Below are 69858 nucleotides of genomic sequence, written 5' to 3'. Positions count from 1 at the left end.
AGGATGCGTTTCTAAAGGTTTACACTGGTTTTTATGGGTCGGAGCATGGAGTAGAGGGTCGTTTTTCAATTCGGTTGTGGAGGCTTTTATTAGCGCGAGGGCGTAGTATTTGTTTTGCTGGGCTTGAGGGAGTGGCCTGGAGTTAATCGGTGAGGTTTATTTAATATTGATTAATGCATTCTTGTTTATTACATTATAGGGGTTTCATTCATTTGGCTTATTTGATTGCCGTATATGTTTCATTGTTGCAGAGAACTTGGGAGATATTGTTTGTGGTTACATTTCTCTTTTGGCGACGTGTTTATTTCTAGGTGGTATTTGTGTTTTGATGGTTTGAGGCAATTTTTGTTTCTTGAGTTAGGAATACCTATTTTGTTGTTGTTAATATATATATTTTTTTTTGTAGTCTGATGTGTTTGGTTGTTGTTTTTTATTGGTTTTATTTTTGGGAGCATGGGCATTTCCATGGTGGATCTCTTTAGGTGTTTATTTTATTTGGGGGGTGAATTTTTTTTTCTTCGTGGTTCCCATATTTTTATATCTGTAATTATTTGGTGGGTTTTTTTAGTTAATTTTATAGAGCATTGGGTTCTCTTTATGAGTTAAAGTAGTGGTAGAGTTTTGGTTATTATTTTTTTTAGAATCGTTGGGAGTCTCTTGTATGGTTTGGAGTATGGTAAGTTAGTTGGCTTTTTTTTTTTTCCTTTAGAGTGGTTTTTGTGATTTGCTGTGTGGGTGTCTATAGGGTTTTTAAAATGTTTGTTTCGTTTTTGTGACGTGATAAGAGCTGCTAGTGAAAGGAGTGTAGTGCGGGTTTTTTTTTGCTGGTAGTTGTTTGGCTGGTGGAGCCTTTCTGAATTTTTTGGACGGTACTGGTGGGAATTTGATGCTGTTTGTTTTGGCATTTTATTTTTAGGAATTCGATTATAACTGCAGTGTTTTAACTAGAACTCTAATGAAATAGAACACATGCATAAACATGATAATGGGAATATGAAACTTCAATTTTAAATGTAAATGGAAAACATATAACTTAAACGTGTAATATAAATAATGCCGTCCATTACTATTAGGTATAACCTTGTTTGATATGGAGTATTTTATATGCTTATATGCATATAAATATCGATTATAAACATAAATATCCGTATAGAAATGTATAATTAATACATGTGGATATATGAATATTACAAAACAATAGGAATCAATACAGTACCTAATGCGTATTTTACTGTATGTGTCTTATTATAACGCATTTCATGTCATAAATACTATATATCGAAATATAGTACCTCAATATGTTGTGATAGAATAGATAAGTACTTGTAAAAATCAAAAATAGGAATATAGAAATATTTAAATATAATTTAGAATAAAGGGGATTTTTATTTTCTATTTGGTATTAGGTAGGGGTTTTATTATAAAAATTATAAATAGAAATAAAATAAAATTAGAAATCTTTGTATAGAAATATATCCTAAATACGTTAAGATCTATATAAAAATTCAAAGGTAAGTAAACATAAGTATTAGCAGTGTGTATGAAATAGAATTTAAAAAATAGTTTATCTATCTCGCTACCTTATTATATATGTATAAAATATATTTATAAATACATCAATATAAAGTAGAAGTTAAAAGGTGGCTATAATGATGAAAAAAATATAAAAATATTCGAAAATCGTTTAAAGAAAGGGCTTTTTTGTTTTTATTTGGTTGGAGGCAGGGTTTTAATGGAAAAGATATGAATATACATTTTAGTTTGATATCATTCTAAATGTGGAAATATATAATCAATGTATACAGGTGTATATATAAAAATATGAAATAGAAATAAAAATTAGTATTAGGAAGAGATAGACTATAAATAGCATCATACATCAATCTACATTTAAAATATAAATTTGAATATAAATGCGAAAAGTAGAGATACATTTAAATTGAGTTTAAATAAAGGGTTTTTTTTAAAAGATTTTTACTTGGATAGAGGCAGGGTTTTATTTTAAGCAATATAAACCTTTTAGAAATCTAAATCTAACTATAGAAATATGTAAGCAATCTAATAAGATATGTATAAAAAATAAAATGTAATAAAATAGAATAGGAATAAATCTAAGAAATTATAAAAATACAATTTTCCATCAGTATCCATTACAAATCCGACTGTGAGTATAAATCTGAAAAATATAAAAACAAGCCTTGTTGAAATGCAGTTTAGGAGGAAAGCTTTTTTCTTTCGGTTCCTGTCGGGTCGCAGGCAGGCTTTTTGTTCCGTTCTTTCCCGCGCGGACGCTTTGGGGCGTTCGCTGCCGAGGCCGTGCCGGCGGGGACGGCGCGGTGCTGCCGCCGTGTGGGCAGAGAGCGGTACTGCAGCCCGCCGCCCGCGGCCGCCATCTTGGGAGTGGCGTGGCGCGGCCTCGCTTGACCTTCTCGAGAGGGCGCGAAAACGAGGACGTTGAAATTCGAGGACCCGTGTCTGTTTTTTACACTGCCTGAATTGCGCGCAACGCCGGCGCCCCCCGACGGGATTTTCCGCGGAGTTTCGGGTGTCGTGCACACGGGCTGTGGGGTCAGCAGCACCGCGAGCGTGCGGGTTTTTGGCGGGAGCCGACAGGCATGGGCGAAAAACGCCTCTCTCCGTCAAGGTCCCCACGGGCCGCCATCGTGTCGCGGACCCTCTGGACAAGTGCTGCCGCCTTGTGGGCACAGAGCGGTACTGCAGCCCCCCAGCCGGAGCCCGGCCGAAGCGGCGGGAGGGGCGAGGGGCGGGAGCGAGCGGCGAGCGGGGCGGTGTCTGTGAGTGAGGGGAGGGCTGGAGGCGGCTCCGCGGGCCGAGGGCGGCCGGGGCCGGTGCCGGCCGGTGCCGGCCGGTGCCGCCGCTCCGGGCGCGGGGCTCGGGCGCCGCCGGGGCCCCCCGGGCCCGGTGCCGGCCCCGCCGGGCCGGGGGCAGCGGGCGGGGGTCTCCCGGCGCGGCGCCGCCTCTGCCTGCCGGAGGAGCCGCTTTCCTGCCGGAGCCGCGCTGCGCCCGGGGCCGGGAGCGCGGCTTCGCATCTTCCAGCCTCCCTCGCTGCGCTGGTTTTTAGGGTCTTATCGATGTGTTTTAAGGATTATGGAGCTGTTCTACGAGCTCTTAGGAATATGTAGGGATTTTTTTTTAAAAGCTTCTTTGGGGGCTTTTAGGGTGTCTTAAAGTAGGGTATTTTTATTGTATTTTAAGGGCGTTCTGAGGCTATTTTTATGTTTTTGTGGGGGTTTTAAGGCATTTTGAAGATGTGGGGTTTTTTTAGGGCATTTTTATGGGGTTTTAGGGTCTTTTCATGGCATAGAGGCTGAGGGGCAGCTTGAGGGGCACTGTGGGGCCTTGAGGGTGACGGAGGCTGGGAGCTGAGGGGGGAACAGGGGAGGGGACAGTGGGTGACACAGAGAGATGCTGAGGGGGGCAGGGGCAGCTGGAGGGTGACACAGAGAAGCTGGGGGCTGAGGGGCAGAGGAGAGGGATTAAGGGTGGCACACAGGAGCTGAGGGGCAGCTGAGAGGGGGCTTGAGGGTGACAGCCAGAGCCTGAGGGCTGGGGGGCAGAGGGAGGGGTCAGGGGTAAAGGGTGAGGCCTTGAGGGCTGGACAGTCCAGTGGAGATCAGGGCTACAGGGTACAGCTTAGGAGGCAAGTTAGGGTACAGGTACGGCACCCCTCACGCCACCCGTACCTCACCCTAAGCAGCCTTTTCCCTTTTCAGCCCCAACAACAGCAGCACAGCACAGCAAGCCTGACAGCGAGACCACACTGGAAGCCTCCCAGTGGGACAGGGCAGCGACCCTCGCACCAGGACAACGCCAGAACCCTCAGAGGACAACAGGACCCGCTGCTAAAAGGTAGGGATGACATCTGTGGGCTAGAGAGCAACAGGAAGGGGTTTGGAGGCTGAGCAGGCTTCCTTGAGTGTTTGTTTTTTTTTTTGCAGGGCTATTAGGAATATTTAGGGGAATTTTGAAGGCTTTCTCTGGTGACTTTTAGAGAATTGTTATGCCTTCCTAATGGCTATTGTAGAATTCCTTGGTGCATTTTTAGTGTCAGGATGTGGGTCTGACAGAATGCCCACTGAAAATGCAGAGTACTACTGGAATGTACTGGAATGCTTTGGGAAGGTGCCAGTGGAGGGCCAGTGGGTAAGGTGCCATAATGCTGGTCTGAAGGTTGTGATTTGTGAGCAAAGCAAGGTGGTTGTGGTTAGGGTTTTATGGTGGCAGATTTCTTGAGGTGAAATCCAGCACAGAAAATATCAAGCCCCAAGCTTTGTACTGTCAGTTTGCAACAGGTATTTGGTAAGAAATAAAAAACCCTGAGTACTTGGGGGTGGGAGATTTGGACTGGGAGAAATCCTGCGCTGTTTTGACATTGAGGAGGCAAAAGGAAATTTAGGACCTGACAACCCAGGGGCATTGCAGGGCCCTGGGAATAAATGAGGGATATCTACTTGGTGAAAGCAAATTCAGCAGCCCAGGTTCCTGGCGTCAGTTTGTAGGGCTCCCTTGGCACTGTCAGGGAAGCACAAGTTTGGGGGGGGGGGGCAGCTGGGGTCTGAATATATCCTTTAATATTCGGATTATTTCCAGTCAGCCTCACCCTAAGACCCAAGGAGCTCTGGGCACAATCACAGGCCATTTTCCCTGGGAAAGAAAACTCACCAGTCCAGGTTCCTGATGTCAGTTTGTAGGGCTCCCTATTATATTTTATATTATCTTTATTATAATATTAACTATAATTAATATTAAATATAATATAATATTAAATAAAATATATTTTATTATCTTCCCTGCAAGCAGAAGGAGGTGCAGATTCACGGTGCTTTGTGCTCAAGAGGGGCAGTGAATCTCTGTGGGTGCTTCTGCCCTTTTTCCCTGACCCTAAAGAGAAGAGACACTGTCCCTGCATGGACAGTCTTGGTCTGGAAGTAGTTGGCCTCAGTAACACAGTGTTTTAAGGGCAGAGGAGAGGAGAGGTGGTTCCCATGCCTGTGGGCAGCTCTTCCCGAGAGCAGGAGAGGGGACTGCATTGTTAAGTAGGAAGTGGATGTGTTTCCCAAAGAAAACTTCAGAAATTAAGCTCCAAGGGCAAATACTGCGAGGTTCTACCACCTCCTTGAGGACATCCTTAAAACCACAGGGGCATCAGCAGAGCTTGGAGCAGGACTGGCCAACCCCAGAGCACCTCACGAAGCCCTCTGTGTGTCTGTGGCAGTCGAGTAGCACCTGGGGGGTGCTGAAAGTCCCAGTTCTGAGAGAAAATTCTGTTTAACTTGTACACGTTGGCTGGGTGTGTCCCCCCAGTACAGCTCGGTTCTTCTCTGAGGCGGTGCCTGACAGGGTCTCTCCCTGTTAAGGGCCGGGCGTGTTTTTGGCACAACACAGCAAAGTGGATTATTTGCCCGGCGTTCTCAGGAGAATAATGGTGAGCAGCAGAATTGCTGGGTTGTGGCTGCTGTGCAGCTAAGATCATGCAGTGATGTTTGGTGTTCTCGATTGTAGCTGAGCACGGGACCACAGCCCGGTGACCATAGGACATTCCCCGCAGGCGAAGCAGCCTCCATTGCCACACGACGTGGATTCTCATCCCCAGATGCCAGAGAGATAAGTGGAGGGCTAAGGCCCACAGAGGGGGTGAAAGTGGGGTGCTGGGAGGGCCTTTTGAATCAGCTTTGGGGGCAGGGATGTGCAAGAAGTGTCCCCTTAGACCAGCTAAAGGGAAAGTGTCTGTTTTGATCACAGTGCTGAGGTGCTCAGGGCAGAGCAGTTCTGGTGTGTGTCCTGTCACTTGTCTCTGGTGCACTCTGTGTTCTTTGGGTCTCTCGGTCCTTTCTTCTCCTCAAAAGCTCTCTCTCCCTGTCCTGTGTCACGGGTGTCTGCACGTATTTGTCCCACAGCTGCTCTGCCCTGCTGCATAGCCTGTAATAGCACAAGTCCTGGGGACTTGAAATTTGTAATTTGCAGGGTGTAGTTGGGCTCTAGATTGTATCAGGAGATTGACATAACATGTTTGGTGCTGTTAAGTTGTCCTGCAGCCATTTGACACTAGTCCTAACTTCCTTTCAGATGCAGACAGTTCAGATCAGTGGCAGAGAGCCCCAGTCCTGGGTGAGGGTTTTCCCATGATCGGGTCAGTCATTGTTTGCATTTTCAGGGGAAGCCTAAATAGTGACCATGTTACAGCAGTGTTCTTTGCCTTTATTTTTAGGAGGTCCAGGCAGATAGCAGCAGTCAAGGCCCTGTGTGCCAGGTGAGCAGTGGACAGAAGGAGTTGTTCTTGCTCAGGTTTCAGGTTTTGGTGCAATTCTAAGCATCCACTCTTGGTTACTTTGTTTTATTTTAGGCAGTCATCTTGCAAGATGTCTCTGGTCCGGATGTCTGGATGTCCAAGGCCAGGTGGGTGCAAGCGTAAGGTCTGGGTGGGTGTGCTTTTCAGGTCAGGGGGATGTTGTTTTCACAGTATCTCAGTGTGGGTTGTTTTGCTTTGTTTTTTTGCAGGTGCTGTCGCTGCCCTAGCTGTGTGAAGGAACAGAGGCGAGCGGGTGAGTTGGCATTTTGGCACGGTGACTCACAGGTGACCCTTATGCAGCAGCATGCTAAGTGTGTACCCTTTTGTTTTTCAGGTATCCTCCAGGCAGCTTGTGGAGTCAAATTGAGACTTCAGGTGAGCCGGGGCAGCGGTGTGTCGGAGTTTCGGGGATTCCTCTTTTCGTGGGCACTAGTTGCATTTTCTGTTTTGTCTTAGGTACCCTGAGGAGGAGCGTAGCTGAAGTTTGGAAACAGCAGCACCGAAGCTGATGCAGAGAACGTCTCGCCGTCCACATCCAACTGACATTGGATTCCATCCGGTTGTCTTGCAAAAGCCAAGTGCTGGGGCCAGTAGGTGGGAGATGGGGGGAAAACCTTTACTATCACAGGAGGCTATTTGATGTTAGCTTGGAGAATAGGCCCATAGTGGGACGGGCCCCTCGGGAGCAAAGGGAGAGGGTTTCTCCTCAGCCCCCCCAGAGTCTTCGCCGGGCAGGGCAGTTCCGATCCCTCTCTGGTTCTCGTGACGTTCGCATCGGCGGCCTTCTTTGACTCTTGACGTTGTCGTGGATCTTTTCACCATAGGAGCCCGCCTTCATGTCTGGAGCTATAGCTACAGTCACCCTGTAGTCATTTCTTCCTTCTCTAGGCCTACTGAGCTTCTTAGGCTTCCTCTTAAGTGCTTTGGCACTAACATCTTGAAAGGAGTTGCATGTCATCATCAAGTGCTACTGCCCTAGGGCTTTCTTTTCTTTGGCATCATCAGCCCATGGCTCATCTTGGGCTAGGAATCTTGGGTCCATAAGGTGAAATTGCCAGGCAGTTTCCACTTGTGTCCGTGTCACGTTGTCTGTGTCCGTGTCACGTTGTCTGTGTCATAGGCCTTTGTTACATCTCCATGCTTTAGCAACATCATTTTGTGCCGTATTGGCCATATTTTGCTCACGTACCTTCCCGGATATCAATTATTCTGGCATTTTTACATATTTACTTTTTGGGTCCGGACGATGTACACGAGATGTTCTCATCCATCTTCATTCTCAGTTTTGGTAGCCCTTCTCATGGACTTCCGTACGGAGCTTATTAGCCCCTCATCACCTGACCACAGTAGTTCCGTAGCATCTGCCTTCTCAAAGGATATAGGGCTCAAAAATTAGTCTTCTGGAGAATTATATCAAGTCCTCACTTATCTTGTATCTCTGTCAGCTTACGTTGTATGCACTTATGATGCACCTACCTGTGTCTGCTTCTATTGTATGTGCGTATGTTGCGCCTACCTATGTTAGCTTATATTGTTTGTGCTTACACTGTATGTACCTACGTTGGCTTATGTTGTTTGTGCTTATACTGTACGTACCTACGTTGGCTTATGTTGTTTGTGCTTATACTGTACGTACCTACGTTGGCTTATGTTGTTTGTGCTTATACTGTATGTACCTACGTTGCCTTATGTTGTATGCACCTCTGTTGTGGCAATTATGATCGGAGCTGCCTTGCCCGGGCAAGTAGTCACGCTCAGGTAGAGCAGTTATAAAGCTTTGCCGTTCATCTGTTCTCTACGGGGTTTGGGGTACAACACTGATGGGCCCAGAGTTGGTATAGCTCCTAGCTCTCAGATAGTCAGTCACTGACCGCCTCCCCTTGTCTCGTAGGTCCCCGGGTCCCTACAGAATTTCCTGGAATCTACCATTTGACATGGAGGTCCTGCGGTCAGAAGAAGCGTTTAAGCATATTCTTCAGTGCAGCGTTTCACGTAAGGGTGGCAGCCAGCGTGTCAGCAGAAGAATGTGTGAGAGTGTGACTGTCTGTGTCTGTCTGTGAGAGTTTGTGTGTGCTTGTGTCTGCAGCTGTGTGTGTGTGTGGAGCAGATACAACCTTGTGTGTATGGCCTTTGCCTTTCAGGGGGGGTTTTCATCAGGCAGGAGGATTTTTTGGGAGTCTCCGGAGCGAGTTGCCGTGAATAATGTGAGTTTGTGCGTAACGCGAAGGGGGCGTGCACGTCGGCGGAGCGTTTTGCGCCGTTTTTGTTCCGGGTGCGTCATAACAATAAAAGCGTTGTGGACTTTTCTGAAATGGAGATACGGTTATATTGTGTCAATATGTATTTGGCTTGTAGTACATTATATTGTTCTGTCTTTGCAGTTGTTCCTGTCTTTTGATGTATTTTGCTGTATGTAAATTGGACTTGTACTTGTGTGCCTAGGTATGATGTATTCTTTGTTGTATTTGTCTCTGTACTTGCATTTGTATGCATTGTTTCCCTGTGTATTGCTGAAGTTTAAATTAAAGGAATAAAGATTAATCAGCCCTAATAATGATGCCTCTTACCCTCTGCCCTGCCCACCATTCATCTCCTGTCTTTCTTTGGTGTGGTTGAGTCCTATCATTTTCACCCTTTTTCTCCCTTTGCCTCTTACTTTCCTCCTTAGTATATTACTCACTTTATCCTTCCATGTGTAACTCTTTGTCTCTGCCTGTGTTTTCCTTTGTTTCCATTTCTAACACATCTCCATGTTTCTCTCACCCTATTTCCTTCTCACCCTATTTTCTTCCATTCCTCTACATGTATTTCCCCATGTCTCTTTGTCTGTCTCTTTCAATCTAGGTTTCACTATGTTTTCTTCTTTTTTTTTCCTTTGTCAGCCTTTGTCTTTCTAACACTTGCTATCATTGTCTTTGTCTCTGACCCTTTTTCCTTTTCTGTCCAACTTTAACTTTTTTGTCTAGCTCTCTATTTCTTTCTCTCTTGAACCCTACCTTGTGTTCAGTCTCTCCATTTGTTTTCCTGTAGGTTTTCAGCTCTATTTCTTCTTTTTCTTGTCTCTCTATTTGCTTTTCTCTTTCATTTCAAGTGCTTCCTTTTCTGTTTGTCTTTCACTCTTTTTCTCTTTACCCCTCCTTTCTTTTGCCTTTCTCTTTCCAATCTGACTTTTTTAGTTTTTCTTTTTATCTCTCTTTTATTTTTCTTGCTCTGTTTTCTTCTTACTCTCTTCCTTTTCTTCTTCTCACTCTTTCTTCTTGCTCTCTTCTTCTCTCTTCTTCTTCCTCTCACTATCCTCGTCTTCTCCTCGCTCTCTCCTCTTCTCCTCACTCCTCTTCCTCCTCTCTCCTCACTCCTCTTCCTCCTCTCTCCTCACTCCTCTTCCTCCTCTCTCCTCTTCTTCTCACTCTCTCTCCTCTTCTTCTCACACTCTCCTCCTCTTCTCTCTCTCTCCTTTTCTTCTCACTCCTCTTCCTCCTCTCCTCTTCTCACTTTCTCCTCTTCCTCCTCTTTCTTCTTCCTCTGACACTCTCCTCTTCTTCTTACTCTCTCCTTTCACTCTCCTCTTCTTCTCACACTCTCCTTTTCTTCATCTCACTCTCTCCTTCTCACTCGCTCCTCTTCCTCCTCTCTCCTCACTTTGTCCTCTTCCTCCTCTCCTCTTCTTCCTCTCTCCTCTTCTTGTTCTCTCTTCTTCTCACTCTGTCCTCTTCTCACACTCTCTCCTCACACTCTCTCCTCTTCTCACACTCTCTTCATCTCTCTCTCCTTTTCTCCTCACTCTGTCCTCTTCCTCCTCTCTCCTCTTCTTCCTCTCACTCTCTCCTCTTATTCTTCTCACCCTCTCCTCTTCTTCATCTCACTCTCTCCTTTTCTTCTCACTCTGTCCTCTTCCTCCTTTCTCCTCACTTTCTCCTCTTCTTCCTCTCTCTTCTTCTTCCTCACTCTCTCCACTTCTCACCTCTCTCCTTTTCTTCTCTCTCTCCTTTTCCTCCTCTCTCTCTCCTTTTCCTCTCCTCTTCTTCTCACTTTCTCTTCTTCCTCCTCTTTCTTCTTCCTCTGACTCTCTCCTCTTCATCTTACTCTCTCCTCTCACTCTCCTCTTCTTCATCTCACTCTCTCTTCTTCTCACACTCTCCTTTTCATCTCACTCTCTCCTTCTCACTTGCTCCTCTTCCTCCTCTCTCCTTTTCTCACTTTCTCCTCTTCCTCTCCTCTTCTTGTTCTCACTCTCTTTTCTTCTTCTCACGCTCTCCTCTTCTTCTCACTCTCTTCTTCATCTTTCTCCTTTTCTTCTCAGTCTCTTCTCTTCCTCCTCTCCTCACTTTCTCCTCTTCCTCCTCTCACTTCTTCCTTCTCTCTCTTCTTCTCACTCTCTCCTCTTCTTCTCACTCTCTCCTCTTCTCACACTCTCTTCTTCATCTCTCTCTCTCCTTTTCTCCTCCTCTCTCCTCTTCCTCCTCTCTCCTCTTCCTCCTCTCTCCTCTTCTCACTCTCCTTCTCTCTCTTATCTTCCTCCTCTCTCTCTCCTTTTCTTCCTCTCACTTACTCCTCTTCCTCCTCTCTTCCTCTTGTCACTCTCTCCTCTCTTCTTCTCACACTCTCTTCATCTCTCCTTTTCTTCTCACTCTCTCCTCTTTCTCCTCTCTCCTCTTCTTCTCACTCTCTTTTCTCACTCTGTCCTCTTCTTCTCACACTCTCTTCATCTCACTCTCTCCTTTCCTTCTCTCTCTTTCCTCTTCCTCTTCTCTCCTCCTTCACACTCGCTGCTCTTCCTCCTCTCTCCTATTCTTCTTCTCTCTCCTCTTCCTCCTCTCCGTCTCCTCTTCTTCCTCTCACTTTCTCCTCTTCCTCCTCTCTCTTCTTCCTCCTTTCTTCTTCTTCTCATTTCTTCCTCCCACTCTCTCCACTTCTCACTCTCTCCTCTTCATCTCACTCTCTCCTTCTCACTCTCTCCTTTTCCTCCTCTCTCCTTCTCACTCTCTCCTCTCTCTCATCTTCCTCCTCTCTCCTCTTCTTCCTCTCACTTACTCCTCTTCCTCCTCTCTCTTCCTCTTGTCACTCTCTCCTTTCCTTCTCACACTCTCTTCTTCCTCTCACACTTTCCTCTTCTTCTTGCTCTCTCCTGTCCTTCTCACACTCTTCTTCATCTCTCTCCCTTTCTTCTCACTCCTCTTCCTCCTCTCTCCTCTTATTCTTCTCACTCTCTTGTCTTCCTCATCTCTCTTTTTCCTTACTCTCTCCTCTTCCTGCTCTCTCCTTTTCTTCTTCTCCCTCTCTCTCTCCTTATCACTCTCTCCTCTTCTTCTCACTGTCTCCTTCTCTTTCTCTCTTTTTTTTCCTTTCTGTACTTAGAATAAAAAAGCAGGAGTAGAAAATACTGTGCTCCGAGGAAGTAAAAAAAGAAAACAACTTTAAAAATAAAAATTTCTACTCCCTGGGAGCATCAAAGTAAAAATAAAAATTTTTACTCCCTGGTAGCATCAGATTTTCTACTGCTGCGCCTGACAATATTTTTGGGTAGGGGAGGGGTCTGTCTGGTAGCCACACCCCCACCCTGAATCCTCCCTCTACCCTAACCCCTTCCCTGACCCACCCTCCACCCCCTCCCCCACACCCTGACCCCGCCCCTAACCACGCCCCCAATGCTGACCCCCTCCCCCTAACCCCCACCCCGTCCTTACCCCCTCCCCTGGCCCCGCCCCCAGCCACACACCCTCCCCTGACTTCTACTGATACCTATTAAGATACGTATAAAAATCTGAAATAAAATATAATAGGAATAAATGTAAGAAATTATGAAAATATAATTTTCCATCAATATCCATTACAAATCCGAATGTGAATATAAATATGAAAAATAGAAAAATAAAGCATATTGAAATGCAGCTTAAGAGGAAAGCTTTTTTCTTTCGGTTCCTATCGGGTCGCAGGCAGGCTTTTTGTTCCGTTCTTTCCCGCGCGGACGCTTTGGGGCGTTCGCTGCCGAGGCCGTGCCGGCGGGGACGGCGCGGTGCTGCCGCCGTGTGGGCAGAGAGCGGTACTGCAGCCCCCCAGCCAGTGCCCGGCAAAACCACCGAGTGGCTTGGCGCGGACTCGCTTGAAAAGTGCTGCCGCCTTGTGGGCACAGGGCGGTACTGCAGCCCGGCTGCCTTCTTGGGAGCGGCTAGGCACGGACTCGCTTGAAAAGTGCTGCCGCCTTGTGGACAAAGCGCGGTACTGCAGCCCGGCCGCCCTCTTGGGAGCGGCTTGGCGCGGACTCGCTTGAAAAGTGCTGCCGCTTTGTGGACACAGGGCGGTACTGCAGCCCCGCCACCCACGGCCGCCCTCTTGCGAGTGGCTTGGCGCAGACTCGCTTGAAAAGTGCTGCCGCCTTGTGAACACAGGGCAGTACTGCGGCCCCGCCGCCCTCTTGGGAGTGGCTTGGCGCGGACTCGCTTGAAAAGTGCTGCCGCCTTGTGAACACAGGGCGGTACTGTGGCCCCACCACCCACGGCCGCCCTCTTGGGAGTGGCTTGGCGCGGACTCGCTTGAAAAGTGCTGCCGCCTTGTGGACAAAGGGCGGTACTGCAGCCCGGCCGCCCGCGGCCGCCCTCTTGCGAGTGGCTTGGCGCGGACTCGCTTGAAAAGTGCTGCCGCCTTGTGGGCACAGGGCGGTACTGCAGCCCCCCAGCCAGCGCCCGGCAAAACCGGCGGGAGGGGCGAGGGGCGGCAGCGAGCGGCGAGCGGGGCGGTGTCTGTGAGTGAGGGGAGGGCTGGAGGCGGCTCCGCGGCGGCGCCGGATTAAGATGGCAGCGGCGAGGGAGGCTTTCTGTCCCGTTCCGGCCGCCGTCCGTACCGGAACGCTTTGTGCCTCTCTGTCCCTCGCCGGCCGCCGTCCCCCACGTGTCGCGAGCCCGGCGCCGCCGTGATGGCGGCGGGCGGTGGGACCGGGCTCGGGCGGCTCTGGAGGCGCTGCTGGAGGTGGGATTCGGGGCCCGGCGCGCTGAGGGCGGCGGCACCGGGGGGACAGCGGGGGAGGGCGGGCGGGAGCAGCCGGAGGGGACCCGGCACCGGGAATGGGATTGGGGGGGGGCGGGACACACGGACAGGCCCCGGAGCCCTCGGGACCCCCAAAACTCCACCGGGACCCCCAAAAAACCCCCCGGGACCCCTCAGAACCCTCTGGGACCCCCCAAAAATAACCGGGAGCCCCCCGGTCCCGCAGGGCGAAGGCGCTGGCGCTGACCGGGAACCGGGGAGTGGAGCCGGCCATGGACTGGTGAGGGGGGACCCCAAGAACACTCCCGGCACCCCCAAAAATACCCGGCGGGATCCCCCAAAAACAGCCCCGGGACCGCCAAAAACAGCCTCGGGAACCCAAAAATTCCCTTCAGAAGCCCCAAAAATCCCCCTGGGACCCTCAAAAACCCCCTGAGACCCCCAAAATTCCCTTCAGGACCCCAACCCCCTCCCCCCCCCCAGGACCCCCAAAATTCCTCCCAAAAACCCCCTGAAACCTCCAAAATTCTCCCCAGGACTCCAAAACCCTCCCTGGGACGCCCAAAATTCTCTTTGGGACCCCAAAACTCCCCCTGTGACCTCCAAATTTCCCTTTAGGACCCCTGAAATTCCTTCTGGGACCCCCAAAACCCCCTGAGACCCCAAAAGTCCTCCTGGGATGCCCCAAAAACCTTCCAGAACCCCCCAGAACCCCCTCCAATTTTGGGTCCCCCCCCGATTCGGGGTTCCCCCCGGTTTTTGGGTCCCCAGGCTGGTGGCTCATGAGGACGACCCCGACTCGGACCCCGAACTCCCCCCGGGTTTGGGGGCGCCGCCCGCGGGCCTGGGGGGGCCCCGGCAGCCGCCGGCCCCCGAGGACGAGACCCAGAAGTGAATTTTGGGGGTCGGGGGGGAATTTTTGGGTTGGGGAGGAAAATTTGGGGTATGGGGAGCTCAGGGATATTTTGGGGTTCAGAGTGGTTAATTTGGGGTTTCAGGGTGTTTATGGGCAGGGTTTTCGGGTATTCTCGGGAGGGCTTTGGGGTATTCTTTGGTGGGTTTTAGGGTATTTTTGGGTGGATTTTTTGGGATATTTTTGGGAGGGTTTTGGGCTGGTTTTGGGGCATTTTATGGTGAGTTTTTTGGATCTTTTTAGGAAGGTTTGGGTATTTTTGGGTGGGTTTTTTGGGGGCATTTAGGACGATTTTGGGGTATTTTTGGGTGGGTTTTGGGCTGAAGGCGGCTCAGCGGCGGCGCTGGAGAAGGATGGCAGCGGCGAGGGGGGCCCGGCGGGGCCCTGCCTTTGCCAGCCCCTCCTGCCGCCCTCCTTGGAATGGTTTGGGGCAGTATGGGGTTATTGAGGTAGGAGTAATTATTTTGTTGTTGTTGATTTAATGTGGGGTTTTTTTGTTTGTTTGTTTGTTGTTGTTGTTTGATGTATTTGGTTTGTAGAGCAGGAACTGTAGACAGAATCCTGCAGAAGTAATATGGAATTTGTCCTCCCAAAACCCGCCTGGCTTCCAACCACTTTCAGCACGTGGTCTTCCTTAGCAGCACATGGTACCCCACACTTGGGAGCCGGTGCACTCTACTTTTCTCTCCTCCTTTGCTGACAGATCCTGCTGAAGGCTGAGGACAAAGCCCTACCCCTACACGGACAAGGCAGCAGACCTGGTTCGGGACGCCAGCGTGCTCCAGGCTGCTCCAGGACTCTGATCAAACATCAGCATCCCCGTCTCTCACATTGATGGTATGTGGTAACCCCTTAAGAACAGAATTCCACCTTTTCTAACCCTAAGCAGCAAACTGGGGATGGGTAACTCTAGAAATCTAGAAATCCTGTCATGTAAGGACCTCCAGGTTTCAGCCCTCCGTGTGTCCTTGGTATCAGAAGCTGGAATTGCAGAGTTGCCACTTTACCTCCAAACGTAATTTTTGATGTGGTTGTGCCACTTTAACAGTATATGAAATCTCTCTTCGTGTTCTTGCAGCAGCATTTTTGAACTACAAAGGAAATCTAGCCCTTCTGCCCAGAGCTGTTCACAGAATTGTGGAATTCCAGATGGGTTTGGATGGGAAGGCACCTTTTTTTTTGCAGCATTAGATTTTTGCAGCATTGCAGCTTTTCAAGCTTCTAAGTAAGTTACTTCATTCAGATTTAAACTCTCTTGAAGCATGCTTGATATGGTTTGTTTTTTTCATTGTTATGTTAGTTTTTGTTTTGGTTTTAATTTGGCTTTCTTTTTTGCCTGGCGTAGGAAAATTTTACAGCTCTCACTTTTTTCTTCTCCAGTTGAGTATTACCAGTGTTACCTTCTTAATTCAAAAACCATTTGCTGTATGGAAAAAGCACCTTGCCTTTGTGAAGGGCCAGGTGGGAACTGTTTTAATGGCCAGTGGCACAGCCCCGTAGCACACAATTCCCAGGAAGTGGGGAGCCCTCTGCCAGGCAGAGCCACCTGGCCAGGTTCCTGCGGGTGCTGCTGCTGTACCCGGCTGATGAGGTGAGAAGCAGCTTGGCTTTACTGCCAAAATAAAACTCACCCGTTTTCCTATGAATCCCAGCAAAGTGGTCCCAAAGGCTCTGTCACTCAGTCTCTGCTTCCATTGGTGTGGAGAGGCTGGATCCCAGTTATCACCCCAGCAGTGCCCCTGCCTCCCTTTTCCCCACTTTTCTGTTCCAGTCGTGCGAAACATTCAGGCTTTGTTTTCTTCCCCCTGCGGTTCACTGCAGATCCCAGAAAACCCACAGGAGGGAAGATCATTCCTTGTGCTTCAACCTCCAGGTGAGAGAGGAGATGGTCACATCCTAGGAGCCTGATTTTGGAATGTTTTATGGAATTGGCCCAGTGGCTTTTACTTCTGGGGTTCCTGGAGTCTGTCCCTGGCAGGTCCAGCCTGTGCTTCAACTGAGAGCCCTCAGTCCGCAGGGAAATGAACCTTTGGGGAAGTTCTTACAGCTCTGCTTAGTGCTTTATGAATGGTGATGATTTTCTGGAAGTAGGCTGTCCATTCTGACCCTTTTTCTTCCCTCTCCCTGCAGACTGTACCTGCTGAGAGGCTGAGGTGAGACCAGGATCTGTAAAATCCCTGACTCTCCGTGTTTTCCTGAGGCTGAAGCCGTGTTTGCTGTCAGTGACGACAGGGTGGGAGATGCTAAACACTGAAAACTTTGGGGTTTTTCCCCTGAACTCCCCAAGACTCTCTGCAGCTGTGCCCTGTCTCTCTCTTGAAAGAGTTTCTGGATTTACAAAGGTTTTTACATTCTGCAATATTTATCTATAACTCGATTAAAAAGAATCATACTGTATCAATGTGGTGTTAATTACTTTGTTTGAGTCGGTTAATTAAAGCAAATTGTTGGTAAGGGGTTTGAACATCCCTTAGTTGGAGCTGGCAGCTCTTATTTAATTTCTCTTCATTCCTTTAATTTCTTTCAATTATTTCTTGAGCCATTACTGCAATTAGGATGTACAGTAAGGACAAGAGCATTTCTGCCCTGCTGGATTGGGAAATCCGAGCCCAATTCCTTGGAGAGATTGAGGGGATGGGGATCTGTGCCTCAAGCTGGGTTTTGACAGTGGGAATTTGGTGAGGAAGGAAGAGGAGAGATCCCACGGAAAGTGGCTGAGGCCAGTTCCGCTGGCTTTGGGTGCTCCTACCCCCGAGAAAATCATCCTGGCTGAAGGGAACTGGAAGAAGCCAGGGGGCTGCGCCGGGGGCTGTGCAGGGACCCCAAACCCTGGTCAGGGGCGCTGGGCAGTGCCAGCTGCAGAGGAACGCTGCAGAGGGGCTGCGCTGGAGCCCCTCAGCTTCCATGCAGAGATGCTGGCACTGCGGGGCTTTCGGGACACTGCCGAGAGGCTCCGCTGCCAGAGCCGGGGAGTTCTCCCGTTCTTTTCTGTCGTGCTGGGCACTTGGCAAGTCCTTAGAGCCCCGCAGGCTGCCAGTGCCAGCGGAGCAGCTGGAATCACAGACGGTCACACAGAAATCGGGCTGGGAGAGCAAATGAGCCGTTCCATGTTGTTTTTCACAACGCGTTTTGGATTTATACCAGAATCTCTTCTCTCCCCTCAGACCCCGTACCCCTGAGTTCTGAGTTTCCTCACAGAAATGTCTCGGCCTGCACCGGAAAAAGAAAATTCCCTGGCACGGCGGGGAGCGGCGGGTTTGGGGGTGCTGGGGCGGCACGGGGGTCCCCGCGCCCCGGCCGGTCTCGGTCAGCCCCGGGAAATCGCCGCCGCCGCCGGCTCGGCCCCGGCGCCGCCCCGGTGCTCCGGCCCGAGAGAGACCCCGACCCGCCCCGCCGGGGGCAGAGGCGGCACCGCCGGGAGCCGAAGCGGCAGCCCCGGGCCCATCCCGGCGGGCCGGGAGCGATGGCCCCGCCTCCATCCCGGGCGGGCCGGAGCCTCAGGGGCGGGGCCGGGCCGGAGCCTCAGGGGCGGGGGCCGGCGCTGGCTCAGGTGCGCGGGACCGCGGGGCACCTGCGTGGGGTGGGGCCGAGCTTATTTAAGTGCCGGGAATCGCTGCAGCCGCCATTTGCTCACTCGGAGCGCGGTGCGGGTGGTGGGTTCTGTGCGGCTCCGCAGCTTCGCCCGTCTCTCCTTCTCCCCCTTTACACTTCCTTCCTCCTGCTCCCATTCCCCTTCTTTCCCTGCCTTTCCCCCGTTTTCCTGTCCTCCCCAAAGCCGACTGCTTTCGCTCCCCTTTTGTGCCCCCTTCTACTCTTCCTTCCTTCTGCTCCTATTCCCTTCTTTGTCTTCCTCCTTTTCCTTCTCGTCCCATTTCGGCCTCCCGTCCCACCATCTACCCTTCCTTCCTTCTCTCCATATTTCTGTTTTTTCTCCCCTAAACCCACTCTCCCTCCTCCCCAAAGCGACGCCCCCCTCGTCCCTCACCTGTCCCTGCCCCGCTGCTCCGTTCCATTCCCCCTCTCTCCCTCCTCTGTCCCGTCCCTCTTTCCCCCTGCCGGCCTTTCCCTTCCCGCCCGCTTTCCTCCGCAGCCCGACCTCCCTCCCACCTTCCCGCATGCCCCGCTCTGCCTCCTCTCTTCCCGTCCCTTTTTCCTTCTTTCCCCCGCAGCCGCGGGGCTCGGGGCGCCGCAGAATAAAGCCCAGAGGGCCGGAGCCGGCGCCCCCCGCCCTCGCTGGGGTCCCCACACGGGGCCGGAGCCGCTCTGCGGGTCCCCCCATTGCAGTCCAATACACGGCCCGACACTGCCGGGGTGCGGCTTTCCCGACATCACACTGGGGGTCGGGCTGGGGGTCGGGAGGGGGTCCTGGGGGGAGGAGGGTGGGGGGGTTAGGAAGGGCCCCCTCATTAGGAGGGGGTCCCGGGGGAGGAAGGTGGGGGGGGGGGATAGGAAGGGCCCCCTCCGGAGGAGGGGGTCCGGGGGAGGGGGGCCAGGGTGGGCCCCCTCCGGAGGAGGGGGTCCGGGGGAGGGGGGCGGGGTGGAGGGGGGGGCCTTCCCCCCTCCAGCCCCGGCCCCTCCCCGGGACCCCCTCCTCCGGACCGGGGCCCGGGGGGTTGGGGGGGGGGGGCGGGGGGGGTGGGGTGGGTGGGAGGGGGGCGGGGGGGTGGGGTGGGAGGGGGGGGCGGGGTGGGAGGGGGGGGGTGGGGTGGGAAGGGGGGAACGGCCGGCCATTTGGTTTTTTTTTTTTTTTAAATGTCTGTTTACGGCACAGAGTGACGTGCACCCCCTGCTCCCCCCCCGCCCCCCCCACCGCCCCCCCACCCACCCCCCGCCCCCTCACCCCACCCCCCCCCCGCCCACCCCCCGCCCCCCCCCCCGCCCCCCCCCCCCCCCCCCCCCCTCCCCCCCAATCCCCCCGCCCCCCCCACCCTCCCCCCCGCCCCCCCACCCACCCCCCCCGCCCCCTCCCCCCCCCCTCCCCAAACCCCCCCGGCCCTGTCCGGAGGAGGGGTCCCGGGGAGGGGCCGGGGCTGGAGGGGGGAAGGCCCCGCCCTCCACCCCGCCCCCTCCCCCGGACCCCCTCCTCCGGAGGGGGCCCTTCCTATCCCCCTCCCCCCACCCTCCTCCCCCGGGACCCCCTCCTAATGAGGGGGCCCTTCCTAACCCCCCCACCCTCCTCCCCCCAGGACCCCCTCCCGACCCCCAGCCCGACCCCCAGTGTGATGTCGGGAAAGCCGCACCCCGGCAGTGTCGGGCCGTGTATTGGACTGCAATGGGGGGACCCGCAGAGCGGCTCCGGCCCCGTGTGGGGACCCCAGCGAGGGCGGGGGGCGCCGGCTCCGGCCCTCTGGGCTTTATTCTGCGGCGCCCCGAGCCCCGCGGCTGCGAGGAAAGAAGGAAAAGGGGAATGGGGAACGAGAACAGGGGAGCAGAGGGGGCGCTCAAGGGGAGGGTGACAGGGACAGGGGGCAGGTGGGGGCAGGTCGGGGTGTGCAGGGGGCTGGGGGAAGGCAGGGTGAAGGAAGAGAAAGATTGAAGGCAGCTTTGGGGAAGGAGGCGGAATATGTGGAGGGGGAAAGGTATCACGGAAAGGCGGCAGGAGGAACCGGGAGCGCGTGGGGGGGAGCAGGGAGAGGGGGCACGGGGGAGCCCGGCTGGGGAGAGAAGGAACAGGGAAAGGATGGAGGAACAGGGTAGCGTAGGGGTGAGTAGGGGAATAGAGAGGGAGGACAAGGAAAGGAGAGTAGGGGGGCCCGCCCGGGAGGGAGGGAGGGGAGGGCTAGGGGGGAGAGGGAGGGGGGGGGGTTTGGGGGGGGGGAGGGTGTAGGGGGTGGGGGAGGGGAGGAAGGGAGGGTCGATAAGAGAGGCATAGAGAAAAAAAAATACAAAAGAAAAGAAACGCGCAACAAAAGCAAAAGAAAAAGAGATATAGAGCCCGACCGGCCGCAACCTCCCGCTCCGAGCGCCCAGCACCAAATGGCTCCGCCGGGCTCGCCCCGCGGTTTAAATACCCGCGGCCCCGCCCCGCGCAGGCGCGCTGGGGCCCCGCGCACCTGTGCGCGCACCTGTGCTGGCCCCGCCCCCGGCCCCGCCCCCCGCCCGTAAATGGCGGCGGCTCCGCGCCCGCCCCGTGTTCTGTGTGGATGCTCGGACGGACTGCGGCGGGACCGGCGCTCGGAGCTCCGTGCGGGGATCGGATCGGGGCAGCTCCCGGCCTGCGCGGCATCCGAGGCGCTCAGCTGAGATCGGGATCGGGATTCGGGTTCTGGTCCCGCCGGTGTCTGCTGGGGGAGCCGGGCGGAGCCGCTCCTTCCTCGGCGGGCAGGGAGGGGGTGCCGGGGCCGGGGGGTCGAGGCGGGATCGGGGCTGGGATCGGGACCGGCAGCGCCGCGGCCGGGAGGAGCCGCTCCGGGACGGGCGCCGCCGCTCCAGCTGCGGCCGGCCCGGGGCTCGGGTCCCGCCGGGGCTCGGGTCCCGTTCTCGCTGTGGCCGCGGGGAGCCGGGGCTGCGTCGGGGCCGGGACCCCATCGGCACCGCCGCTCCCGCAGCGCCGCCTCCGGCCCCGCGGGCGGACACGGAGCCGCCCCGCAGCCCCCGCGGGATGCCGAGCCCCCCCGCCCCGGTAGCCCCGTGGCCACCGCGCTCCCCTGCGAGCAGCAGCGCCCGCCTCCCCCGCCCCGTGTCCGCATCCCCGGGGGAGCCCCGCCGGACGAGCGGGGCTGCGGCGCCGCGGCCGGGAGCGGCCGCTCCGCCGGGGCCGCTGCTCCCGCTCCGGCTGTGCCCGGTGCGGGGCTGGAGGCGCCGGAGCTCCGAAGGGCAGAGAGCACCTCCTGTCCTTGGCTCTGCGGGGCGGGAGCTGCCGTGCCCTGCCCGTGGCTCGCAGCGTGCCGAGCGCACGTCCCGGCACGGGCACCGGCGCACGGGACAGCGCTGGCACGGACACGGCTGAAGGGCTGCCCGCGGCTCCTCGGCCAGGGGCTGCTCCCCACAGGCACGCAGGGATGCTTCAGCCCGGACAGACGCCACCGACAGCCCACAGGGACCCCAGGGAACGGCTGGCATTACCTGGGAATGGAGGCACGGCCGTTTGCAGAGGGGCTCTGACAGCAATCCCTCTTTCTGACCTCCCACACAGCTGCCAGGTATGTTCCAGCCACCCCAAATCTCCTCCCTCTTTTCCAGCCGGAGGCTATCATTCACCAGCAGCATTTGAGCCAAGGCAATCTTCCTTCACAGGTACTAAATGCCAAGTAAGAGCCTTGGAGATGCCTTGAAATCAGAGGTTGGAGTGCAATTATGTTTGGAGATTTCCAGGGAGCCAGCTGGAGGTGCAGAAGGGATGGAAAACTCTCACAGGTGGGTCCCACTGGAGATGTGCTGCAGGCAGGGATGTGCATCCCTTTCCTGAGGGGAAAGGACATGCAGAGGCCACTGCCGAGGCTCTGAAAGGAGCTGAGCTTCTGCAGGAGAGATGTTCTGCCTCAGCACAGGCCGGGAGCTCATCCAGCCACTGCCTTGTCCTGCTTTAAAACATCAACTGGAGCCTGAGCTCCGGGGAGTGAAATCAGTTGAATTCCAGGGAACTCTGTCAAGTGACCCCAGACACATCCCTGGGGCTGGGGGATGAGGGTTTTAAATAGCAAGTTCTGTGGAATAGAGACCTGTCCTTGTCCTGATCCCACTGAGCTTCCCTGGAACCTCTGCTGGTTCCTGACACAGCTGGTGCTAAAGTGGCAGCTCTGCATGGGAATTTCCAATCTCCACGAGGCACTGTCAGGTTATTCCAGCAGGAATTCAGCAGGGAACCTGGGGCTGTGGGTATAATTCATCTGAACTAGCAAAGCTGATACTGAACCCCAAATCCAGGCACCATACAAAGAACAATCTTTGTGCTAAAGCCCCTGGGCTGGGAAATTTCAGCAGCCAAATGTATGGAATGATCTAAATCCCAGCAGGCAGCATCCCCCAGCGGGACAATCCAAGTGCCAGGGTGGGAGCTCTTGTCCTTCCCCTGCTGCTGGTGGGACAAATTCCCTTGGCACAGCTGGTGGGGCAGGAGCTGAGAGCAGGAGGGGCAGGAACAGGGATGGGAGATGAGGCTGCTGGAATGTCACCTGGAGCACCTGAACACGTTCTGTCCCTGCAGGAGCCAAAGCAGATCCCTCCTGGCCGGGCTGGAGGGCAGCTGCTGGATCTGCTCTGGGGGAAAACTCCCTGCCCCTGCCAGGAGCACTGGCTCTGCTCTTCCTCCAGCTTCTGAGCAGTGTCAGGGCCACCGTGAGGGAGTTCAAACCCGAAAAATCCCCACAGCCCACGGAGTGAATGATCCCAGGAGAGAAACGCAGCATTGAAATAAAAATCTTACAGCTCTGTCAAAAAGGCTGTGACATCGCTGCAACGGGATTCCCAGGAACCTTCTGGTTTGCTCTCGGAATGCTCTTGGTTCTCTTTTATGTATTTTTAGTCCCTCAGTGGGCAGCTTGTAGGATTTATTCTGGGACTTAGAGGTTGAGCAGGGTTGGCTCAGGATTGACCTTCACCTCTGGTGCCTCTTTGTGCAAACACAACGTGGCCGGGCTGGGTGAACTCGTGACCTCAGCTTTCCCCTCCAAAATGTCCCTCACTAATTTCCCTGGGGTGAGCTGGGATTTTGGCCCAGACTGTCACTCCTCGCCTCCCCGTGCCCGCGCAGTGTCCGTTCTGTCCCCACGGTGCCCTGGGGACACCGGGGGGTCCCTTTGCCTTTCTCCTGCCCCTTTCCAGCCCGAGGCTCCTCTGCCCGTGTCCCACACAGCACAGGGGCACCGAAGGGGAAAGGCTCCAGAAAACATTTCTGCAATTCCTCAGCAATTATTTATTTATTTATTTATTTACTTATTTAATCACATTCTTCTCCTCTTCCCCAGGGAGAAGAACATGAACTCACAGCCACTGAGGCCTGACGGGTTCCTGCAGCGAGAGCTCGGTGCGTGTCCGCAGAGGTGAGTGCAGCACCTGAAAGGAAAAAACACAGGGGAAAATGGGATTTATTTTGCTTCAAAGTTATTGCAAGTTCTTAAAGCCCAACCAACTTTTGCTCTTGCTTTTGGTCAGGTGGAGCAGGAGCAGTAGGCAGAGGTGGTGCCATCGATGTGGACGTGCCCGATGCTTTCTGGGGCAGAAAAAGGAGATTAAGCTCACCTTACATCAAGCAGGTATTTAAAAAGATTTATAGCTCTTCAAACGTAGCACCCTTTAATTACCATAATGTTTCTTCCATGATTTTAACTAATTCTCAGTGTATTTTATAAAACTTAAAATAACACCTCCTCCCCATAAAACAGACTCATCAAGCATTAGATAAAAAGTCCTTGTGCCAGTCTCAGGCTTCCACATCTAACAGGAGACCCTCCCCGTAAGCAAACAAAAAAAATCAAAATAACGTACCAAAACTAGTCCTTGCTAACACTAAAAATACAGCTCGACCGTATCCAAAAAACCCCCGATTTTATTTATTCCAAACACCAAATATTCTTAAAATTCTAAATCAATAACTCTTAAAAAAAAACCCCATCAAAACTTACTTCAAATATAGAAAAGCCTAACTGTATAGATAAATATTTGTCCAAGCCCACAAAAAATATAAAACAATCTAATCAATATCCTACATTTAACAAAACCCACTACACAAATTAGTACCATTTAAAATGTAACATAAATAAAAATCTATTACTGAGAAACATATTTCCCAATAAATAAAACCACCCTGTAAAGATATAAGTAATAATCTTAACTCAACAAGCTAAAATGTCTCCAAAACCAAAAGACTTAAAATACCTTCAATATTTATAAATAACAACATTCAATATGTTAAGTGTTAATAAAATCAAACAAAATTAAATGTCAATACATTTAAATAAATACATTAAGTTTCTTTTTATCTATTAAAATTAAGTTTATTATTCCTTACTATCAAAATTCATTCAATCTAAATTTAAATGTTATTTAATATAACCTATCCTAAGTTTTATTAAAAATCACTTCTCTAAACTATACAGTATATGGTTAATATTCTTAAAAAAAATAAAACAACTCAAATTAAAACAACTAAAAGAAAACACTACCAAACACCTATTCAGAAGTAAAAAAAATACAGTGTATTGTATCATCAATTTCATCAAAAATTCTGTTCTTCATTACAATCTCTACTCTTACATAAAATTTCTAATTCCTACTTTTATTTTCTCTACTTTTACAGCTCTTAAAACAAGTTAACTCTCTAACTAATCTCTACACTAACTCTATAATTTAACCTAAATTTATCTCATAGTTTTAAATATTTTTCAAGACTAAAAAAAATATATTTCATTAAAAACCTCCTCCAAACTGTTAATCTGATCACTTTCCTCAGTTATTATTACAAAATCACTTCAATATAAAACTCAACTACAACATTAATTTCTTTTTCTAAGTTTCACACTAAGTAATCGCTCTCTCATACATTTCCTCCACCTTCACACTCTCAATATCCAAATCCAAACTCACAATCCTGTCCATAACCACTTTCAAATCTTTAAAAAAAAGTTTACTATATTCAAATATATTCTAAAAACACTTCTAAAAAATCCAATTATTAAATAATGTGATTCATCTTTAATCCTAACATTTTTACTCTTAACTACTATTTTTAAAAACATTATATAAAAATATATTAAGTAACATACACCAATTAAAATTTAAACTATAACCTAACCCTATATCTACCTAAATAAAATAATTAACAGGAAACCCAAATATTTTCTACGTCAAAAATAAAATTCAAATAATTTTAACTTAACAATTTAACTTTATCAATATAACAAATAAACTTATTATTTTAAACTTAAAAAATCATTATCCACACATAATTATTTAACTTACTACTAATTTAACATTTATCAATTGTTAAAAACTCTAAAATAATGTACCATCTTTTAATACTTACTAATGATATAATTTCACCTATGTTACTAATTATAGATATTATCTAAGTAATTCCTAATTATTATCAATTTCTTCTTTACTACATACATTATTTTATTCTTATATTTCTTCATGCTTATAACTGAAAAATTATAACAACTTATACCATTATCTTGCAAGTCTATACAATTTTATAAAACAAAACTTAACAATACTTATTTCTTATATCAAAACATAAAGTTTACTTATATCTCAACAAGTACAAAAACCCAAGTAAATTTCAATAAGGAACATAAAACCAGATCACACAAAAAACACACTCACCACTCCACAAAACACCAATGTAAATACACAGATAAATTACACTATGTAAATACAAATGTAGATTATGCAAGAATTGCAACTTACACCTGACGTCTTGTACTGCACCCACCAAAATATATAAACTTTAGGTTTCTTTATAAATATAAAAATCAATATTATAAAAATCTTATTTAATAACTTTCAAAGTATAAAATTCTATCAAATATTATACTTCTACTCTATTTACTTTATTTACTTTTAATTATATCACTTTACCAATTAACCAACCTAAAACAAACATTTAAGTAACTTTCACTAAAGTTTCAAGTTTAAATACTTTGTATTTATCTAGCACTTCTCAAAAAAATCCATTTTTTACCTACTTACTTAATATACCAATAAAAAACATTACAAATAATCCATATAATTAAAAAGCCCTTACATTATTAACTCTTAATATAAAAATAGTTACCAATTTAAAACAAAAACCTCATTTATCCAAGGCGGGAGATGGGCATGCAAGGCAGTGAAGTGCCAGGGAGTGGTAAGAGGCCAAGGCAAGTCTAGGGTTGGCTTTGTCAGGAAAGCCAAGGGAATAAAAGCTGGCGGGAAAACACCAGAAAATTGTGAGAAAGGAAGAAAAGGGGTGTTCCTCTGGGAAGGTGACACGGCTGACAGGCAGGCTGAGGCGCCTTCCATCAACACCTGCAGCACGGGCAAGAAACAGGAGGAGCTGGAAGTCGCTGTGCTGCAGGAAAGTTACGGCCTTTTGCATCTCTGGGATGTGGTGGGATGAATCCCATGACTGCAGTGTCACTACTGAGAGCTCCAGCCTGGTCAGAAGATACAGGGGAGGAAGGGGAGATGGAGGGATTGCCCTCTGCACCAAGAAGTGGATTCCACGTGAGGAGCCGTGTTTGAAGAACAGCCACGAGCAAGTCCAAAGCCTGTAGGCAAGAACCCGTGACCAAGGCAGCCAAGGAGCCCTGTGGATAGTATCTACTCCAGGCTGCCTGATGAAGGGGATCCTGCTGACAAAGGCTTCTTTCTAAAGCTACAGGAAGCATTGTGCTCGTTGGCTTTCGTCCTGCTGGAGGGCTTCAACCACTGCGCAGTGCAGATCCTTTCTTGACAGGTGACTGAAACAGAGTTCCAGTGACCTTCTCAGTTAAGGTCTGTCACATGCAAAGAAATGCTGCTTTTAGCATCACTAGAAATTAATGCCAGCTGTAGATATGACAAAACCACAAGTGTCTTGCCCACTGAAAATTTTGAAAGAAAGCAGACTGTCTTCAGCAAGATTTAGGATCAAATGCAAAGAGCCACATATCTCTTACCTGATTAATTTCATAGCCACGATTTCGTGTCTTTTGGCTCTTAACATGGATAGTCTTAAGCTGTACTTTGTCATCATTTGGTCAGCTCATGAGGTTTTTTAGTTTTAAAAAAGGCAGAGAAACTGCAACTATCTATCTTTGAGTAGAGGAGCACATACAAAATGTCAGGGTGAAAGATTACTCATACCAGTGTGAAAAACGCTAATCACTTGGTTTTTAAAAGTTTAATAATAATAAAATGGTTATAAAAATAATAATATCACTAGAGTACTAAAGTTTAGAGTTAGGACAATTACAAGACAATAAAAAAAGTAAAGAATTACGGACGTCCGGATGTTCTCGGACATTAAGTTACGAAAAGCATGACTTGTGAATAAAGGAATCACCCTTAAACTAATATACTTGTTGCATATTTATATATCTTTTATGGTTACGAATGCATTCTATTTTAAACAAGAAACTCTGTTTGTTGTATGTTAATTGTTTCCTTTAATCCCCTGGCATCTTTGAGTCTGAGTAAGGCCTGAAGAAATTAACTTCTTCTGATAAAAGCCATAAATTCCTCTGCTTTGGAAGATTTAGGTGTTCTTTGAAGTAAGTATCTCATTCCTAAAAAAAAACTTCCCCACATACATAGTCTCTATTTTAACATTAGGTTAGAACCTAAAACTGTATTTAACACACTACTTGAGTGAATTAACACAGCATAACGTTCTAACATTACACATAGAATATTCATTATAGCCTTTGCGAAAAGCCAATCATAAAATATGCATTTTTCACACCAGCAAGGACAAGGAGGTATTGAAGGAGACTGTTGAAGGAGAGGTAAAGTCTTAAATGCTAAAACTGAAGACAGAGCATCACTAAGTTAAAGATTTGTCTATTTGCTTTTAAACTGATACAAAGCAAGACAAAGTAAATTATTATAACTACTTCAAATCTAGTTGAAAATGTGCTGAGGTGTGCATTAAGACCAAGGTGGAAGTTTACAAGTTACAAATGCTTAAGACAATTCTTGCTAGGGATAGATAGCATTGCATCAGGCAGTTTACTATTCCAACCATTCCTGAAAGATGTGCATCTCAAAAAGATATGGCATATGAATTCTTAAATTAGACCAATAATGACATGCACCCAAAAAAGAAAAACATTCTCTCTTCTCCCTTTCTTTTCTGCTTTCTTGTCATAGTGTGACTAAGGAGAAACTGAAAGAATCCATGAGTGACAGAGCTGATTCCAATCAGTCCTCCCCGATGGAGGGATCAAAGGCCAACTGTAGTGGACCAAACAGGGCTTTCCCCTTGGAAGTGTATTCCATCCCGTCGAGATCAGCACAAACACAAGGGATGAAACCGACTTCCCACGGCTGCCATCCAAGCTATGACACTGTAACTCAGTACCACCTGCACATTTTTTTTGCTTGAATCCTTAAAGTAATGATTCTCTCCATCTCCATCCCTTAAAATCCAATTCTGTCAGCTTTTCAGTGTTCAAAAATGAACTAGTTAAGATAGCACTGAGGAAAGAAAGAAGAAAATAAGCATATTTTATTGTGTAAGTAATTAGATTTGAGATGGAATTACTAAAAGGTAAGCATACATGGACCCCCCACACACACAGTTGTCTTTTTGCAGTTGCACTTAAGGATTGTACTTCAAATATGGTTACACAGATATCTTCCCCCCTCCACATTGACTGCCTCTTAATATTAGAACTAATCTGCCACAAAATTACATGAAATAAAACAGTGAGAAATATACTTGAGAATGACTGTTGTTTACGAAATGGGTAATTTATAGTATACAATTACTGATAAGGTAGAACAAGAGTTCAAAAACTGGACTGCATTACAAAGCACTTCTTCAAACATCAATTTTGGATTATTGCTGGAAGGTACTAACTGGTCTGTTATAGACTAATTTACAGACATTCATAAAATAGTGAAAAATGCATGCTTTAGAAACCTGGGACATTTCATGCCTTTGTGCTAGCAGAACATGAAAATGGAAGTGATTGGCATTTTTCAATGTAGGTTAGTAGCATTTAGAGTTTTTATTCTGGTGTACTAACTGATTCTTTGTATTTTTTCTCTTTTTCTTCAGGTGATTTTTCATCTTCAGGTTTAGTCCATGGAGGGCTGTGAAACTTCTGTAAAGGTAAAAATATGGTGTATAGAATACATATATACATAAACAGAAATAAAAAAGTCTGTTAAAATTGGAATTGTCCCTAGAAAAGGGTCCTGATCTCTAAGTGCAAAACCATACAAGTCTGATGCTACATACAGCTTCATATCACTGCATATTATATATATATATATAAACAACCACATAGGTATTTAATATTCAATTATTTTGGAAAACTCTCCTTACTCCTGCTTCCAGGGCTATACACATGACACTGTCAAATTAAGTAATTTGACTACCAGCTTTCCAAATATTTAATAGTTTGCAAATTGTTACCAGCCAGAAATAATTTTGAACAGATCAATTACAATCAGACACAGTCAAAGTCTGAATTAAGTAGTCTTCTCTTTTGAGACAGAACTTGGTGAAGAATGTGTAAGTCTACTTTAAGTAACTGAATCTCATGAGACCTTTTAGTAAAACCCCAAAAATTACTCTGGAAGAGAATACCTGAAAGCTTGTCTCTGTTTCTGCTGCTTCCAAACGAGATGTTGAATCATTACGATTCCCCAGACATGTCTTGGCCACCTGTCAATAGAAATGTCAGAGATAACTACTTCATATTTTTTCCAAAAATATTCAGTTTAAAAAAAAAAAAAACAACAAAAAAAACCCAACAACAACAGCAAAAAAAAACAACCCAATTTGGGTCTTCTTTTAAGCCTCCTTGATGAAATGGAACTAAGTTTTCATAGCTAAACTTATCCCAGACTCCCATCATCCCTGTAACAGTCTTCAACAATACAGTCTCGTGACAGCGAGTTTAACAACTTCATACTTACCCAGCTTTTTTTCTTCGTGTTTAAATCTCATCACCAATAGTGAAGTTTACTTCTACAGGTGGTCCTAGGGAACAGAAAATTAATTACAAGTGCCTTTTATGGGTGAGGAAATAGTAACAAACAGTAGAAAATCAGCATTACAGTTAGAACTTCTCTATTACTATTCTCTTGGCTATACTCTGGATCTCTTAGGTATAATAATCCCTGAATAGGAATATAAAGTCACTGAATGGAGAAGTCAGGTGACTCTCAAGGCAGAAAATCTTGCTGCATTACTTCCTGTCATTTTATTCAAGAAATAATGTCATATTCTTTGCCAATATGCTTTTTAATATCTGGGAAAGCAGAGTTGCACAGCATAAATAAAATTAATTACAAAGTGGATTTTTGAACTAAGGAGATCTTCAGGTATGAAACCAGAGATTTGCTCAACACTGGAAATTCTACTGTATTTAAATCCAAGTCCCTTCAGGAGTAGGGTTAAGGATGCAATAAGAAAAGGAGCTGAAAGATTAAATACAGTCAAATATTCATAATACTTGGTCATTGCTCTAAAATGAGTTCACATTGGAATTTCTCTACTTGTTTTGCTATTAAAAGTGACACATTTAAATGGAGTGAAAACGACAAGGTTTTTTTAAAGTTTTGAGTCATCAAGACTCTTTCCAGTGTAACAGTGGGAGGGGTTTAGTCATGTTTAAGCTACTGAAGGCAGCCTCTGAGATGATGCAGATGGATTTGATGTGGGGAACTCTTTCTCATATTTTCCCACTCTAGACAGTAGAAATAAAAATTGGATTCATGTAGGGAATAATCGAGGCAGTATTGATTAAAATAAAGTCTATTGATAAAGCACCTACTCCTTTTATGACAAAAAATCAAACATCAAACAAACATGTGGTTTATGTCTTAGATAAAGACTAAAAAGTCAGATGACAGGGTAGCAATTTTTCGTAGTCTTGAAATACTTCAAAACCTTATACGTGTGGTCCTGTCAAAACTTCCATTTAAATTATTTACTCTTAATCTAGATTTAAAAAAATTATTCCAAGCTGAATTATCCTCAGAAAAAATGAAGATTTAGGTGACTTCTAGGTGTGTGGCTTGAGGACAAAAGATACTCTAGGTCCAACAATCAATAGTATTGCAAAATGTGTAATAAAGAGGATAGAAATAATGCTAATTAAATATGATAATTTACATATCCAGAATTTTCTCTGACTGTACCTACTAGAACATGAAATCAGGTGACCTATTTCACCAACATCATTTATAGGAGATAGGAAGCAAAAACTATTAATTGCATTAGTAAAGCTAAAGGTCAACTTCTTAAGACATATGCAAAGGAAAAAGAAAAAAACAACCCCGGTCTGCTTTAGAGAAAATAAAAGTGAACAATAAAACAATGCTGTATGAGTGAGTAGTCTTGCAGTGTCTTCATAGGCCAGACAACAAAGGCTATCTTGATAGGAAAAGAGCAATAAAGATTAAGTCTGTATTATTTCACATTTGTTCACTCAGAGATCTTCTCCTTTTAGTAGCACACCATATGGATCACTGTTGGAGAAAGACAGGGACTTTTTCCTAAGGATGTCTTTATGATGTTAAAGCATAACATATTCATTATTGACTCCTTATCACTGTGAAACATTGTATATCATTACCAAATAAATTACAGCTTGAAAACAACAACAGTTCAATAGCCAGCACTGTAACCAGCTCCTGTGGACGAGGTGCAAACACACACACACAGAGGGCTGGGTTTAACAGAACACAAACTGAATCCCACACACATATGACCTCAGGCATATATATATATAAATACATACATATACATACACCCCCACCTGTGTGTATTTATGTGTTTTTATATGTCTATATCTACATGCATATATAAACACATAAATATGCAAACACGCATAACACATATATCTTTGTGTCCCTCAGCTAAAGATCAGCGGCAGAATATAAACTCAATGAACTAGAATACCTTTCACACCCTTAGGTGACAAAGAAAGCAAAATATTAAACTTCTGTTATTGTTGTTAGTTCCCTCTATGCCAAATAGTGGATTGTTTTGTATGTTTGTCCATCAGATTTCCTCCCATGAGAGGTACAATCATTACCAATGGACAGAATGGGAGCTCGACATGGCAGAAACTATCAAAAAAGCAAAAACTATTTGCTGTGTTGCTTTCCTCAGCTTAGCGTGCAGCCCGATTAACAAATTATCTGTGTGTGAAATTATGGCTATAAAATCTGCATATTGATTGGTCACGTACACAAAATTTGGGAAGTTATGGTATTCAATTGTCCTAGTAAACAGCACTGCAAAGCTGGAGAGCTTCACAGCTGGATGTATAAATGACAAAGGTGGATAAACAAAGGGTGCATCTTTATTACTGTGAGAACCCCGGCCTTGCTCTGGGGTCTCATGTGGTGGTGAAATTCCTCCTCCAACCCGTGCTTCCAAAGAAAAACTCCGCAGGCTTTAGCTGTTCGGTCTCAAGGCAGTTTATCGCTAGTTATCTAACAGATTATGTTCTTGGACTGCGGCTGTTTGATCAGCGGCCTGGGTAGAGGCACACACACCCCCTGACATCCTCTCGATCTGCTGCCTTCTTCGTCTCCCTCTCCGCCCAGGGCTGCTGCTATCTTTTATAAGATATATTACGTATAACGTGTTTACAATTATTCCCCAATACCTACTACCTAGTTGCCAAGTGTTTTTCTACTCTAAACCGATCTGTCAGTGCCAACATCACCAAGAACATGGAGGTAAGGAAAAAGAAGGAGGAAGAACAGGATCAGCCCACTTTCCTCCATCTTAGAACTTCTGACCCTCACCTACAAAGTGAAAACCCCCCTGTACAATACTAAAAAAATTTCCCCTCTACTTTGTAACTACTTTTACTATACTATCTAACCTTTTGTGATTGCTTGTTCCACCTCCAAAGTTGGCAATTCATTCCATGGCTCAAACTCAAAATCACAGCTGTTTTTCAGCTGTCTGCCAGGGTCTAGAATGCCTCTGACCAAGGCCTGGAACCTCTAAAAATGTCTGAGAGACATTTTGAGTTCCCACATATTAGAAAAATTTTAACACGCCAGTCAGAACTCAGCATGTCTAGTGGCTATTGAATCATGCAACTTTACCTGCGAACAGCTGAACAATGTAAATATAAGTATTTTCTACTGCATCAACTCAGCAAATCAGAACTGGCTTTATGGTCAAAAAAAACATAACAATTTAAGGTCAAATAATCAACTCACAAGTGAACAGGAAATCAAGTTTAAATAAGTGGTATTATAACAGTTTTTGCAGTTAGAAAAATCATTCTGCTGCTCCTAAAGAGCATCATCCAGATTTAGTTGACCAGACATTGGAGTTTCAGTGTTCCTGTGCATCACTGCTCCTCTTGGCTTCATAGGGCACAAAAAGCAGATAGGGAGGTTGTTTGTAAAGCACGATGGGGGAGAAAGTACTGGGTTAATTCTGAAGAAAAGAAACCAGATACAGGAGAAAAGAATGGTGTGGTTAGATCAACTGACAAACTATTTATCTTAGTTGTCAGGTTAGGTTCACAGTTTACTCAAAGACAGGTTTTATCAGATTTGCTCATGAATTTGTTACAGATCTGTACTGGGAGCTGCTTTAATCACTGTTTAGAAGAAAGATACAGAACAAGAAGTATGTGAAATGTGCATATACCTTCTCAGAAGACACCTCTGCAGTTTTTCATACGCTTTTCCTGTTTTAGATCAGTGTGCTAAGGGGATGATTAAACTCCGATGATGTAACTTTCTTATGACCTTCCTCTTCCTAGTCCTCATTTACAGAATCAAATTTCCTTTAAGGATTTTATTTGCTTGAAATTTCGTTATAAAAATGGTTATTTTTTTTCTCTTATTACACCCTTTGGAAAACAATTGGAGAGTGCAATTTGATCAAAGCTCTGAAACAGATTTAAGAAAATAAAGCAAAATGCTGTAGTTGCTTAGAAATGTATACAATTTTGGCTCCAATACAGAATATCCTTTGTCGTTGAATGATTAATGAACATAGAGTGTTTTTTTACTGCAGGAAATTAAGGCGGTAAATAAAAAGCACTACCACTTCTATTTATCAGAGAAGATTCTGTAAGGACAAAGCAAAAAATCTAATAAGAGAACAAAGAATAATTTTATAAATTCTTTGATGTTGTAGCAATACCAAGCAGGTAGTTAAAAATGAGATGTTATATGCATAAGAATTATCTGACACGAAAAGGCAATTAAGTAAATTATGGTGTAAAAGCCAAAATCCCAAAAGCTTTTGGGAAGACAGAAAAGGGAAGGAATACAGGGGAAAAAGCTCTGCAGAACTCTGGTTCTGCACAGAGGCTTTCAGGAGTCAGACATAAGAAAGCATCTCCGGATAAGGCTAAGAAAAAGTAGTACTAACAAGATGCCTCTAATAAAGTACAAATAATAAAAAGAATGGAAACTTTTACAATACTGAAGGTAATTTGGAGGGGGGTTTTGATGAATTTCAGATGCTGTATCACAGGATATTCTACCTACTTCTGGCTATTGCTGGTCCTATGCCAAATTTCATTACAGATAAATATCAGCAGCGTCTAATTTCCAGATTTGCTACTCTGTATCCCATTTGCCAATAACTTTTCATTTTTTGTATTTCAGTATTTGTTCTAATGTAAACAACACTAATTACTCTGAACAGGCATAAACCCCATAAATACAAAATTGCAGAAAGATCACAAATATAAGATAGAGATGCTTAGCCGTACAGACTTAAAAATACCAGTTGGAACCAGCAACTAACCATTTTGCTTTATTTTTTGCCTCAGTATCTATAAGGTTGCATGTTCTTCTCTAGTTAGTCTTCACTACCTTAATTCTTTCTAAATAGAAATCACATTTTATTTATCAGAGACACAATAAAAGGACCTTTGTGAAGTTCTGAGAAAGGATTATTGAAATAATAGGTTTCTAAGCAATGCAGTTTCTAGTACATCTTCACTAATATTACTTTGAAATGCTGCATTACAACCTTAACCATCCAGCCTTAATCTTCCTTCATTTGAATGCAAGAAGCTGTAAAAACTTCAGAAAAAAATGACAGAGTCAAGTAATGAAAAAAACAATTAAAACTCTTCCTAAGTGTTGCATTTTCTCCAAGTGATACTGTTCACAGGTACAAATGGCAGCTTTGACTTACCAAAGAATTAGGATCCTTTGGGTATAAATTCCTTCCAGTACTTTCAGAACTTAAAGTGGTATTTCTAATGCCACTATATGTAGGCTAATTGTGGAAAGATTTTTATTTCAGTTCTCAAAGCTAATAATTTGAATTCCTTGTGCCTTTCGTCTCTCTTTGTTAATGTGAGATGATGATGATGAAGAAAAGGTTGCTAACCAATGTCATCACCTGCACTATTTTTATGGCCATCTTAGCCTATGTTAAGATGGACAGGGTGTCTGTCTGCTGATGGACTGAACAGTTAAAAATACAAGCTGTTGGAAGGACAAAAAACAACCACCTAAATAAGTAAACCACCATCTCAAAAACTAAAACCTTGATTTTATGGAAAGGTGAATCTTTTAGGTGTCTTTGATTGCAATACTTGATGCAGAAATTAAATACTGGTTTGACTTTTGAAATATATTACCAGTTATTTTCTTTTCCTTTCTCTTTTAATGTATTCACTTCTGTATAAAAGACCTGTTTAAAATGTCTGATACAAGTATTTAGCCTAAGAGGAAGAAGAAGAGGAGAGAGGAGGAGAGAGTAAGAGGAAGAAAAAGAGAAGGGAGGAAGAAGAAGAAGAAAGAGGAGAGAGTGAGAAGAAAGAGGAGAGAGTGAGAAGAAAGAGGAGAGAGTGAGAAGAAAGAGGAGAGAGTGAGAAGAAAGAGGAGAGAGTGAGAAGAAAAAAATGAAGAGGAGAGAGTAAGAAGAAAACAGAGCAAGAAAAATAAGAGTCAGAGATAAAAAGAAAAACCAAAAAAGTCAGATTAGAAAGAGAAAGGCAGAGAAAGAGGAAAGAAAGGTCGGGTAAAGAGAAAAAGAGTGAAAGACAAACAGAAAAGGAAGCACTTGAAATGAAAGAGAAAAGCAAATAGAGAGACAAGAAAAAGAAGAAATAGAGCTGAAAACCTACAGGAAAACAAATGGAGAGACTGAACACAAGGTAGGGTTCAAGAGAGAAAGAAATAGAGAGTTAGACAAAAAAGTTAAAGTTGGACAGAAAAGGAAAAAGGGTCAGAGACAAAGACAATGATAGCAAGTGTTAGAAAGACAAAGGCTGACAAAGAAAAAAAACAGAAGAAAACATAGTGAAACCTAGATTGAAAGAGACAGACAAAGAGACATGGGGAAATACATGTAGAGGAATGGAAGAAAATAGGGTGAGAAGGAAATAGGGTTAGAGAAACATAGAGATGTGTTAGAAATGGAAACAAAGGAAAACACAGCCAGAGACAAAGAGTTACACATGGAAGGATAAAGTGAGGAATAGACTAAAGAGGAAAGTAAGAGGCAAAGGGAGAAAAAGGGTGAAAATGATAGGACTCAACCACACCAAAGAAAGACAGGAGATGAATGGTGGGCAGGGCAGAGGGTAAGAGGCATCATTATTAGGGCTGATTAATCTTTATTCCCTTAAACTTCAGCAATACACAGGGAAACAATGCATACAAATGCAAGTACAGAGACAAATACAACAAAGAATACATCATACCTAGGCACACAAGTACAAGTCCAATTTACATACAGCAAAATACATCAAAAGATAGGAACAACTGCAAAGACAGAACAATATAATGTACTACAAGCCAAATACATATTGACACAATATAACCGTGTCTCCATTTCAGAAAAGTCCACAACGCTTTTATTGTTATGACGCACCCGGAACAAAAACGGCGCAAAACGCTCCGCCGACGTGCACGCCCCCTTCGCGTTACGCACAAACTCACATTCACGGCAACTCGCTCCGGAGACTCCCAAAAAATCCTCCTGCCTGATGAAAACCCCCCCTGAAAGGCAAAGGCCATACACACAAGGTTGTATCTGCTCCACACACACACACACAGCTGCAGACACAAGCACACACAAACTCTCACAGACAGACACAGACAGTCACACTCTCACACATTCTTCTGCTGACACGCTGGCTGCCACCCTTACGTGAAACGCTGCACTGAAGAATATGCTTAAACGCTTCTTCTGACCGCAGGACCTCCATGTCAAATGGTAGATTCCAGGAAATTCTGTAGGGACCCGGGGACCTACGAGACAAGGGGAGGCGGTCAGTGACTGACTATCTGAGAGCTAGGAGCTATACCAACTCTGGGCCCATCAGTGTTGTACCCCAAACCCCGTAGAGAACAGATGAACGGCAAAGCTTTATAACTGCTCTACCTGAGCGTGACTACTTGCCCGGGCAAGGCAGCTGCGATCATAATTGCCACAACAGAGGTGCAAACAACATAAGCCAACGTAGGTACGTACAGTATAAGCACAAACAACATAAGCCAACGTAGGTACATACAGTATAAGCACAAACAACATAAGCCAACGTAGGTACATACAGTATAAGCGCAAACAACATAAGCCAACGTAGGTACGTACAGTATAAGCACAAACAACATAAGCCAACGTAGGTACATACAGTATAAGCACAAACAACATAAGCCAACGTAGGTACATACAGTGTAAGCACAAACAATATAAGCTAACATAGGTAGGCGCAACATACGCACATACAATAGAAGCAGACACAGGTAGGTGCATCATAAGTGCATACAACGTAAGCTGACAGAGATACAAGATAAGTGAGGACTTGATATAATTCTCCAGAAGACTAATTTTTGAGCCCTATATCCTTTGAGAAGGCAGATGCTACGGAACTACTGTGGTCAGGTGATGAGGGGCTAATAAGCTCCGTACGGAAGTCCATGAGAAGGGCTACCAAAACTGAGAATGAAGACGGATGAGAACATCTCGTGTACATCGTCCGGACCCAAAAAGTAAATATGTAAAAATGCCAGAATAATTGATATCCGGGAAGGTACGTGAGCAAAATATGGCCAATACGGCACAAAATGATGTTGCTAAAGCATGGAGATGTAACAAAGGCCTATGACACAGACAACGTGACACGGACACAGACAACGTGACACAGACACAAGTGGAAACTGCCTGGCAATTTCACCTTATGGACCCAAGATTCCTAGCCCAAGATGAGCCATGGGCTGATGATGCCAAAGAAAAGAAAGCCCTAGGGCAGTAGCACTTGATGATGACATGCAACTCCTTTCAAGATGTTAGTGCCAAAGCACTTAAGAGGAAGCCTAAGAAGCTCAGTAGGCCTAGAGAAGGAAGAAATGACTACAGGGTGACTGTAGCTATAGCTCCAGACATGAAGGCGGGCTCCTATGGTGAAAAGATCCACGACAACGTCAAGAGTCAAAGAAGGCCGCCGATGCGAACGTCACGAGAACCAGAGAGGGATCGGAACTGCCCTGCCCGGCGAAGACTCTGGGGGGGCTGAGGAGAAACCCTCTCCCTTTGCTCCCGAGGGGCCCGTCCCACTATGGGCCTATTCTCCAAGCTAACATCAAATAGCCTCCTGTGATAGTAAAGGTTTTCCCCCCATCTCCCACCTACTGGCCCCAGCACTTGGCTTTTGCAAGACAACCGGATGGAATCCAATGTCAGTTGGATGTGGACAGCGAGACGTTCTCTGCATCAGCTTCGGTGCTGCCGTTTCCAAACTTCAGCTACGCTCCTCCTCAGGGTACCTAAGACAAAACAGAAAATGCAACTAGTGCCCACGAAAAGAGGAATCCCCGAAACTCTGACACACCGCTGCCCCGGCTCACCTGAAGTCTTAATTTGTCTCCACAAGCTGCCTGGAGGATACCTGAAAAACAAAAGGGTACACACTTAGCATGCTGCTGCATAAGGGTCACCTGTGAGTCACTGTGCCAAAATGCCAACTCACCCGCTCGCCTCTGTTCCTTCACACAGCTAGGGCAGCGACAGCACCTGCAAAAAAACAAAGCAAAACAACCCACACTGAGATACTGTGAAAACAACATCCCCCTGACCTGAAAAGCACACCCACCCAGACCTTACGCTTGCACCCACCTGGCCTTGGACATCCAGACATCCGGACCAGAGACATCTTGCAAAATGACTGCCTAAAATAAAACAAAGTAACCAAGAGTGGATGCTTACAATTGCACCAAAACCTGAAACCTGAGCAAGAACAACTCCTTCTGTCCACTGCTCACCTGGCACACAGGGCCTTGACTGCTGCTATCTGCCTGGACCTCCTAAAAATAAAGGCAAAGAACACTGCTCTAACACGGTCACCCTTTAGGCTTCCCCTGCAAATGCAAACAATGACTGACCTGATCATGGCAGCACCCTCACCCAGGACTGGGGCTCTCTGCCACAGATTTGAACTGTCTGCATCTGAAAGGAAGTTAGGACTAGTGTGAAATGGCTGAGGGAATGAAGCCCCTTGGCAAAGGCTGGGGTTAATATACCCTGATTGGGCCCGCCGCTCATTCCCGTGGCACCCAGGAAAAGGGAAGGGGCAAACCCCACCGAGTAGAAAAGCCCTCAGAGCAGCTGCAGCTGTTCGGCTCCTCTGGCTTGAATTCAAGGGGAATAAAGGGCTGGATATAGAAGGAAACTCTTCAGGGAAATGACAGCTCTTTTTTCTACAACTACTTGGAGCGAAAGGGCAAAAAAACTGGTAAGAAATAAAACTTTGTTTTTAGGCAGCATATCTAGATAAGTTGGGTAATTTGCTGTTAACTTACATAATTATTCCTCAGTGACTACTAAGTAGTGCTCAACATGAGACTAAGGGTGGAGAAAAATACTAATTATATGAACAGTCTAAGTCTTCTTCTTGGGGTTACTAATTAGGACTAACTACATTATAAATAAGAAAAATAATAGGCTCCTGGGCAGCATAAAGGTTAAGTATGTGCTAGGCTTGCCTTTCTCTGAGGTACTTAGTCCTAGGGCACAGAAAGAAGTGCCCTGAAAGGTAGTTTTAAATGCTGAAAAATCATTTTAAAAGAGCCTCCTTCAAGTGAATCCCTTAAAATGAGGAAATGGGGAATTTACCTCCACTGAAATGGATACCGTGGCAAATAAATGGCTTCTGCCCTTTCATTTAATCCCTTGAATACTGGGAAAAGAGAGGCTTTCCTCACTTTAAATCTCTCCAGTGATGAAGACAGAGGGATTTTCCCCTCAATCCAAACCCTTAAGAAAGAGAGATAGCTGGGCTTCCCCCTCAATTTAAGCCTTAGGACAACAAAAATGGTTACTCTTAATTCAAACCCATAAACGACACTGTCAAGGTTTTCCCCCTCTATTTAAACTGGAAAAAAATGGAATATGGGGATTCCCTGTCAATTAGCACCCCTAACAGCATAGAAAAGGCAGGGACTCTTTCAAATGAGACCATTAAAATTGCAGGGGAAGTGCGTTTCCTCATTATTTGAACGCAAGAAATGACGGAAAAGGAAGCTTTTTCCCATACTTGAAACCCCTTTTCTCTCCATAACCCCTCTTTTTTCTGGGAGTGCTGTGGAAGGTCTGGGGGTTCTAGGGGAGGACTGACATAATAAAAGGGGAAAGTTGAAAGCTCTCCCGTGGAACCCCACATGCTGCCCGGCCTGCTCAGGTGCTGCCCCTTGGCAAGAGGGCTCTTCCCTTGGCATTTTCTCCAAGGGATGCTCCGTGCCTGGGTGGGTCCGGCTGCTCCCTGGTCCCTGCTGGATGTTCCGACCATAGCTCCTGGCAGGTGTGCCCAGGTAGCTGCACTGAAAGCAGCTGCTCACGCAGGGAGCTGCTACACCTAGGAGTGAGGGATGAGGTGAAGAAAGGTCCTGTGGGGTGTTCCCTCCCCTACACAGCCCCTTGCCAGACCCTTAAACAATGGGGTGCCAGATTTTCATTTCAAAGATAATTAACAGTCTTTCCCCTGGCCAAACAGGAATTGCGCTTCCAAAATTGCAAACAGCGAATGATTTCTCACAGACCACACCTGCCGACACCAGAAACTCCCGCAGCCCTTGGAGAGCAGCACGCCTTGAGTGAACAGACATCAACACACAGGGAGGGTGAGGTTGGTTTTACAGGGAAAAAGGGCAGAGGTCAGGTCACGAGGTCTGTGGCCCCAAGTGACTTTCAACATCTTTTCGTTCTGAATGGCACAGGATTAATCCTGGAGCAAAACTGCTGCCAGCAAGAGTTCTGCCTGCCCTGGAAGAGACAAGCACCTCCTCGAAACCAACATCAGGAAGTGTAGAGGGTGAGCCGTGTTTCACAGAGAATAGGGCCAGCAACAGAGTCCAAGAGCCAGGGGCCCCGAAAGAAGGGCCACCCCCTGAAAATCTGAATGAAGAAGGAGGTGTTGTGGACCCAAGCTGCCCTCATGTCGATGAGGAGTTGCCTTGAAGATCCCAAGTACAACTTGCAAATTGACATCAGGAACCAGGACTGGTGAGTTTTCTTTCCCATGGAAAAGGGCCAGAGTATGTGCCCAGGTGCCCCTGGCCCTCAGCTGGCCCCTGACTTCACAAAATCCAAATATCAAAGAACGTATCCCAGACCAAAGCTGTCCCCGCCTCAAACTTGTGCTGCCCTGAGAGTCCCAAGGGAGCCCTACAAACTGACATCAGGAACCTGGACTGGCGAGTTTTCTTTCCCAGGTAAAAGGACCGCTGTTTGTGCTCATGGCCCTGTGCCCACCACTGGGCCTCCTGAAATTCCGAATGGGATGCCAGATGCCTCCCACACCAAAGCTGCCCCTGGCTCTTGGCCTGGCTGCCCTTGCCGTGGTCCTGGGTGGCCCCGGGGTCTCAGTATGGAATATCCTGTGGCTCTGGGATGACATCAGCTCCCTTTGTCTCCTTTTCCATGGCAGATCGCTTCCAGGAGTCCCCGAGTCCTCCCAGCTGCCCCAGTTCCCTCCCAGTGTGCTACCCAATGTTCCCGCTTCCCTCCTGATTTTCCCAGTGTCCCTCCCAGTGTTCCCAGTGCAGGTACTGGACACAGTAGAAGTGGTTCTGTAACTGCTTTGAGCCTTTATTGCCACTATGGGAAGGCTCTGAGGGTTCTCGGGGAGGGCGGGAAGGGATGAGGGGGTCCCAGGGGTGCCACTCTGGGGGTTGGAGGTCCCAGATGGATTCCGGAAGGGGGGCATGGAGTGCTTGAGGGGGGTCTCTCAATTGTCACACCGGGAGGGGCCCCAGCGGGTCTGGGGAGGCGGCCCAGGGTGTCCTGGGGGCCACTGGGGATTCTCAGGGATCCCTGGGGACTATTCAGGGGGTCCCAGAGAGTTCAAGGTGGATCCCTGGGGGATCGTTTTGGGGGGTCGCAGGGGTCAGGGGGATTTTCCAATGAAGATCTGGGGGGGAAGGGGGAGTCCTTCAGGGCCTGGCAGAAGGAGGACAACTAAGCATCACCAAACATGTTACGTCAATCTCCTGATACAATCTAGAGCCCAACTACACCCTGCATTACAAATTTCAAGTCCCCAGGACTTGTGCTATTACAGGCTATGCAGCAGGGCAGAGCAGTTGTGGAACAAATACGTGCAGACACCCGTGACACAGGACAGGGAGAGAGAGCTTTTGAGGAGAAGAAAGGACCGAGAGACCCAAAGAACACAGAGTGCACCAGAGACAAGTGACAGGACACACACCAGAACTGCTCTGCCCTGAGCACCTCAGCACTGTGATCAAAACAGACACTTTCCCTTTAGCTGGCCTAAGGAGACACTTCTTGCACATCCCCACCCCCAAAGCTGATCCTAAAGGCCCTCCCATCACCCCGCTTTCACCCCATCTGTGGGCCTTAGCCCTCCACTTATCTCTCTGGCATCTGGGGATGAGAATCCATGTCGCGTGCCAATGGAGGCTGCCTCGCCTGCGGGGAATGTCCTATGGTCACCGGGCTGTGGTCCCGTGCTCAGCTACAATCGAGAACACCAAACATCACTGCATGATCTTAGCTGCACAATGGACAAAACCCAGCAATCCTGCTACTCACCGTTCTCCTAAGAATGCTCGGGTCACGCACTTTGGCCAGGCTCGGAGGCTGCCACCGTCATCGCAGGGTCTGCCTGGGTTAAGAAGAGACAAAGTGACTCGGCATTGCTGAAACACGAGTGGACCTTGGCTCCCCCTCCCTACCTCAGCGACTCACCGCAACTCCTCAGCCATTGCCAAAGGCAACCCTGATGCAATCTTGAAATACAAAATTTCAAGGCTTCATCACAGAGTCCTGCAATACTTCCCAAGAGCTCACAAGCACAGAAAATCCAGGCCATCAGCTGTTGGTGACAAGGGCTTGGCATACGCTGAGTGGATTCCCTAAAGCACACAAACAACAATGGATGCTTACAATTGCACCAAAACCTGAAACCTGAGCAAGAACAACTGCTTTTGTCCACTGCTCACCTGGCACACTTGGCCTTGACTGCTGCTAACTGCCTGGAGCTCCTAAAAATAAAGGCAAAGAACACAGCTGTAACACGGTCACCCTTTAAGCTGCCCCTGCAAATGCAAACAATGACTGACCTGATCATGGGAAAACCCTCACCCAGGACTGGGGCTCTCTGCCACTGATTGGAGTTGTCAGCACCTGAAAGGAAGTTAGGACTAGTGTCAAAAGGCTGCAGGACAACTTAACAGCACCAAACATGTTATGTCAATCTCCTCATACAATCTAGAGCCCAACTGCACCCTGCAAATTACAAATTCCAAGTCCCCAGGACTTGTGCTATTACAGGCTGTGCAGCAGGGCAGAGCAGCTGTGGGAAAAATATGTGCAGACACCCGTGACACAGGACAGGATGTGACAAACCAGGGGACAGGACAGGGAGAGAGAGCTCTTGATGAGAAGAATATCTGCAAGGACCGAGAGACCCAAACAACACAGAGGACACCAGAGACATGTGACAGGACACACATCAGAACTGCTCTGCCCTGCATGCCTCAGCACTAAGATCAAAACAGACACTTTTCACCTTTAGATGGTCTAAGGAGACACTTCTTGGACATCCCCAATTCCAAACTGACTGAAAAACCCCTCCTGGGGAGTCCCAACCTGGCACCTCGCTTATCACGCCTCTCTGTGGGTCATAACCCTCCACTTATCTTGCACATATCTGGGGATGCAAATCCCTGTTGGGTGCAGAAGAACGCTGTCTCCCTGTCTGGTAAGTTCCAGCTGTCACCTCTTGGTCTGCCAAGGGAAAGAAAACTAAACATCAGTGCACAATCTGAACAGCACATCGGCCAAAACCTGGTAAATCTGCTACTCACCATCCTCCTCAGAATGCCCGGGTTCTTGGCCCTCACGCTTTGGGCGTGCTTGGATTCTGACACCGTCATCGCAGGGGACACCTGGGTTAAGGGCAGACAAGGTGACATGGCATTGCTGAAACACCAGTGGAATCTCATTCCTCCCCGACTCACTGCAACACCTTGGCCATTCCTCAGGGCTACCAGGATGGGACCTTGAAATGCAGGATTGGAAGGCTCCATCACAGGGTCCTGTAATGCCTCCAGCGAGATCCAAAGTGCATGAAACCTGGTCCATCAGCCAGTTAGTAACGGAGGTATGCACACTCCGAGTTGATTCCCTAAAGCACACAATCAAGAATGAATGCTTAGAATTGCACCAAAAATTGAGACCTGAGCAAAACCAACTGTTTCTGTCCACTGCTCACCTGGCACACTTGGCCTTGACTGCTGCTACCTGTCTGGACCTCCTAAAAATAAAGGCAAAGAACACTGCTGTAACACAGTCACCATTTAGGCTGCCCCTGCAAATGCAAACAATGACTGACCTGATCATGGGAAAATCCTCACACAAGACTGGGGCTCTCTGCCACTGATTGGAGTTGTCAGCAACTTGAAAGGAAGTTAGGACTAGTGTCAAATGGCTGCAGGACAAATTAGCATCACAAAACATATTAAGGCAATCTCCTGATACAATCTAGAGCCCAACTACACTCTGCATTACAAATTTCAAGTCCCCAGGACTTGTGCTATTACAGGCTATGCAGAAGACAGAGCAGTTGTGGGACAAATACGTGCAGGCACCCGTGACACAGGACAGGGAGAGAGAGCTTTTGAGGAGAAGAAAGGACCGAGAGACCCAAAGAACACAGAGTGCACCAGAGACAAGTGGCGGGACACACACCAGAACTGCTCTGCCCTGAGCACCTCAGCACTGTGATCAAAACAGACACTTTCCCTTTAGGTGGCCTTAGGAGACACTTCTTAGATATCCCCATCTCCAAAACTGACTCAAAAACCCCTCCTGGGGAGTCCCAACCCGGCACCTCTCTTCCATCCCCTCTGTGGGTGGTAGCCCTCCACTTATCTTGCACATATCTGGGGATACAAATCCCCATCAGGTGCAGAATGAGGCCTCCTGCCTGTCTGGGAAGTTCCAGTTGTCACCAGGCTGTTATCTCTTGCTCTGCCAAGAGAAAGAAAACCAAATGTCAGTGCACTACCTTAACAGCACATGGGCCAGAACCTGACAATTCTGCTACTCACCGTCTCCCAAGAAGTATCGGGCCACACACCTCAGGCGTACTTGGATTCTGACACAGTCATCTCAAGGCACACCTAGGTTAAGGGCAGACAAGGTGACATGGCATTGCTGCAACTTGAGGGTACCCTCGCTCCTCTTCCCTGCCTCACCACAACTCCTTGCCCATTCCTGTGGGTTACCAGGAGGGGACCTTGAAATGCAAAATTGGAAGGCTCTGTCACAGGGTCCTGTAATGCTTCTGGCAAGACCACACGTGCATGAAACCCGGTCCATCAGCCAGGTGGAGACAGAGGTATGAGTACTCTGAGTGGATTCCCTAAAGCACACAAACAATAGTGGATGCTTATAGTTCCACCAAAAACTAAAAGCTGAGCAAAAACAACTGCTTTGGTCCACTGCTCACCTAGCACAATGGGCCTTGACTGCTGCTATCTGCCTGGACCTTCTAAAAATAAAGGCAAAGAACACTGCTGTAACACGGTCACCATTTAGGCTGCTCCTGCAAGTGCAAACAATGACTGACCTGATCATGGCAACACCCTCACCCAGGACTGGGGCTCTCTGCCACTGATTGGAGTTGTCAGCACCTGAAAGGAAGTTAGGACTAGTGTCAAATGGCTGCAGGACAACTTAACAGCACCAAACATGTTATGTCAATCTCCTCATACAATCTAGAGCCCAACTACACCCTGCAAATTACAAATTCCAAGTCCCCAGGACTTGTGCTATTACAGGCTATGCAGCAGGGCAGAGCAGTTGTGGGACAGATACGTGCAGACACCCATGACACAGGACAGGGAGAGAGAGCTTTTGAGGAGAAGAAAGGACCGAGAGACCCAAAGAACACAGAGTGCACCAGAGACAAGTGACAGGACACACACCAGAACTGCTCTGCCCTGAGCACCTCAGCACTGTGATCAAAACAGACACTTTTTGCCTTTAGATGGCCTTAGGAGATGCTTCTTGCACATCCCCACTCCCAAAGCTCATTCAAAAGGCCCTCCCAGCACCCCGCTTTCACCCCCACTGTGGGCCTTAGCCCTCCACTTATCTCTCTGGCATCTGGGGATGAGAATCCACGTCGCCTGGCAATGGAGGCTGCCTCGCCTGCGGGGAATGTCCTATGGTCACCGGGCTGTGGTCCCGTGCTCAGCTACAATCGAGAACACCAAACATCACTGCACGATCTCAGCTGCACAGCAGCCACAACCCAGCAATTCTGCTGCTCACCATTATTCTCCTGAGAACGCCGGGCTCCTCGGGCCGCACGCTTCGCCCATGCCCTCCTGGCAGGGTCTGCCTGGCTGAAGAGCAGGCGAGGTGAGGTGGCGTTCCCAAAACTCGAGTGGACCCTGGTCCCCCTCACTAGTAGTTCCCCCACTTACAGCAACTCCTCGGCCGCTCCTGAGGCTCCCTGGTGCCACCTCCAAGTGACAAAGATCAAGGCTTCGTCGTAGAGCCGTGTGCCGCTCCCCGAATTCCCAGGAGAGCGAAGGAGCGGCTCTGCGGCCGCTTGCAGGGGGGACTCGCTGGTACACGAGTGGACTGCCTAACACACACAAACATGAATGGATACTGAGAGTTGCAGCAGAGACACTACAGCTGCAGGCACACAAATCCATAAATAAATAAACTAATGAAATGCAAAAATTCTACCAAAATATTAATTTTATTTACCCAGTATCCAAATTGCCAAATAGATTAACAGAGACACCCTGTCCTATCCCCTCAATTACACCTCTAAAATCTATGCCAAACAAATCCTGAAAACTAAGAAAACCCTGCCTGTATTGAAATAAAAACAAAAAAAAGTCTTGTAAACGTTATAAATTCGTTAACCTAACACATCAGAACCATAAAAATATTAAACCTTTATGAACACCAGTATGCACTACCCTCGTTTCAACGTATAAAAGTAAAGCTATCCCTACTACTACCTAACACAAATATCACAAAATATAGCAGTAAGAAAAGAAAAAAAAATAATCCTCACTATAACTAGAATATAAATTTTTTATTTTAAGCCAAAAAAATTCATACATTCTAAATAGGAACTTCCTCAAAATCAAGTATTTCAATAAACCCAAAAAACTCTAACATATTTCAAATAACTACAAAAAGGCTAAAAAACATAAAACAATCAAGCAACCCACCACAACTATCTAAAACTATCTACAATAAACCTTCTTTAAAAAAACCCAACAAATACTCCTTACCACCTCAACAATACATCACCAGCGACACCAAACAACTCAAAATACTCTAACTCCCATCCAAAAAATGCCCTATCAACTGAAACACTAAAACTCATCTAAAACACCCGCTTACCCTTCAATAACCTCCTCTAACTTACACACAAATCTAAAACCAATAAGAATTAACTATAAACTATCATACCTTAAAGAACTCCACCATTAAACACTACCGTACCAGACTTACTATAAATCAAAAACCCCAAAAAAACACACCACTGTTAACATCACCAAAACATTTTTCTCTATTCCTCTAACAACCAAATACAAACCTTGATTTACCTTCACTTGAAAAACATACAATACATCTACAACCAACTGCCCCAAAAATAAGAACACAGTCCTACCATCCAGCATAAATTCATCCAAATGAAACTTAAAAAAATAAAGCTCCAAAACATCTGTAATAATCCAGCAACATTAGATGAAAAGTATAACAAAAATACTTTTAAAATCATCCAAATTCTTCTAAAAGACTATTACACCACAAAAAAAAAAAAAAAAAAAAAAAAAAGCAAAATCAAAAAGCATCAAAGTCCCACCAATTTCATCAAAAACAGCCAGAATGGCTCCACGAGCCAACAAAAAAAAACCCCAACCTACAAGAAAATGCCAAACCACCTCAGAAACAAACAATAAAACACAGCCCCTCTTACCATGGTATTATTTTAGTACTATGATTAAAATACACATTCTATACAAAAATGTCCTCTACCCTGCCATCAATGCCACATAAAGCAAATAAATTAACTGTTATCATACAGGACATCCATATAAAAAAATCTCAATCGCCCTAAAACCTTAAAAATAATTAAAAATTAACCCCAAAATGAAAATTTTAACAAAAGAAACCCAAAAACAAACAACAGAGACTAAAAATACACCACCATAGAACTAACTACCAGCAAAAACAACCCCCACTACACTCTTTTCACTAACAGTTGTCAGTGAGACACATCACAAAAATGAAACAAAAATAAAAATCAGCCCTAGAGAAACCCACAAAACAAATCACAAAACCCACTAGAAAAAGAAGTCCAACCAACTTACTAAACTTCAAACCATACAACAGACCCTGAAAGCTGCTAAAAATTAAAACCGTACCTCTACACTAACTCAAAGAGTAACCAGTATTCTGCTAAGTTAGCTTTAAAAATCAAAGTAATAAAGGAGATTAACAAAAACCTAAACCACTAGACAATAAAAAGAGAAGCACCCACATAAATAACTACCTGAAAAAATCCACTGTATAAATACACAAGTTCCTAAAAAAAAACACTAATAAAAAGCAACCAACAAATACATCAAACTGAAACAAAAACCCAAATAAATACAGTAACAACAACAAAAAATTATTCCTAACTCAATAAACCCATAATGCCTCAAACCATCAAAATACAAATACCACAGCAGAGCTTCACAGGGGGAGCGGCCGCCCATTCTCTTCCCTCTCGCAGCCCAGCACGGCACCGCTCGGGGTGCCGCGGCGAGGGGAGTGCCTGCCGCGTCACAACAAGAAATAAACACGTCACCAAAAGAGAAATGTAACCACAAACAATAAGTCCCAAATTACCGGTAACAATAAAACGTCCAGAACAATTAAACAAACCAAATGAATAAAACCTCTATCGGAAAATTTAAAAAATGCAATTACCAAGATTAAAAAAAAACCTCACTAATTCACTACAGCACACTACCTCAAGCCCACCAAAACTACCACTACATACTCATGCTAATAAAAGCCACCACAACCTAATTAAAAACCAACCCTGTACTTCATGCTACGACCCATAAAAATCAGTGTAAAACCTTAAAAAAACATATCCTTTAAGAAGATAACTACAAGCATTTTCACAATATGAAAATAATCAAAACAAAACAAACATCCAACATATCGCACAAAAAAAAAAAAAAAAATCCAACAACAAACTCAATCCAATAAAACCCTTGTCACAGCACCTGAACCAAGAACCGTAACAACCAACAAGTACACCGTGACCGTTCTCATACACCAACTACGAACAAAAGAAAACGACCCAAAAAATTCCTCAGGAGCGCCTCAAAACCAGCGCAGCGAGGGAGGCTGGAAGATGCGAAGCCGCGCTCCCGGCCCCGGGCGCAGCGCGGCTCCGGCAGGAAAGCGGCTCCTCCGGCAGGCAGAGGCGGCGCCGCGCCGGCAGACCCCCGCCCGCTGCCCCCGGCCCGGCGGGGCCGGCACCGGGCCCGGGGGGCCCCGGCGGCGCCCGAGCCCCGCGCCCGGAGCGGACGGAGCGGCGGCACCGGCCGGCACCGGCCCCGCCCGCGCCGCCTCCCCCGCCCGCCGGCCCGGCCAAAGCTCCGCTCGGCTCCGCACGGCTCGCACCGGCGCGGCTCCGGCGGGCCCGCGGCAGCCCAGCCGCGCCCAGCTCCCCTTCCGCCCCGGCCAGCCCCGGCACTGCCGGCAGGGCTCCGCGCCGGACCCTTCGCTGCCGGGCCGGGGGCAGAAGAAGCGCCCCGAATGCAGCGGCACAGCCCGACCCCCGCCCTGCCAGCGCTGCCACGGCTGCAGCTCCCTTCCTCTGAAGCCCCGACTCTGACGCCACGCTCCGGCGCTCACCTCACCCCAACAAGGGAAAAGAAATGTAGGCTTCCCTTCAATCGCGTCCTCTAGAAGAGAAGAAAAGAAGCGCCTTGCCTCAAATGATGGCAAAAGGGGGCTTTTTACCTCAGTCCAAACCCCTTAAAAGGGGGAACAACAGGACTGCCCCCTCCAATTCAACCTCAGGATGACGAAATTTCAAAGGGAAAGGGGAAAAATCCCCGCTACAAAGGCGCACCGGCTCACCTCCTTGGCTGCTGCTTCTCGACACAAAGATTTGTCCCTCGGCCCCTCCTTTGAGCAATGCTCCACGTATCCAGGTGGGGATCCAGGTGGGGATCCAGGTGATCCCCCGGACCCTGTCCGAAGCGCTCACCGTCCTTCCAGGAGACAGCCCCGGGAGCCCCCCAAAAACTCCTCTCCTCCAGCAGCTCCGTGCAAAAGAGATGTGAGGAAAACCCCCTAAATCAGCCACCGAAGGAGCCGCCCCCTCCTCATCATCCTCACAGCTCACACCTGGGGCTGCTCTGAGCCCTCCACATCCTCACAGCTCACACCTGCCGCTGTTGCCACTCTCCAACAGCGTCTCTCCATCTCCAACACGCATCCCAGTTCTCACAGACACAGATCCAACAGAAATCTACTACGGGTGTCCGATTTCCTTAATCCATCTGGTTACACAATTAAAAAATATATATATACCAAACATCCTGATCCAGTCTCAGTCACAAGCCCAGCCCCAGCATCCATGTCAGAGGCATAAAAGGGATGTGGCAGCAAGAACCCCACAGTCCCTGTGCCAGCCCTTCGGATCCTATGGAGTGTGCAGCCCCCTTTCGCAGCCCTGCAGTGATTACAGCAGCCGCCCTACAAATCCCCTTTCCCAGCCCCAGTGATTTCAGCTCTTCACCCACAAGCTTTATTTCACTGCCATCTCTTCCGTTTCACTTCCTCCTCAACACCTTCCCAGCAGTGCTACGTAACACTGCTTCTGGCTCTCAGGGCAGGATCTTTGCTTTTGCTTTAGCTCTGTATGGTTTCAGTTCAGCTCTTGAGCCCATATTCCTGCCCCATCCTAACCATCCCTCCCCCAGTAACTGCTCTACACTCTCTATCAGAGCCCTTGAAGCAATTTCAGCTCCAGCCATGCAATTCCCATCCCAGCTCCATATTCCCTATCCCAGCTGCACAGGGGTTTTACCCCGAACCCTACCACATTTCTGTGTCCTCCGGCTCTGCTGCCTCAGCTCCAGCTCCTCAGCTTCCTACTGCCTGCATCTAAAAGCTGCTCCTGCTTCTCACTGCTGCTTGGAGCTGTTGATAAGGGCAGAAATCAGTTACTGTCATAATGTCAATGCCTCTTGCAGCTATCCCACCCACCCTAATGGGATCCCAACTTTAGGGACCCTTGAGCCCTGAAGCCAAACATCTACCTTCCCCCACAGCCTGGGTTTCAGCCGAGCACCTCCCCAAAGGCCCCCTCACCTCCCCCAGGCAGCCCCAGGGGCTGGGAATAGCCACCGGGCCCCTGCTCCCACATCCCAATAGGTGCCCTTGTGCTGCTGCGTGGGCCCTGGAACCCTCCGAGCCCCCACATCCTCAGCCTCTGCTTGGTTCCACGGGGCAGGGGCTGGGAACCCCCAGGCATCTCCTGCAGGCCCTGCACTGCAGCTCCATGCCCCTCTCCCAGGGCATTTATCCAACTCCAGCCCCAGCATTTCCACTGCTCCACATTGTTTTGGGCTTGACTCGTGCCAAAGTCCTTATTCCACACCCTGAGCCTTTATGTCTCCGGTGACCTCACAACCCGTGATTCAGCCCCAGCCGCACAACCCTTACTAAATCAAAATCGGAAAAAGAAAACAAACAGAAACAAATTAAACTTAATAAAACGAACAAAACAATGAAGTAATGCAATATAGATAAAATTATTAAGTAAAATCAAAATCAAATAGTAAGAAAGCAAACAACCGGCTTTATTCCCAGTATTCTCAATGTTACTTTAAATCCAGAAAGCGCGAAAGGGCTACTCCCCAGTGACAGCAGCCGGTCCCCCCTGCGCCACGCCAGGCCCCGCACCAGCCTCTGGCCGCCCGAGCCGGGCAGGGCGCGGCGCAAACAACTGGACACCGCCGGCCCCCGGACGCCGCCGCAGGCAGACGCGGGAGTCGCGTGCGTGCTCACCAGCGCTCCTCGGATCGGCAGCCGCGGGGGACCCGTCCCGGCGCAGCGGCGCTCCTCCTCGGAACGCGCTTCCGCAGCTCCCGTCGCCTCCAGCCCCGCCGCCGAACTGACGCCCCCGCCTCCCCCACGCACGCTACTTATGCCTCAGAGCCGGGCCAGCCAGCCAATCACAACCCGAGGCAGCGCCGGCCCCACCAATCCGAGCCCGCCCATTCCCGCCGCGCTCGGCTCGCGACCACCCCGCGCTCCCCTCACGCGCCGCTCCCGCCGCCGCCATTGCAGGGGCCGGGTCCGCCCGCTCCCCGCCGTCAGCCCGTTTCCCTGGGAGAAATCCCGGCCGGCGCCTGACGGGGAGCTCCCGCCCGCCCTTCCCGGCCCCAGCGCCTGCCGAGGTTGCGGCAGCAGGGATAGCGCTCCGCCGGCTCCCAAAGCGGCGCCGGGAGCGGCGCCTCAAGCGCACGGGGGAGCGGGGCCAGGCTGAGGAGTCGGGCCGCGACTGAGCGGGCCGAAATCGCAGGAACCGCGCCCGGATTGGAAGGGCGGCCGGGATTGGACAGGGCGGAGAAAGGCGGGCCGGGATTGGCGGGGCTCGGGAGCTGCGCGGCCGGGCCCGTGGCAGCATGGGGCGGAGCCCGCGCTGCTCGAAGGGCCCGCGGGCGCCCCGGGTCCCGCTCGGAGACCCCCTGTCCCCTTCTCGGCCCGTGCTCGTGCCCGGCTCCCGGCGAAAAGGGCCCCGCAGAGCCCGAACTGCAGCCGCCCGTCGGCACTCGGGGCAGGGGAGAGGCGCAGCCCGGCATTGGTTCCGGGCGGCAAAGGCGAACTCCGCGCTAGCAGCTCGGATCGGGGAGCGGCGGCGACGCGGCGGGGAGGCGGCTCGGTGGCGGGGAGTGGGGAGGGCGCGCAAAAACAGTGAAGTGCCCGCGTCCCCCTGCCCGCCCTCCGCCTGTTGCGAGCCCGCTGCTCACCCTCTTTCTCCCCACACAGTCGTCGGATGCTATAGAGGGGACAATAATATTGACGTTCACATTCATAGATCAGCTTTTTGCAGCACAAGTATTTCGATATGGTACAACTTACTTTTAACTGCTTTGTATAGTATAATTTTTATAATAAAACCCCTACCTACTACCAAATAGAAAATAAAAATCCCCTTTATTCTAAACTATATTTAATTATTTCTATATTTCTATTTTTGATTTTTACAAGTACTTATCTATCACAACATATTGAGGTACTATATTTCGATATATAATATTTATGACACGTAATGTGTTATAATAAGACACATACAGTAAAATACGCATTACGTACTGTATTGATTCCTATTGTTTTGTAGTATTCATATATCCACACATATTAATTATACATTTCTAGATGGATATTTATATTATATAAACATATAAAATACTCTACAGCAAACAATAGAATACCTAATAGTAATGGATAGCATTATTTATGTTACATGTTTAATTTATATGTTTGCCGTTTATATTTAAAATTGAAGTTTTATATTCCCATTTTCATGTTTATGCATTTGTTTTGTTTCATTAGAGTTCTAGTTAAAACACTGCAGTTATAATCGAATTCCTAAAAATAAAATGCCAAAACAAACAGCATCAAATTCCCACCAGTACCGTCCAACAAATTCAGAAAGGCTCCACCAGCCAGCCAACTACCAGCAAAAAAACCCGCACTACACTCCTTTTACTAGCAGCTCTTATCACGTCACAAAAACGAAACAAATATTTTTAAAAAGACAGATAGAAACCCACACAGCAAATCACAAAAACCACTAAAAAGAAAAGAGCGGGTGGGTGGCGAATGAGGGGAGGGAGTCACGCTGGGTGCCGTCCCGCAGAGGGACCCAAAGCTGCCCCAAAATTCCCAGGGAGGGGTGTGTGTAGAATACCAAAACCTGGCAAGTGTTTCGTTTTTATAGCTATTGGTAAAGAACAGGAATCTATGGCTAAACTCATTTGGAAAGAAGCCCTCTCTCTATCCACTCATTTGTACCCACGAATGTAGGAAACTCTGACTGGGGACGGGCAGTAGTTTTGAAAATCATGCCCTAGCGTTTTTCTCTAGGAACGAACCAAGCGAGTGCCCTGAAACCAGCGGAGCAAGGGGCTGAAGGGAACAGAAAGGGCTCCCGGCACCTTTTGCCTCCGTTCTCAGCTATTCCCCAAAACGTGTCGCAGTCCTGGAAGAGGCGTTTGCCATGCAGCCTGCCAAAATAAAGACCTGTCAAATCCTAGCTCTGCCTTTTGTTTAACGTGTTCTTACTTCCTATTTATGTCATCACAGAAAGCAAGGAAGGAAGAAATGTGACTGGTTCCCACTATTGCTCCGTGCAGGCATTTTTAAAGGCTGCTGTACTTCTATCCTCTTTTTCCCCTCCAAGCTTGACTTTTCCCCTCCTTTTTCGAGGTCTGCTGCTTTGGGTGTCCCAAGGAGGGCTGAGTTCCTCGGCAGGGGTCTTAGGAATTGGTGCTGATTCTGCTTTTTGCGAAGGTGTATCAAAGTGTGCCAGCAAAAGGACTGTTTTCTCCAGGGGAAAGCTTTCTCTCAATGACCATCAATGCATGTACGTGCTTTAATCGTGTACCCAGATGGATTAAGAAAAGACAACACCCGTAGCAGATTTCCAATGGATCAGTGTCTGTGAGAAGTGGGCTGTGTGCTGGAGATGGAGAGACGCTGTTGGAGGGTGGCAACAGCGGCAGGTGTGAGCTGATGTGAGGATGATGAGGGCTCAGAGCAGCCCCAGGTGTGAGCTGTGAGGATGAGGAGGAGGGGCGGCTCCTGCCGGGGGGAGGTTATTTTAGGGCGAGGGTTTGTCTTTGCTGGCTTTTGCACGGAGCTGCTGGAGGAGAGGAGTTTTTGGGGGGCTCCCGGGGCTGTCTCCTGGAAGGACGGTGGGCGCTTCGGACAGGGTCCGGGGAATCCCCTGGATACACACTTGGGCACGTGAAGCATTGCTCAAAGGAGGAGCTGAGGGACAAACCTTTGTGCCGAGAAGCAGCAGCCGAGCAGGTGAGCCGGTGCGCTTTTATAACGGGGACTTTTCCCCTTTCCCTTTGAAATTTCGTCATCCTGAGGTTGAATTGGAGGGGGCAGTCCTGTTGTCCCCCCTTTTAAGGGGTTTGGACTGAGGTAAAAAGCCCCCTTTTGCCATGGTTTGAGGCAAGGCGCTTCTTTTCTTCTCTTCTAGAGGACGCGATTGAAGGGAAGCCTACGTTTCTTTTCCCTTGTTGGGGTGAGGTGAGCGCCGGAGCGTGGCGTCAGAGTCGGGGCTTCAGAGGAAGGGAGCTGCAGCCGTGGCAGCGCTGGCAGGGCGGGGGTCGGGCTGTGCCGCTGCATTCGGGGCGCTTCTTCTGCCCCCGGCCCGGCAGCGAAGGGTCCGGCGCGGAGCCCTGCCGGCAGTGCCGGGGCTGGCCGGGGCGGAAGGGGAGCTGGGCGCGGCTGGGCTGCCGCGGGCCCGCCGGAGCCGCGCCGGTGCGAGCCGTGCGGAGCCGAGCGGAGCTTTGGCCGGGCCAGCGGGCGGGGGAGGCGGCGCGGGCGCCGCGCCGGTGCCGGCCGGTGCCGCCGCTCCGTCCGCTCCGGGCGCGGGGCTCGGGCGCCGCCGGGGCCCCCCGGGCCCGGTGCCGGCCCCGCCGGGCCGGGGGCAGCGGGCGGGGGTCTGCCGGCGCGGCGCCGCCTCTGCCTGCCGGAGGAGCCGCTTTCCTGCCGGAGCCGCGCTGCGCCCGGGGCCGGGAGCGCGGCTTCGCATCTTCCAGCCTCCCTCGCTGCGGTGGCTTTGAGGCGCTCCTGAGGAGCTCCTGGGATCGGTGGCTTTTGATCGGCGTCGCTGTAGGAGAAGGGCCCCGGGCGCTTCTTGGTTGTTACCGTTCTTGCTTCGGGTGCTCGTGGCACGGTTTTTGTTTTTGGGTTGAGTGTTGTTGTTGGATTTATTTTTGATCGGTTCTTAGGTTTTTTAAGGATGCGTTTCTAAAGGTTTACACTGGTTTTTATGGGTCGGAGCATGGAGTAGAGGGTCGTTTTTCAATTCGGTTGTGGAGGCTTTTATTAGCGCGAGGGCGTAGTATTTGTTTTGCTGGGCTTGAGGGAGTGCCCTGGAGTTAATCGGTGAGCTTTTTTTAATATTGATGAATGCATTCTTGTTTATTACACTATAGGGGTTTCATTCGTTTGGCTTATTTGATTGCCGTGTATGTTTCATTGTTGCAGAGAACTTGGGAGATATTGTTTGTGGTTACATATCTCTTTTGGCGACGTGTTTCTTTCTAGGTGGTATTTGTGTTTTGATGGTTTGAGGCAATTTTTGTTTCTTGAGTTAGGAATACTTATTTTGTTGTTGTTAATTTAATTTTTTTTTGTTGTTGTTTGATGTGTTTGGTTGTTGTTTTTATTGGTTTTATTTTTGGGAGCATGGGCATTTCCATGGTGGATCTCTTTAGGTGTTTATTTTATTTGGGGGGTGAATTTTTTGTTTCTTCGTGGTTCCCATATTTTTATATCTGTAATTATTTGGTGGGTTTTTTTAGTTAATTTTATAGAGCATTGGGTTCTCTTTATGAGTTAACATAGTGGTAGAGTTTTGGTTATTATTTTTTTTAGAATCGTTGGGAGTCTCTTGTATGGTTTGGAGTATGGTAAGTTAGTTGGCTTTTTTTTTTTTTCCTTTAGAGTGGTTTTTGTGATTTGCTGTGTGGGTGTCTATAGGGTTTTTAAAATGTTTGTTTCGTTTTTGTGACGTGATAAGAGCTGCTAGTGAAAGGAGTGTAGTGCGGGTTTTTTTTGCTGGTAGTTGTTTGGCTGGTGGAGCCTTTCTGAATTTTTTGGACGGTACTGGTGGGAATTTGATGCTGTTTGTTTTGGCATTTTATTTTTAGGAATTCGATTATAACTGCAGTGTTTTAACTATAACTCTGATGAAATAGAACACATGCATAAACATGATAATGGGAATATGAAACTTCAATTTTAAATGTAAATGGAAAACATATACATTAAACATGTAACATAAATAATGCTGTCCATTACAATTAGGTATAACCTTGTTTGATATGGAGTATTTTATATGTTTATATGCATATAAATATCGATTATAAACATAAATGTCCATACAGAAATGTATAATTAATACATGTGGATATATGAATATTACAAAACAATAGTAATCAATACAGTACCTAATGCGTATTTTACTGTATGTGTCTTATTATAACGCATTTCATGTCATAAATACTGTATATCGAAATATAGTACCTCAATATGTTGTGATAGAATAGATGAGTACTTGTAAAAATCAAAAATAGAAGTATAGAAATATTTAAATATAATTTAGAATAAAGGGGATTTTTATTTTCGATTTGGTAGTAGGTAGGGGTTTTATTATTAAAATTATGACTAGAAATAAAATAAAATTAGAAGTCTTTGTATAGAAATATATCCTAAATACGTTAAGATCTATATGAAAATTCAAAGGTAAGTAAATATAAGTATTAGCAGTGTGTACGAAATAGAATTTAAAAAATAATTTATCTATCTCGCTACCTTATTATATATATATAAAATATATTTATAAATACATCTATATAAAGTAGAAGTTCAAATGTGACTATAATGATGAAAAAAATATAAAAATATTCGAAAATCGTTTAAAGAAAGGGCTTTTTTTGTTTTTATTTGGTTGGAGGCAGGGCTTTAATGGAAAAGATATGAATATATATTTTAGTTTGATATCATTCTAAATATGGAAATATATAATCAATGTCTACAGGTGTATATATAGAAATATAAAATAGAAATAAAAATGAGTATTAGGAAGAGAGACTATAGATAGCATCATACTTCAATCTACATTTAAAATATACATTTGAATATAAATGCGAAAAATAGAGATACATTTAAATGGAGTTTAAATAAAGGGTTTTGTTTAAAAGATTTTTACTTGGATAGAGGCAGGGTTTTTTTTTAAGCAATATAAACCTTTTAGAAATCTAAATCTAACTATAGAAATATATAAGCAATCTAATAAGATATGTATAAAAAAATAAAATGTAATAAAATCGAATAGGAATAAATGTAAGAAATGATAAAAATACAATTTTCCATCAATATCCATTACCAATCCGACTGTGAGTATAAATCTGAAAAATATAAAAACAAGCCTTGTTGAAATGCAGTTTAGGAGGAAAGCTTTTTTCTTTCGGTTCCTGTCGGGTCGCAGGCAGGCTTTTTGTTCCGTTCTTTCCCGCGCGGACGCTTTGGGGCGTTCGCTGCCGAGGCCGTGCCGGCGGGGACGGCGCGGTGCTGCCGCCGTGTGGGCAGAGAGCGGTACTGCAGCCCGCCGCCCGCGGCCGCCATCTTGGGAGTGGCGTGGCGCGGCCTCGCTTGACCTTCTCGAGAGGGCGCGAAAACGAGGACGTTGAAATTCGAGGACCCGTGTCTGTTTTTTACACTGCGTGAATTGCGCGCAACGCCGGCGTCCCCCGACGGGATTTTCCGCGGCGGTTCTGGTGCCGTGCACACGGGCTGTGGGGTCAGCAGCACCGCGAGCGTGCGGGTTTTTGGCGGGAGCCGACAGGCATGGGCGAAAAACGCCTCTCTCCGTCAAGGTCCCCACGGGCCGCCATCGTGTCGCGGACCCTCTGGACAAGTGCTGCCGCCTTGTGGGCACAGGGCGGTACTGCAGCCCCCCAGCCGGAGCCCGGCCGAAGCGGCGGGAGGGGCGAGGGGCGGGAGCGAGCGGCGAGCGGGGCGGTGTCTGTGAGTGAGGGGAGGGCTGGAGGCGGCTCAGCGGGCCGAGGGCGGCCGGGGCCGGTGCCGGCCGGTGCCGCCGCTCCGTCCGCTCCGGGCGCGGGGCTCGGGCGCCGCCGGGGCCCCCCGGGCCCGGTGCCGGCCCCGCCGGGCCGGGGGCAGCGGGCGGGGGTCTGCCGGCGCGGCGCCGCCTCTGCCTGCCGGAGGAGCCGCTTTCCTGCCGGAGCCGCGCTGCGCCCGGGGCCGGGAGCGCGGCTCCGCATCTTCCAGCCTCCCTCGCTACGGTGGCTTTGAGGCGCTCCTGAGGAGCTCCTGGGATCGGTGGCTTTTGATCGGCGTCGCTGTAGGAGAAGGGCCCCGGGCGCTTCTTGGTTGTTACGGTTCTTGCTTCGGGTGCTCGTGGCACGGTTTTTGTTTTTGGGTGGAGTGTTGTTGGATTTCTTTTTGATCGGTTCATATGTTTTTAAAGGATGTGTTTTTAAAGGCTTCCAATGTTTTTTCTGGGTCGTAGCATGTAGTAGAGGGTAGGTTTTTAATACGGTTGTGGAGGCTTTTATTCGAGCGAGTGCGTAGTATTTGTTTTGGTGGGCTTGAGGGGAGTGTCCTGGAGTTAATCGGTGAGGTTTTTTTAATATTGATGATTGCATTCTTGTTTATTATATTATGGGGATTTCGTTCATTTGGCTTATTTGGTTGCCGTGTATGTTTTATTGTTGGAGAGAATTTGGGAAATATTGTTTGTGGTTACATTGCTCTTTTGGCGACGTGTTTTTTTTTTCTAGGTGGTATTTGTGTTTTGATGGTTTGAGGCAATTTTTGTTTCTTGAGTTAGGAATACCTATTTTGTTGTTGTTAATTTAATTTTTTTTTTTTTGTAGTTTGATGTATTTGGTTGTTGGTTTTTTTAATTAGTTTTATTTTTGGGAACATGGGCATTTCCGTGGTGGATCTCTTTAGGTATTTATTTTATTTGGTGGTGATTTTTTTGTTTCTTCGTGGTTCCGATTTTTTAATATCTGTAATGATTTGGTGGGGTTTTTTAGTTAATTTTATAGAGCATTGGGTTCTCTTTATGAGTTAGCGTAGTGGTAGAGTTTTGGTTATTATTTTTTTTAGAAACGTTGGGGGTCTCTTGTATGGTTTTGGAGTATGGTAAGTTAGTTGGCGTTTTCTTTTCTTTTTAGTGGTTTTTGTGATTTGCTGTGTGGGTTTCTATCTGTCTTTTTTAAAATGTTTGCTTCGTTTTTGTGACGTGATAAGAGCTGCTAGTAAAAGGAGTGTAGTGCGGGTTTTTTTGCTGGTAGTTGGCTGGCTGGTGGAGCCTTTCTGAATTTGTTGGACGGTACTGGTGGGAATTTGATGCTGTTTGTTTTGGCATTTTATTTTTAGGAATTCGATTATAACTGCAGTGTTTTAACTAGAACTCTAATGAAACAAAACAAATGCATAAACATGAAAATGGGAATATAAAACTTCAATTTTAAATATAAACGGCAAACATATAAATTAAACATGTAACATAAATAATGCTATCCATTACTATTAGGTATTCTATTGTTTGCTGTAGAGTATTTTATATGTTTATATAATATAAATATCCATCTAGAAATGTATAATTAATATGTGTGGATATATGAATACTACAAAACAATAGGAATCAATACAGTACGTAATGCGTATTTTACTGTATGTGTCTTATTATAACACATTACGTGTCATAAATATTATATATCGAAATATAGTACCTCAATATGTTGTGATAGATAAGTACTTGTAAAAATCAAAAATAGAAATATAGAAATAATTAAATATAGTTTAGAATAAAGGGGATTTTTATTTTCTATTTGGTAGTAGGTAGGGGTTTTATTATAAAAATTATACTATACAAAGCAGTTAAAAGTAAGTTGTACCATATCGAAATACTTGTGCTGCAAAAAGCTGATCTATGAATGTGAACGTCAATATTATTGTCCCCTCTATAGCATCCGACGACTGTGTGGGGAGAAAGAGGGTGAGCAGCGGGCTCGCAACAGGCGGAGGGCGGGCAGGGGGACGCGGGCACTTCACTGTTTTTGCGCGCCCTCCCCACTCCCCGCCACCGAGCCGCCTCCCCGCCGCGTCGCCGCCGCTCCCCGATCCGAGCTGCTAGCGCGGAGTTCGCCTTTGCCGCCCGGAACCAATGCCGGGCTGCGCCTCTCCCCTGCCCCGAGTGCCGACGGGCGGCTGCAGTTCGGGCTCTGCGGGGCCCTTTTCGCCGGGAGCCGGGCACGAGCACGGGCCGAGAAGGGGACAGGGGGTCTCCGAGCGGGACCCGGGGCGCCCGCGGGCCCTTCGAGCAGCGCGGGCTCCGCCCCATGCTGCCACGGGCCCGGCCGCGCAGCTCCCGAGCCCCGCCAATCCCGGCCCGCCTTTCTCCGCCCTGTCCAATCCCGGCCGCCCTTCCAATCCGGGCGCGGTTCCTGCGATTTCGGCCCGCTCAGTCGCGGCCCGACTCCTCAGCCTGGCCCCGCTCCCCCGTGCGCTTGAGGCGCCGCTCCCGGCGCCGCTTTGGGAGCCGGCGGAGCGCTATCCCTGCTGCCGCAACCTCGGCAGGCGCTGGGGCCGGGAAGGGCGGGCGGGAGCTCCCCGTCAGGCGCCGGCCGGGATTTCTCCCAGGGAAACGGGCTGACGGCGGGGAGCGGGCGGACCCGGCCCCTGCAATGGCGGCGGCGGGAGCGGCGCGTGAGGGGAGCGCGGGGTGGTCGCGAGCCGAGCGCGGCGGGAATGGGCGGGCTCGGATTGGTGGGGCCGGCGCTGCCTCGGGTTGTGATTGGCTGGCTGGCCCGGCTCTGAGGCATAAGTAGCGTGCGTGGGGGAGGCGGGGGCGTCAGTTCGGCGGCGGGGCTGGAGGCGACGGGAGCTGCGGAAGCGCGTTCCGAGGAGGAGCGCCGCTGCGCCGGGACGGGTCCCCCGCGGCTGCCGATCCGAGGAGCGCTGGTGAGCACGCACGCGACTCCCGCGTCTGCCTGCGGCGGCGTCCGGGGGCCGGCGGTGTCCAGTTGTTTGCGCCGCGCCCTGCCCGGCTCGGGCGGCCAGAGGCTGGTGCGGGGCCTGGCGTGGCGCAGGGGGGACCGGCTGCTGTCACTGGGGAGTAGCCCTTTCGCGCTTTCTGGATTTAAAGTAACATTGAGAATACTGGGAATAAAGCCGGTTGTTTGCTTTCTTACTATTTGATTTTGATTTTACTTAATAATTTTATCTATATTGCATTACTTCATTGTTTTGTTCGTTTTATTAAGTTTAATTTGTTTCTGTTTGTTTTCTTTTTCCGATTTTGATTTAGTAAGGGTTGTGCGGCTGGGGCTGAATCACGGGTTGTGAGGTCACCGGAGACATAAAGGCTCAGGGTGTGGAATAAGGACTTTGGCACGAGTCAAGCCCAAAACAATGTGGAGCAGTGGAAATGCTGGGGCTGGAGTTGGATAAATGCCCTGGGAGAGGGGCATGGAGCTGCAGTGCAGGGCCTGCAGGAGATGCCTGGGGGTTCCCAGCCCCTGCCCCGTGGAACCAAGCAGAGGCTGAGGATGTGGGGGCTCGGAGGGTTCCAGGGCCCACGCAGCAGCACAAGGGCACCTATTGGGATGTGGGAGCAGGGGCCCGGTGGCTATTCCCAGCCCCTGGGGCTGCCTGGGGGAGGTGAGGGGGCCTTTGGGGAGGTGCTCGGCTGAAACCCAGGCTGTGGGGGAAGGTAGATGTTTGGCTTCAGGGCTCAAGGGTCCCTAAAGTTGGGATCCCATTAGGGTGGGTGGGATAGCTGCAAGAGGCATTGACATTATGACAGTAACTGATTTCTGCCCTTATCAACAGCTCCAAGCAGCAGTGAGAAGCAGGAGCAGCTTTTAGATGCAGGCAGTAGGAAGCTGAGGAGCTGGAGCTGAGGCAGCAGAGCCGGAGGACACAGAAATGTGGTAGGGTTCGGGGTAAAACCCCTGTGCAGCTGGGATAGGGAATATGGAGCTGGGATGGGAATTGCATGGCTGGAGCTGAAATTGCTTCAAGGGCTCTGATAGAGAGTGTAGAGCAGTTACTGGGGGAGGGATGGTTAGGATGGGGCAGGAATATGGGCTCAAGAGCTGAACTGAAACCATACAGAGCTAAAGCAAAAGCAAAGATCCTGCCCTGAGAGCCAGAAGCAGTGTTACGTAGCACTGCTGGGAAGGTGTTGAAGAGGAAGTGAAACGGAAGAGATGGCAGTGAAATAAAGCTTGTGGGTGAAGAGCTGAAATCACTGGGGCTGGGAAAGGGGATTTGTAGGGCGGCTGCTGTAATCACTGCAGGGCTGCGAAAGGGGGCTGCACACTCCATAGGATCCGAAGGGCTGGCACAGGGACTGTGGGGTTCTTGCTGCCACATCCCTTTTATGCCTCTGACATGGATGCTGGGGCTGGGCTTGTGACTGAAACTAGAACAGGATGTGTAGTGCGCACGTGGGGGCTCTAAGATTGCGCCTGAAAATCCTGGCAATGCAGGGATATGTTCTCGGTCTGCGACGGCACCTGTGGGGCTGGGGGCAAAGTCACTGTGAGGCTGGGATTGTGTCTGAAAATGGAAAAAGAATTCTATTGCTGAGAGCGGGGTTCTGGGCTTTGAATTGAAATAATACAGCATAGGCACAGTGGCTGGGCATTGGTGGTTGGCAGCTGAAATCACTTCAGAACTGGGATATTGATTCTGGGGTGGGCTTAGACACCCTGGGGCACGAGCTGAAGTGTTGCAGAGCTGGAGCCAAGGCCAAGATCCTGCACGCTGAAGATGGAGAAAGGCACAGCTGGAGCTAACGAAGAGAGCTGGCAGTTAAATAAAGCTTGTGGGTGAAGAGCTGAAATCACTGGGGCTGGGAAAGGGGATTTGTAGGGCGGCTGCTGTAATCACTGCAGGGCTGGGAAAGGGGGCTGCACACTCCATAGGATCCGAAGGGCTGGCACAGGGACTGTGGAGTTCTTGCTGCCACATCCCTTTTATGCCTCTGACATGGATGCTGGGGCTGGGCTTGTGACTGAAACTAGAACAGGATGTGTAGTGCGCACGTGGGGGCTCTAAGATTGCGCCTGAAAATCCCGGCAAATCAGTGATATGTTCTCGGTCTGCGACGGCACCTGTGGGGCTGGGGGCAAAGTCACTGTGAGGCTGGGATTGTGTCTGAAAATGGAAAAAGAATTCTATTGCTGAGAGCGGGGTTCTGGGCTTTGAAGTGAAATGATACAGGCTAGGCACAGTGGCTGGGCATTGGTGGGTGGCAGCTGAAATCACTTCAGAACTGGGATATTGATTCTGGGGTGGGCTTAGACACCCTGGGGCACGAGCTGAAGTGTTGCAGAGCTGGAGCCAAGGCCAAGATCCTGCACGCTGAAGATGGAGAAAGGCACAGCTGGAGCTAACGAAGAGAGCTGGCAGTTAAATAAAGCTTGTGGGTGAAGAGCTGAAATCACTGGGGCTGGGAAAGGGGATTTGTAGGGTGGCTGCTGTAATCACTGCAGGGCTGGGAAAGGGGGCTGCACACTCCATAGGATCCGAAGGGCTGGCACAGGGACTGTGGGGTTCTTGCTGCCACATCCCTTTTATGCCTCTGACATGGATGCTGGGGCTGGGCTTGTGACTGAAACTAGAACAGGATGTGTAGTGCGCACGTGGGGGCTCTAAGATTGCGCCTGAAAATCCTGGCCATGCAGGGATATGTTCTCGGTCTGCGACGGCACCTGTGGGGCTGGGGGCAAAGTCACTGTGAGGCTGGGATTGTGTCTGAAAATGGAAAAAGAATTCTATTGCTGAGAGCGGGGTTCTGGGCTTTGAAGTGAAATGATACAGGCTAGGCACAGTGGCTGGGCATTGGTGGGTGGCAGCTGAAATCACTTCAGAACTGGGATATTGATTCTGGGGTGGGCTTAGACACCCTGGGGCACGAGCTGAAGTGTTGCAGAGCTGGAGCCAAGGCCAAGATCCTGCACGCTGAAGATGGAGAAAGGCACAGCTGGAGCTAACGAAGAGAGCTGGCAGTTAAATAAAGCTTGTGGGTGAAGAGCTGAAATCACTGGGGCTGGGAAAGGGGATTTGTAGGGTGGCTGCTGTAATCACTGCAGGGCTGGGAAAGGGGGCTGCACACTCCATAGGATCCGAAGGGCTGGCACAGGGACTGTGGGGTTCTTGCTGCCACATCCCTTTTATGCCTCTGACATGGATGCTGGGGCTGGGCTTGTGACTGAAACTAGAACAGGATGTGTAGTGCGCACGTGGGGGCTCTAAGATTGCGCCTGAAAATCCTGGCCATGCAGGGATATGTTCTCGGTCTGCGACGGCACCTGTGGGGCTGGGGGCAAAGTCACTGTGAGGCTGGGATTGTGTCTGAAAATGGAAAAAGAATTCTATTGCTGAGAGCGGGGTTCTGGGCTTTGAATTGAAATAATACAGGCTAGGCACAGTGGCTGGGCATTGGTGGGTGGCAGCTGAAATCACTTCAGAACTGGGATATTGATTCTGGGGTGGGCTTAGACACCCTGGGGCACAAGCTGAAGTGTTGCAGAGCTGGAGCCAAGGCCAAGATCCTGCACGCTGAAGATGGAGAAAGGCACAGCTGGAGCTAACGAAGAGAGCTGGCAGTTAAATAAAGCTTGTGGGTGAAGAGCTGAAATCACTGGGGCTGGGAAAGGGGATTTGTAGGGCGGCTGCTGTAATCACTGCAGGGCTGGGAAAGGGGGCTGCACACTCCATAGGATCCGAAGGGCTGGCACAGGGACTGTGGGGTTCTTGCTGCCACATCCCTTTTATGCCTCTGACATGGATGCTGGGGCTGGGCTTGTGACTGAAACTAGAACAGGATGTGTAGTGCGCACGTGGGGGCTCTAAGATTGCGCCTGAAAATCCCGGCAATGCAGGGATATGTTCTCGGTCTGCGACGGCACCTGTGGGGCTGGGGGCAAAGTCACTGTGAGGCTGGGATTGTGTCTGAAAATGGAAAAAGAATTCTATTGCTGAGAGCGGGGTTCTGGGCTTTGAATTGAAATGATACAGCGTAGGCACAGTGGCTGGGCATTGGTGGGTGGCAGCTGAAATCACTTCAGAACTGGGATATTGATTCTGGGGTGGGCTTAGACACCCTGGGGCACGAGCTGAAGTGTTGCAGAGCTGGAGCCAAGGCCAAGATCCTGCACGCTGAAGATGGAGAAAGGCACAGCTGGAGCTAACGAAGAGAGCTGGCAGTTAAATAAAGCTTGTGGGTGAAGAGCTGAAATCACTGGGGCTGGGAAAGGGGATTTGTAGGGCGGCTGCTGTAATCACTGCAGGGCTGGGAAAGGGGGCTGCACACTCCATAGGATCCGAAGGGCTGGCACAGGGACTGTGGGGTTCTTGCTGCCACATCCCTTTTATGCCTCTGACATGGATGCTGGGGCTGGGCTTGTGACTGAAACTAGAACAGGATGTGTAGTGCGCACGTGGGGGCTCTAACATTGCGCCTGAAAATCCTGGCCATGCAGGGATATGTTCTCGGTCTGCGACGGCACCTGTGGGGCTGGGGGCAAAGTCACTGTGAGGCTGGGATTGTGTCTGAAAATGGAAAAAGAATTCTATTGCTGAGAGCGGGGTTCTGGGCTTTGAATTGAAATAATACAGGCTAGGCACAGTGGCTGGGCATTGGTGGGTGGCAGCTGAAATCACTTCAGAACTGGGATATTGATTCTGGGGTGGGCTTAGACACCCTGGGGCACAAGCTGAAGTGTTGCAGAGCTGCAGCCAAGGCCAAGATCCTGCACGCTGAAGATGGAGAAAGGCACAGCTGGAGCTAACGAAGAGAGCTGGCAGTTAAATAAAGCTTGTGGGTGAAGAGCTGAAATCACTGGGGCTGGGAAAGGGGATTTGTAGGGCGGCTGCTGTAATCACTGCAGGGCTGGGAAAGGGGGCTGCACACTCCATAGGATCCGAAGGGCTGGCACAGGGACTGTGGGGTTCTTGCTGCCACATCCCTTTTATGCCTCTGACATGGATGCTGGGGCTGGGCTTGTGACTGAAACTAGAACAGGATGTGTAGTGCGCACGTGGGGGCTCTAAGATTGCGCCTGAAAATCCTGGCCATGCAGGGATATGTTCTCGGTCTGCGACGGCACCTGTGGGGCTGGGGGCAAAGTCACTGTGAGGCTGGGATTGTGTCTGAAAATGGAAAAAGAATTCTATTGCTGAGAGCGGGGTTCTGGGCTTTGAATTGAAATAATATAGGCTAGGCACAGTGGCTGGGCATTGGTGGGTGGCAGCTGAAATCACTTCAGAACTGGGATATTGATTCTGGGGTGGGCTTAGACACCCTGGGGCACGAGCTGAAGTGTTGCAGAGCTGGAGCCAAGGCCAAGATCCTGCACGCTGAAGATGGAGAAAGGCACAGCTGGAGCTAACGAAGAGAGCTGGCAGTTAAATAAAGCTTGTGGGTGAAGAGCTGAAATCACTGGGGCTGGGAAAGGGGATTTGTAGGGCGGCTGCTGTAATCACTGCAGGGCTGGGAAAGGGGGCTGCACACTCCATAGGATCCGAAGGGCTGGCACAGGGACTGTGGGGTTCTTGCTGCCACATCCCTTTTATGCCTCTGACATGGATGCTGGGGCTGGGCTTGTGACTGAAACTAGAACAGGATGTGTAGTGCGCACGTGGGGGCTCTAAGATTGCGCCTGAAAATCCTGGCAATGCAGGGATATGTTCTCGGTCTGCGACGGCACCTGTGGGGCTGGGGGCAAAGTCACTGTGAGGCTGGGATTGTGTCTGAAAATGGAAAAAGAATTCTATTGCTGAGAGCGGGGTTCTGGGCTTTGAATTGAAATAATACAGCATAGGCACAGTGGCTGGGCATTGGTGGTTGGCAGCTGAAATCACTTCAGAACTGGGATATTGATTCTGGGGTGGGCTTAGACACCCTGGGGCACGAGCTGAAGTGTTGCAGAGCTGCAGCCAAGGCCAAGATCCTGCACGCTGAAGATGGAGAAAGGCACAGCTGGAGCTAACGAAGAGAGCTGGCAGTTAAATAAAGCTTGTGGGTGAAGAGCTGAAATCACTGGGGCTGGGAAAGGGGATTTGTAGGGCGGCTGCTGTAATCACTGCAGGGCTGGGAAAGGGGGCTGCACACTCCATAGGATCCGAAGGGCTGGCACAGGGACTGTGGAGTTCTTGCTGCCACATCCCTTTTATGCCTCTGACATGGATGCTGGGGCTGGGCTTGTGACTGAAACTAGAACAGGATGTGTAGTGCGCACGTGGGGGCTCTAAGATTGCGCCTGAAAATCCCGGCAAATCAGTGATATGTTCTCGGTCTGCGACGGCACCTGTGGGGCTGGGGGCAAAGTCACTGTGAGGCTGGGATTGTGTCTGAAAATGGAAAAAGAATTCTATTGCTGAGAGCGGGGTTCTGGGCTTTGAAGTGAAATGATACAGGCTAGGCACAGTGGCTGGGCATTGGTGGGTGGCAGCTGAAATCACTTCAGAACTGGGATATTGATTCTGGGGTGGGCTTAGACACCCTGGGGCACGAGCTGAAGTGTTGCAGAGCTGGAGCCAAGGCCAAGATCCTGCACGCTGAAGATGGAGAAAGGCACAGCTGGAGCTAACGAAGAGAGCTGGCAGTTAAATAAAGCTTGTGGGTGAAGAGCTGAAATCACTGGGGCTGGGAAAGGGGATTTGTAGGGTGGCTGCTGTAATCACTGCAGGGCTGGGAAAGGGGGCTGCACACTCCATAGGATCCGAAGGGCTGGCACAGGGACTGTGGGGTTCTTGCTGCCACATCCCTTTTATGCCTCTGACATGGATGCTGGGGCTGGGCTTGTGACTGAAACTAGAACAGGATGTGTAGTGCGCACGTGGGGGCTCTAAGATTGCGCCTGAAAATCCTGGCCATGCAGGGATATGTTCTCGGTCTGCGACGGCACCTGTGGGGCTGGGGGCAAAGTCACTGTGAGGCTGGGATTGTGTCTGAAAATGGAAAAAGAATTCTATTGCTGAGAGCGGGGTTCTGGGCTTTGAATTGAAATAATACAGGCTAGGCACAGTGGCTGGGCATTGGTGGGTGGCAGCTGAAATCACTTCAGAACTGGGATATTGATTCTGGGGTGGGCTTAGACACCCTGGGGCACAAGCTGAAGTGTTGCAGAGCTGGAGCCAAGGCCAAGATCCTGCACGCTGAAGATGGAGAAAGGCACAGCTGGAGCTAACGAAGAGAGCTGGCAGTTAAATAAAGCTTGTGGGTGAAGAGCTGAAATCACTGGGGCTGGGAAAGGGGATTTGTAGGGCGGCTGCTGTAATCACTGCAGGGCTGGGAAAGGGGGCTGCACACTCCATAGGATCCGAAGGGCTGGCACAGGGACTGTGGGGTTCTTGCTGCCACATCCCTTTTATGCCTCTGACATGGATGCTGGGGCTGGGCTTGTGACTGAAACTAGAACAGGATGTGTAGTGCGCACGTGGGGGCTCTAAGATTGCGCCTGAAAATCCCGGCAATGCAGGGATATGTTCTCGGTCTGCGACGGCACCTGTGGGGCTGGGGGCAAAGTCACTGTGAGGCTGGGATTGTGTCTGAAAATGGAAAAAGAATTCTATTGCTGAGAGCGGGGTTCTGGGCTTTGAATTGAAATGATACAGCGTAGGCACAGTGGCTGGGCATTGGTGGGTGGCAGCTGAAATCACTTCAGAACTGGGATATTGATTCTGGGGTGG

At 48.5% G+C, this 69858-nt stretch overlaps 2 protein-coding genes and 4 long non-coding RNA genes across 8 annotated transcripts; 3 read left to right on the top strand and 3 right to left on the bottom strand.

Moving 5' to 3' along the window:
- The first annotated feature begins 8621 nt into the window (after positions 1-8621).
- On the top strand, positions 8622-11904 carry LOC144248485 (uncharacterized). Its single transcript, XM_077790641.1, has 3 exons — positions 8622-8642; positions 9487-9716; positions 10272-11904. The coding sequence occupies exons 1-3, from the start codon at positions 8622-8624 to the stop codon at positions 11668-11670; spliced, it is 1650 nt and encodes a 549-aa protein (XP_077646767.1). The 3' UTR covers positions 11671-11904.
- Positions 11905-13198: 1294 nt separating this feature from the next.
- Positions 13199-14267, top strand: LOC144248496 (UBX domain-containing protein 1-like). The gene is made up of 3 exons (XM_077790644.1): positions 13199-13273; positions 13518-13571; positions 14063-14267. Exons 1-3 carry the CDS (start codon positions 13221-13223, stop codon positions 14184-14186), a joined length of 231 nt encoding a protein of 76 aa, XP_077646770.1. The 5' UTR covers positions 13199-13220; the 3' UTR covers positions 14187-14267.
- A 13939-nt stretch (positions 14268-28206) lies between these two features.
- LOC144248497 (uncharacterized) lies at positions 28207-38582 on the bottom strand. Of its 3 annotated transcripts, XR_013341793.1 has the most exons (6): positions 38424-38582; positions 36946-37046; positions 29757-29820; positions 29425-29502; positions 28859-28936; positions 28207-28304 (listed from the first exon to the last, which is right to left on the bottom strand). It is a non-coding gene; the product is annotated as an uncharacterized LOC144248497 (long non-coding RNA). The 3 variants fall into 3 exon arrangements; XR_013341792.1 differs by lacking the exon at positions 28207-28304 and having other exon boundaries at positions 28318-28936; XR_013341791.1 differs by lacking the exons at positions 28207-28304; positions 28859-28936; positions 29425-29502; positions 29757-29820 and adding an exon at positions 36390-36794 and having other exon boundaries at positions 38424-38576.
- Positions 38583-38662: 80 nt separating this feature from the next.
- Positions 38663-38943, bottom strand: LOC144248489 (uncharacterized). The gene is made up of 3 exons (XR_013341783.1): positions 38911-38943; positions 38765-38808; positions 38663-38683 (listed from the first exon to the last, which is right to left on the bottom strand). It is a non-coding gene; the product is annotated as an uncharacterized LOC144248489 (long non-coding RNA).
- A 118-nt stretch (positions 38944-39061) lies between these two features.
- On the bottom strand, positions 39062-40794 carry LOC144248494 (uncharacterized). Its single transcript, XR_013341789.1, has 3 exons — positions 40532-40794; positions 39177-39240; positions 39062-39098 (listed from the first exon to the last, which is right to left on the bottom strand). It is a non-coding gene; the product is annotated as an uncharacterized LOC144248494 (long non-coding RNA).
- LOC144248495 (uncharacterized) lies at positions 39229-41080 on the top strand. Its single transcript, XR_013341790.1, has 3 exons — positions 39229-39526; positions 40784-40915; positions 41007-41080. It is a non-coding gene; the product is annotated as an uncharacterized LOC144248495 (long non-coding RNA).
- The last annotated feature ends 28778 nt before the right edge of the window (positions 41081-69858 follow it).

Source organism: Lonchura striata, unplaced genomic scaffold, assembly GCF_046129695.1.
Source record: "Lonchura striata isolate bLonStr1 unplaced genomic scaffold, bLonStr1.mat Scaffold_151, whole genome shotgun sequence".
NCBI lineage: Eukaryota > Metazoa > Chordata > Aves > Passeriformes > Estrildidae > Lonchura > Lonchura striata.
This window is presented reverse-complemented; position numbering and strand designations above follow the sequence as displayed.

Coding starts and splice junctions, on each gene's coding strand:
- LOC144248485 (XM_077790641.1), top strand. CDS start 8,622: ATGGAGATACGGTTATATTGT. Junction 8,643..9,486: donor TGGAGATACGGTTATATTGT/GTCAATATGTAT, acceptor TGACTTTTTTAG/TTTTTCTTTTTATCTCTCTT. Junction 9,717..10,271: donor CCTCTCTCCTCTTCTTCTCA/CTCTCTCTCCTC, acceptor TCCACTTCTCAC/CTCTCTCCTTTTCTTCTCTC.
- LOC144248496 (XM_077790644.1), top strand. CDS start 13,221: ATGGCGGCGGGCGGTGGGACCGGGCTCGGGCGGCTCTGGAGGCGCTGC. Junction 13,274..13,517: donor CTCTGGAGGCGCTGCTGGAG/GTGGGATTCGGG, acceptor CCGGTCCCGCAG/GGCGAAGGCGCTGGCGCTGA. Junction 13,572..14,062: donor GTGGAGCCGGCCATGGACTG/GTGAGGGGGGAC, acceptor TTGGGTCCCCAG/GCTGGTGGCTCATGAGGACG.